The sequence below is a fragment of the Procambarus clarkii genome, chromosome 23, assembly GCF_040958095.1.
Source record: "Procambarus clarkii isolate CNS0578487 chromosome 23, FALCON_Pclarkii_2.0, whole genome shotgun sequence".
NCBI classification, from domain to species: Eukaryota; Metazoa; Arthropoda; class Malacostraca; order Decapoda; family Cambaridae; genus Procambarus; species Procambarus clarkii.
Genome location: NC_091172.1, coordinates 21,641,274 through 21,702,221, shown reverse-complemented (window position 1 = coordinate 21,702,221; position 60,948 = coordinate 21,641,274). Strand labels below are relative to the sequence as shown.

At 41.3% G+C, this 60,948-nt stretch overlaps 1 protein-coding gene across 4 annotated transcripts; it reads left to right on the top strand.

Moving 5' to 3' along the window:
• Positions 1–205: 205 nt before the first annotated feature.
• On the top strand, positions 206–52,387 carry Tsp26A (Tetraspanin 26A). Of its 4 annotated transcripts, none has more exons than XM_045751307.2 (10): positions 206–412; positions 2,801–2,921; positions 4,236–4,309; positions 7,192–7,266; positions 11,170–11,268; positions 13,139–13,267; positions 23,006–23,056; positions 33,848–33,964; positions 34,418–34,531; positions 48,518–52,387. In XM_045751307.2, exons 1-10 carry the CDS (start codon positions 326–328, stop codon positions 48,584–48,586), a joined length of 936 nt encoding a protein of 311 aa, XP_045607263.1. In that variant the 5' UTR covers positions 206–325; the 3' UTR covers positions 48,587–52,387. The 4 variants fall into 4 exon arrangements, 3 of the variants coding, with proteins under 3 accessions (XP_045607263.1, XP_045607266.1, XP_045607265.1); XR_011229435.1 differs by having other exon boundaries at positions 209–412; positions 34,375–34,531; XM_045751310.2 differs by lacking the exon at positions 33,848–33,964 and having other exon boundaries at positions 209–412.
• Positions 52,388–60,948: the final 8,561 nt, after the last annotated feature.

Sequence of the window (60,948 nt, the reverse complement as noted above, 5' to 3'; positions counted from 1 at the left end):
TATATACACTAAGAGCTTACTTTCCCTTATATTTAGGCCTTAAGTATAGTAACAGCTTTAATAACCCTCCATAGGTTGAAAGGCCTTACGCTCAACACTAAACTATATATTTCGGGAACGCGCCAGGTAGCTTCAATAAACCACGATGGTCTCTTTAATGGTGATCAATAAATTATAATAATATTAGTTTACCTTGGATCGTTTTCTGTAGGTGGGAGGCAGCGTCATCTGGCGGCCGGAGAGGAAAGCGGGGCGGCGCAGCTCGGGGGAATATGATGCCCGTATTATCGTAAATTGTTGCTTCCAGGCGGCGATTCTGACCAAGATGCCAGTGAAACGATACCGGCGAGATCAAAGTGAGGTCAGCTGCTGCCTGAAGTATGTCATATTCGGCTTCAATGTCATATTCTGGGTGAGTACAGGAGCTGTGTTTACATCGGCCGCACTGTTGTTGGTGACCTTTCTCCCGTCAGCTGTCAACTCCACCACCTTGCTCAGATTTGTGTCTTCCTGGGGGGGAAGGGGGTGGCCACTGGTTAACAGCCATATACGAGGGGGATAGAAGACGTCTGGTTGAGTAACTAGTAAAGTTGGGTAGAAAGTCAATGAACTGGAAGTGTGAACTCGGACAAAGAGACACTTCCCTCTCGTGACATCACTTCCTGGACCAGTTCTTCATTGTCTCACTCGTCCCGTTATGGGACAGTTAAATCATTGTCGGGCATAATTATTGTGTGTATAGTTGTTATTGAAATAAAAGTGGGTTTATTATACTCTCAGTACCCCAGGCCAGGCTTGTTTACCCTGTGTAAAGCTAGTGTTAAATTGCATCAAGCATTCATTAGCTACTTCCTTGTTAGTTTTTGTGCCCCCATCCCGAGGTGCACTTGATGTATACTGTAGTGTTGAAGTATAATGTCTGTTCAATTTTTGCACACAATTAACCTTAGTCTATTGTGTAAAAATGAGAGGGAGTATTATATATTTATTTACTATGGATATCCTTTTCCCCTACTTTTTCCTTTGTATTTCCCTGCTAGTAACACTTTATTGTTTGAGTTTTGACCATAAATTTGGCAAATAACTTCATATGCTGTTTTTTTCAAATATGAGGTGTTAAACACATTTGTTCACAAGGTTTAATGAAGTACAATACTGTACTCTGAGAACTCGAAGTCATATTAGGATGTCTTTATATTTTTTTTAATTTATCCAGAATTCACCATTGACTGCTCAGAAGTTGTTTAGCATTGATGACTGGTATGTTAGGCAATAAGCTTTTTCTAGCCTGTAATTATTCCCATCCTTTTCCTGATTAGTGGCTCTGAGGATCAAACAATGAGCTGCCCTAAGCCCTAAACACTGTGAGTGTTGGTGGCTTTGCAAGAATGTAAAAACATCGGTGCTATTTACTCTCATAGACCCAATGTACCTTCTTGTATATACAGTATAAATAAATAACATAATAAATGACTTGGCAGTTCCAGTGCCTGGCCTAGTGCTAAAACTTCATCAAATTAAATTCTTGTAAGAAATCATGCCCTTATCAAATCTTGATACTCAAGATCAGAGAATGCTGAAGCAACCTTACTTGTACAGAATAGGAAAGTGAACTAGTGATATAAGAAAAGCAAAGCACTATTAAATAAAGAGCTTTGGTAAAGTCATAATACAGTAAACTTTAAATGTGGAAATCGGTATCGACAGTGTTGTTCGTTGTACATTCGGGAAGCTGAATACAAACATTATCATAAAAAATGGTGAGAAATCCTGAAGGAACAATAAAAACCCCATGAGGCCCCCTACTGAAGTCAGTCCAAGTTTTTACGTATGACTCGCAAGCACTTGAGTGGAAGGGCCTAAAGACTTCCTGTGATTTCAGTAGAAATCCAGTTGTATGACTTTCACAAGTCACAGTGGTCTAGTGGTAGAGTATGCGGCTGGGAATGCCTTGGTTGTTGGTTCATGCCACCTCACAGCCCTAGTGGATTTTCTCTAATAATAATAATACTTTATTCATGAGCATTTACTTAAGATAGAAATATTTGAGGGTACAAGGGTGGCACATTAAATGAAGCCATTACTAAGGAAAGGGTCATGGGCAAAACTTGAAATAATTCTAATCAGTTATTTATAAGTATAATGTCATTAATACAATACTAAATGAGAAGGAAGGAACACTTGTAAGAGTTCGTTAAATATAACAAAGGATAAAGTGATGCTTAATGATGAAAAGCATAGACTACTACATTAATTGTTTCAACAGTATTAATGACAGCAAGGATATACAAAGATGCATTATAGTTAAGCCACAGTATCGTAAATGTGTAATTTTTAAAATAGGCATTTGTGGAATTAAAGTTCAGAGTAGGGTCAGTCATTGAAGGAGAGTGGCTAGTGCAATGAAAGTTTTGGTTAGGAATAACCTTCCCTCCCGTCTCTCCTTTTCTACTCTCAAATTTCTCGAGTACACTTGTCACCAGTCTATTGTCATCCTATTGTTGAACATGCCCAAATTATCTTAATATGTACCCTATCTTGCTGTTTATTAGTTTTCTCACTCCACATCTTCCCCATGATATTTTCATTCCTTATGCATTTTTAACACTGCCCATACTTCAGTGTCAATTTATATTGTTCTAATTTGATTTTTCCATGTTAGTACTACACCATCGTATCACAACTATACACAAGAGTTGGCACAGTATTGCATGCACCTGTTTGTCGTCTTTTTTTTTTTTTTTGTCTCCTTATTGCCTTTAAAATATAAAAAAATACTGAAACTATTGTATTTTTTCAGTTGATGGGACTCAGTATCTTGGCAATTGGTGTGTGGGCATGGACGGAGAAAGACACGTTTAATAACCTTAGTCGTCTCACTAACATTGCCCTTGATCCAGCCTTTGTTCTTATTGTCACCGGTGAGTTGTATACCTGTTAGATTGTCAACATAATTTAACCATCCAAATTTTGCCACAAGTTCTACAGTGGTGGCAGGGAAGGGAGGGTAGCTTTGATACTTAATATGGAATGAATTCAGATTAGATAGTATAGGATGAGGGCCATTAAAAGAAAGTGCAAATTTCTCTCTTGGAGACAAGAGACGTGTGTGTGTGTGTGTGTGTGTGTGTGTGTGTGTGTGTGTGTGTGTTGGCATCAGTGAAGTATTTGCTGTTTGTTAATAAAAAAAGATGTGCTAAAATCTTCTGAAATGAGGTGAAGTTTCAAAAATAGTTTTTAATACATTATTTCCAGAGTAATGTGATGGCAAAGTTTCAAATAGCAACATAGGTGCAGAGGAATATTTAAATAACTGAATAATAAATAATACCAGATGGTTATATTTGCAAGGAAGCCTTTATATGTATATGTGGGATGAGTGAACAGAAAATATAGGTTACAGTAGTTTAAGTAATTAGGTGATGAATTTAAAAATAGGGTTATGATGCCTTTAAAGCTCGAGAGGTTTAAGTAGATGCACATTCCTAAGGGCTGATAAAATGCGAATAAGTATACTGTAACTAAAATAAGAAAATGCAGCAAGATTGGTTGGTGGGAAGAGGAATGCAATTAGCATTCACATTCACTTGTTTACACAATACTGTAGTGAATCATGTAAGTTAAAATGGGTTAAGTAAATTTGTTAGGGACTCATAGTTATGAGAGGTATTGACTTTGGAGAATAGGTGGTAAAGATGGAATAAAGGTGGTGTTATGGAAAATGGGCACAAATTTCTGGAGATGACAGTACAAAAGAAGTCCTTATCAACTGTTATGGTCTTAATTTTTATTACAGTATTAATGTATAGTTCTCTTATTTATTAATTATAACTTAAGTTGAATGTGTTCCTGTAGATCTAATGCATGTGTGTTAACATGTATATTGTACAGTACTGTATGCTGACTAAACCACACACTAGAAGATGAGGAGAGGATGACGTTTCGGTCCATCCTGGACCATTACCAAGTCGATTGTTCATGTCGACTTGATAATGGTCCAGGATGGACCGAAATGTTGTCGTCTCTTCATCTTCTGGTGTGTGGTTTAGTCGTCATATCTTCAGCAACGTTATTGTGACTCATCATCTGCATACAGTATTGTATTTTTACATTGATAAAATACTGTATACCATACCATGCTTATTGTTGGTCTGCATCTGTAATGATAATTATTTAGCTTGTAAATGCTAAAATAACTAAAATGGCACACTGGTTATATTGGTTTAATTTTTCAGGGTTGATTACCTTTACTATTGGCTTCACCGGTTGTGTTGGCGCCCTGAGGGAAAACACCTGCTTGCTAGCATGTGTGAGTACTATTACTGGGTATCCCAGGAATAGATATTTTGTGGCTTTTGTCATGTTTATTTTTCTTCCTTAGGGTTTCTGGTCAGCATGCTATGACTAGCTTCTGTTATTGATTTAAAACTTGACATCTTTAAAGTTTAAGCCTAAAAATGTGGCTGCTAAAGAAATTAAGCAGTGTTGCCCAATAACAACTTTAATTTTATACTAAAACAACAATTGTTTGTGATATATTGATTTCTTATTGTTTTAGCTTTAAACCTGTAACTAGTTTCACAACTCTTAACACTCCAACCAACACCACCACCTTCCCTTTCTACATATTCTCTGCTCTTATTTACCCTCCTTAGTCACTTCCTTCCCTCTGATTCTCCACTACACACACACCCCCTCTAACAAAACCTGCTTGCTCACATCCAACCAATACACCACACCACCAACAGCCATGTTATGACCACTCCCACCAGACACTCACACAACCTACACACCCTACTAAGTCTCTTACAGTCCCACTCCAACCCTAACCATGCTGCAACCACAATGAGACTAAACACATACTGTATGCCCACCCCAAGCAGCCTCTTTTACGTGTGGAGAAGGCAGATACTGTATTGAGAAGATAAAATACTAAACACCACAAAGAACTAGTTACTACTATAGTATAATGTTTAAATACATAGTTTGTGGGAGATGACTAATCTAAGGAACTTGAGAACACATCACAACAGGAGAGCAAAGGGGTTGCCTGCTGAAAGTCTCGTGTGAAAATGAATTGGAGGGGAAGATGCCAAATTTGATGGAATTTGCAGCCCAGAAATATACAGAAGCAAAGAGGCTTATCCCATTGTAAATGTAATAAAAACGAGTAACCGATGGTTCAATTGGCAATGCTGGGAGCAAAGAATAAAGCATGATAGAAAGGAATTTAAACATTACTGAGAAGTTCAGGTGAAGAGGTCATCATGGAGGCACAAAGAGAAGCCAAATATAAGTGCACCAGAGACGAGAAAAATAGCAAAACAATGGATATTATACAGTACTATACTAAGCTGCCATTACAAAATGGATTTTTCAGTACTGCATGTGCACATGGGTATAGCACAAATGAGACAATGGGTTGTTATTTACACATTCATATTCCCACTCCATCTACTTGCAACCTATCTGCCCAAGCCTTTCCAATTGACTTTCATACTCTATCCTTCAACACAAGGCCAACCCACAATGTCACCATAAACTATTCAAGTGCACCACACCTCCATCCTGTCCACCACATGGGTCATAATATTGTATGTATTGCAAGATTCCTGACTGATGGATTGTAGATGGATCTCTCTTATTAACAATATTCTTGTTACTATACAGTGCATTATTTACTGTGCATCTTGTATCAAATATAAATTGTCTAAAATTGTAAATTTATTGCCTCTATAATATCAAATTATTCAAATAATTGAAACCCCAAAATGAGATTTCCTGAATTTTACTAAAAGGAATGAAGTGCACCAACATCACTTGACATGAACAACATGTGGAATACATAATTTAATTATGAATGTTAATACAGTACAGTACAATTAATGGTGGGAGGTTGGAGTGGGGGGGAGGGAGGGGGAAGACAGCATACGAGATTGATGAGCTCCATAGTTAGAATTGTGTGTTTATTAGTTGTTGACCATTATTCATGAATTGCAAGGAACTTCATATTGGAACTGATAAACTAGTATAAGTGGGATAAATTCAAATACTGTAAGTTACCCTGATGTGTACTTTCTGTAATAAAATAAATGGTTTTGTTTGAAAGCATTAAATCTTTTGTCTGCCAGAATAACTGAATATACTGCATATTATATATTAAAAGGCTATATCCTTTATGTATATTGCCGGCGAGAAACAATGGGCAGAGTTTCTTTCACCCTATGCCCCTGTTACATAGCAGTAAAATAGGTACCTGGGTGTTAGTCAGCTGTCACGGGCTGCTTCCTGGGGGTGGAGGCCTGGTCGAGGACCAGGCCGCGGGGACACTAAAAAGCCCCGAAATCATCTCAAGATAACCTCAAGATAGATCCTAATTTTGATATTTTAATTTGGTTTGAGTAAAATATTTTTTGTACAAGTTAATATTTACTACAAATTTTCTGGCAAAGAACCAAATTGCTCACTTTTTACCTGCTAATAACGAAAACAGAGTCCTACTCTTTGCACTGATGACAAAGTTAATAATCTTAAATTATCACAAGCTCTGGTAATAAGTAGGTTTAAAAATGTAAGGTATTGCAGGGTCAAACTAGGGTTTATGAGCTCTCATGGTTATGGAGGGTAAACTTTGGGAAATGGCTTTAATTCCTTATTGATTCACTGATTTTGGGAATGTAAGGTGAATATCTTTTTCCCTTCTGATGTTTCCTTTGTCCATCTTGTGTAGCACCTCTTGATACATTACTTATTCCTTTAGTCTCCACATTGTCTTATCAACACATGCAGTTTTTCCATTTTTTGTATTTCTCACTTGTGGCTTGTTTCATTTTTTGTTCCTTCAGATTTTTTTCCTTTCACTTGAACATTTTTCAAAGCAACCCACTAAATATTTCAAAGTTTTGTCTGTTTCTAAATTCATGAGACATGTATAACTTTCCTTGGCAAATGTTCACCTACATTTGAAGGTGATTGTAATATATAATGTCATTGGCTTGAGGGAGCTTGATAAGCCTAACAGCTTCCTATCCCCAAGACTGGGGAAACCATTACACGAGTTTGTCTGGTCAGTAGAAATGCCATTCTTGATTTCTAGTTAAATGTAGAATATGTATGTTGAACTTTACAAGATGGAAAAACAATATTCTTGTACTTTACAAGAAGTTTTAAATGTCCTGCCTACTCTTTCAGTATGCTATCTTCCTGGCCATCCTGCTACTTTTGGAGATGACAGCTGGCATTTTAGGATTCATCTTCAAGGACTGGGTGAGCTTAATTTCCTTTTTTTTTTTTTTTTTTTTTTTTTTTTTACCTGTGGGGAGCCTCTTTGGCTCCCCAGAGCCATACTGGGCTGATGTGCCCAGACAGTGGCAACAGTCAATCGATAGAGTTCTAAGCCTACAGGAGACCAGCGTCAGAACTTGGCCCCCTCAGATGAGGCACGAGGAGCAATGGCCTTTAGACACCCATGTAATTAGAAGCAGTCTGTCTGCCGTCTACCAGGTCAGACACCCACAAAGGTAAGAATTCCAAAACACACTACAGCTGGTTAAAAATTGCAAACTGAAAGCAGAACTAGCAAACAAAAGTCCCCAATCGAAAACGAGCAAACAAGCATGACATCACCGCCTCGCTGCTGTCTGCGCCAAGGTTGCTCTGTCCCCTTATCTCATGGTGACACTCGCCATCTTTGCTATGCTGCCTGTTAGGTCAATGACACCTTTGACCTGGAGTCCTGCGAGTGGTGTTCTTTGCATGTACTCTAATTCACCCAGTCCACTGATGTTGATATTTGGGTGCAGGCAGCTTCAGCATTGCATGCATGGTTTAGGTTGCTGCAATGAGCTAGGTTGGTTGCCGTTCCGGATGCCTCGCAGCTGCTCCGCTTTGGTTATAGAGACCCAGATTTGGGTGTGTTAGTCGTCTCGACTTTGGTTTCGTCCACGCCCCCGTATGCTTCCCCTGCTGTGATTCATCCTGCTCCCAAACGTATGAGGGTTTCGGAGTCGGGGCAGGGTTTTCTTGATGGTGAGACTCGGGCGGCTTCGGGGACTGCCTCTTCCGGTTCGGCGGCAGAAGCATTTGAGCCTGTTCCTCCTGCCAGGGCTTTTGGGTTGTGCCAGCTGGCTCCTTTCATCCCTGCTTTTCCAGTGGACTCTGCCTTTTTTCCAGAGGCAGAGGTTTTGTTGGACGGCTCGGCCCTTTGGTCTTTGTCCACCCTGTTATTCTGGTGGTTCCCACTAAGTCCACGTGATTATGCATGTTGCAGGGGTTCAGCTTTAATTGTTCTCTGTAGTTTGGGCCAACTGGTTAGCAGTACCTTGTCTGGGCTTCCATTAGCAGTCAGCCTAAGGGCCCTGGAAAATCCCATTGGACTCCTTGGTGTAGTGGATGCGTCCTCTGGATCCCATCTTGCCTTGAGCAAGTTCTAAAGTTGGTGTGACCAGCGGACCCCCCCTTCCTTTTCCTAGCTTTTCCGGTGGACTCTGCCTTTTCTTTATGGGTGGAGGGTTTGGATGGCGGCTCTGCCCCAGGTCCTGGCGTGGAGGATCCCCGGAGCTGGGGAGAAGTTGCCTTAGGGAGGGCTTGGACGTTGTTTGACCCTGCTTGGGTGTTAGTATCCTCGATGCGGGGCTTGTTGTTGCAGGGGAAAGGGGGTTTTCTTACCTCTTCTCTGAATTTGATATGGGTTCTGCTCCTCCCCGGGTTCGGTTCCGGGTTCCCTTAGGCTCTACGGTCCTTTCCGGAGGTTTTTGGCTTCCCGCCTAAGGAGGTTCGGGATGCCCTTGCGGCGTACCTCCTACGTGACCCGGATTGTGACTTGATAATGGACCCTTCCTTGTTTGAGTTTGGTTCTACTTTTCCTTATTGGGTGCGTTACGAAGTTCCGGAAGTTCCGGAGTCATCCTGGTTAGCAGACTGCCCTTTCTTTTCTTTGGGGGCGTGGCATTCGTTCTGTCGGACCCACAGGGAATGGCGGGAAACTTCTACGGTGGTTCAGGTTTACCTGGGGGTGAGTTGGAGCACCTCGATGCGTGCTTATTCGCCCCCATTCTTCCTAGGGATATTGGCCAGATGTAGCTTCACATGCACGTTCCCGTCCTTTCGGCATCCCTGGTAGCTGAGGATTTGCACGCCCTGGGGGTACTTGGCTTCGGTTTTGTGTTGGCCAGCTGTCAGGCCAGAGTTTCCACAAAGAGATAATTACCTAATTATTTCAATGTCTCTGATTGATTTTTCGTAGTTTTTTTGCTGTAATATTATTCAATAGTGTGTAGTGTGATATATTTATATAATAAAATGAGTGAATCATCGCTGTACTCAAAAATATGGTGTGCATATTGTTGATTCAATTATGTTCATCAAACAGTGAACAAATACTTTGTCGGTTATTACACTATATACACAGGTTATATATAAGTATCTGCATGTTTTGTTCACCATGACAAACCACTAAGTTGGTATGCTGAGTGGCAGGCAGTAACTGGCTGCCACTCCCTCCCTCACCTCACCTCACCTGACTTGCCACCATTCTCCACCCACCATACTGTTTTTGCTTTTATATACAGACGTTATATATAAGTATTTACATGTTTTGTTCACCATAACTGTACATCTAAGCTTGTATGGTGAGTAAAGGCACAGAGACGTAGTTACTCGCACAGTCGGCTGGTGGCGGCCGCCCTCAAGGCCAGACGCACTAATATTTCTCCTACAACAATACTGTTTGTGGTGTTATTACGCTATATACACACATTATATATAAATATCTACCTGTTTTATTCACCATACTTGTACAAGTAAACTGGTATGGTGCCCAAAGACCATCGTGGTCATCAGTAAACAACATGATAAGTCCTGCAGACGACGCTCCACCCTCATCAAAATGGCGACTCCCAACCTCCTACTCTCGCTGTTATCTCACACTATACACGCGTTATATATAAGTATCTACATTTGTGTTCACCATAGCGAACCACTAAGCTGGTATGGCGAGTGCAGTCAATAAAAGGTGGCCACACACACTCAAAAGACAACGCCACCATCCTCCCTCCCACAGCATTACTCCTCCCTCCATGGCGCACAGTGCCAAATATCACCACAATCCTGCTATTATCAGAACCCTGGTCAGTTTTATCACAGTCAGGGGTCTTCTGTAATAATATCATCGCTACATAATAGCATGAACAGGTATATTATGGCATTTTTAGGCGATGCTGTGGTCACAAACTGAACAGCAGTGCTGTGAGCTCATGCTGCGTGCGTCAGGCTTGGCAGCTGAATCAATACTGAGGCCCCTAACACCCGGGAGTTTGGCCCACGATTTTTTTTAAAAATGGCGTCTGTTTACAAGAGCCCTGATGAAGGTGTGGTAAACCCCGTGTATCCGTGGGCCGTTTAAATCTTGCATAGTACTCCAAAGCATCACATGATGCGATGCGCAATTTACTGCAAGTCGGTCAAAGCATCATATGATGCGATGCGCAATTGAAGGGTTAATGTGGTGTAGCTTGATACTATTCTCGGTTATCTGGCAGAATCCCCAGTTTCTGGATTTCTGTCAGGATATGGTAAAGTTTTGCCAGAAATTTTTTTGGATGTGATTTTGGCTAAATAACCCAAATATCTAGTTCAACGGGCTTCAGATAATAGAACTTGTACAGTATTTGTATAAAATGAAGAGTATATGACAATATCTGAGAAACATTGTGTTTCTAGTCTTATGAAGCAGCGGGTTGCCGCTAGTGGACGACCTTGAATGTTGTAGTATTTATGTGCTGCTTTATGTTGTATTGTGAAATGAGTGGTAGAGTGATAATTTTAATGTTTTTAATTAATATCTTTTTATTATACTGTCTTACTGCACTGTACTATGGACCTCCAAAGTTTCCTCTGGCTTCATGCTTGCCAGGCATAGTTCGCCATTTTTTTGGTCCCAACATGTCTACTCATGTTTGTAATTCACAAGAGATGTCAGAACTTGGTGTTAAAACTGTTATGAGTGTAAGTTTTTAATTTTTTATAATGTTGGTGGTATTTTCATTTAAGTTTAATTCGGTGCATTTCTCATTCTCATAAATATGATGTGAATACATGATTGTAAATTGCTATCCCATGCAGGTATTATAGGAAATTTTTGCATTATAATTTCCTTTTACCAATCTTCAGATTAAATCCCAAGCTACAAATGGATTTCAAGCATTTATTGTACACTACCGAGATGACCCAGACCAACAAAATCTTATCGATTGGATACAGGAGAAATGGGTAAGTCTAATCTGCATTTTCTGAAATTAATAAAAATTCACTTTGAGTGATATGATGTACAGTAGTTCAAAAAAGACATGGTAGTTTAGGATTTGTTAATCCTGTTTTCTGTTATTTTGTTTTGTCCTCATTTTCTTAATTTTACACTTAACACTATCGTTCTCTTTGGACATGACTCGCGTCCATTTTTTCTCTCTCGGGTCCTAGCTGTGGACAGGACTTGCGTCCACTACAAAAATATTTGTATAAAATTCATTTCTTATCTGATCGACCTTTGTATAGTTGCAAAATAAGCGCCTTTAGAATGCTCACAATTTGATACCAAAATGAAAGATGTAACACGAAACTTGATGTCAGAACACTTGAAAGATTATAAATACGTTTTTGGGTCTAAATTTTAAAATTTGTTAAAATTCTATTTATTGTGCTATTATTATGGGACTAGTTTTAAAATGCGCGCCTTTATATTGCGAACAATTTGATACCAAAACGAGCGATGTAACATGAAAATTGATGTTATCAAACTGACTGAGTATACACATTAGGTTGTGGTGTGCAAATTGGTTCTCATTCACGGGTAACTTTAGGCTTTGCTGTAGGGAGTCTCGCCAGGCTTTTGGACATTATATGCATATACATCTGCAGGGAATTTAATTGCGAACACAATGATACCAAAACGAACGACGTAGCACAAGAATTAAGGTGAGAAAACTGAAACGAGTATACACATTTAGGCGTTGCCGCACGCTCGCCTGCACCATTGGCCCCATGACGTCAAAGTCTGCGGTGCGCGCGTGGCGCCGGCGATAGTGTTAATAAGTGGGATTGGTAGGAATTTGTTGGAAAAAGGCAAATTGTATTGCACTAGACTTTCTGTAGAAATGTTTCGTTTGAGTTCAAGGCCACTGTACAGAGTAGGATATGGTACATAATTGAAATTAGGAAATAGCTAATACTTGTTGCAAAGATTATGAAAGGCAAAAATTGATTCAGCTTAAGGGAATGTATTACCAAAGTACGAAGAATTAGGTAGATATGTGAAAGATGAGAAAAGGCCTTTGAAGCTGATCTTCAATACTGTATCGTTATATAGATGGAGGAACATGAAAGTGTGCCAAAGGATAGGTAATAGGGAGAGATTTGTCATGGGAAGATAAATATATGATAGAGATGTAGAGCAGAGGTTAATGAGTTAAATGAAAACAAAAGTAGAGGAAGAGGAGTTTCATCTACAGGACGGTGGTGCCGGGAAATAGGGTCAAACACTAGGGTATACGCAGAAGCCCAGCTAAGAATAACCAGTATTAATCTTGACTTGAATTGTAATAGACTACAGATATGATTTAACTGTTAAATAATAAAATGTACCTGTATATAAATATATCTGCAAAACTACTAATCCTACAACAGTTTGGTTTTTTATATAAAGCCAATGGAATTTAATTGTACTCTACTTTGGGACCAGCTTAAACCAAATTTTGAAGTATTTGCTGCTTGGTATAATGGAATTTTGAACCCTTTCATTACTTGGTCAGTACAATCATTAACCAGCATGCTTGTATCTCATGATACAATATGCCAGCATGTGAATACATGGATACCTTCCTTGAGTGCCCTCGTGTGATGGTACCATATCTAGTTTCTTCATCGGTTAACATTCACCCATGTTTGTCTCTCAACATTCCTATTAAGTTTTCCAGCATTTTCCTCGATGCACTTCCTTGCTTTTGAAAAGTGTTTCTGCAACATTTTGTATTTTATACTATTCTCATTTTTCTTAATTCATATCAAGACTAGCTAGATGGATGGTGCTGAATAGCATCTTTCATATGCATTTGGTTATTAATTTTTATTTCTCCTCGATTCACAGTTGGAGTGTTGTGGTATTGAAGGACCCAAGGATTGGGATCGCAACGTATATTTTAACTGCTCCTCAGAAGCTGTCGGCTCTAGGGAGGCTTGTGGAGTGCCATTCTCGTGTTGTAAACAAAAAGCTAATGTGAGTAAAATTTTTTGCTATTAAAGCATAAAATATAAATCTTAAATATGAAGTAAAGATATAAAAATAAATTGTAATTAATATTAATATTGTGGTTTTGTTTGTGTAAATGTGGATGCATGTTTTATTTATTTATATTTATTATTATTATTATTATTATTACAGTGGTGCCTCGGAGTACGAGTGTCCCTGTATGTGAGTTTTTCGGAATACGAGCAGGATTTGCTCGGAAAATGTGCCTCGGAAGGCGAGTGTGTTGATACGCGTACAGGCCGATCTAGCGCGTGGTGGTACGGCGATCGTCGCCCCTCACCCCTCAGTTTACCAGTGCCTCGCGCCCAGTGACTATCCCGCGTCAATTCTTCACCAGGAATTTCAGTGTTTTGTTGGATTTTTGGTCATTTGACCATAAAAGTTATTATATATCTCGCCATGAATCCCAAGAAAGCCAGTGGTAAGGATCAAGGCAAGAAAGCCCGTGTGAGGATGAGAATAGAGGAGAAACAAGAGATCATTCGGAAGCATGAAAATGGTACACGTGTTGTTGAACTTTGTAAGCAGTACAACAAAGCCACGTCAACGATGTACACTATACTTAGCAAGAAAAAGGACATTATGAGTGCTAAAGTGGCAAAAGGCGTAAGAACAATCACGAAACAAAGACCACAAATACTTGAAGAAGTGGAAAAGTTGTTATTAATTTGGATACACAACAAGGAGTTAGCGGGTGATAGTGTTTCAGAGGCCATTATTTGTGAGAAAGCCAGGGTATTGCACGAAGACCTTGTAAAGAATATCCCTGGAACGAGTGCAGATACGATAGACTTTAAGGCAAGCAGGGGATGGTTTGAAAAATTTAGAAAAAGAGAAGTGGTATCCATAGTGTTGGAAGGCATGGGGAGGTTGCCAGCTCAGACAAACCAACAGCTGAACGATTTATTGAAGAATTGAGTTTGCAGAGGCTGAGGGATACCTACTGCAACAAGTTTTTAATTGTGATGAAACGGGACTGTTTTGGAAAAGATTGCCTAAGAGGACATACATTACCAAGGAGGAAACATCCTTGCCTGGACACAAGCCTATGGAAGATAGGTTTATGCTTGTGCTGTGTTCAAATGCGAGTGGTGATTTGAAAATTAAACCCTTGCTAGTGTATCATTCTGAAAATCCAAGGGTTTTCAAACGGTATAAAGTGCAGAAACACCAAATGTGTGTGATGTGGAAAGCTAATAAAAGGGCATGGGTGACTAGGATTTTTTTTTTTTGGAATGGGTGAATGAAGCGCTGTGCCCTGCCATAAAAAAATATCTGCAGGAGAAACATTTGCCACTCAAGGCCCTACTCCTCGACAATGCTCCTGCTCATCCTCCAGGATTGGAAGATGAATTGATGCACAGATACAATCAATTTCTCACAATAAAGTTCCTTCCTCCTAACACCACTCCTCTAATTCAGCCTATGGACCAGAAAAATCATAGTGAATTTTAAGAAACTGTATGAAAGGGCTCTTTTCCGGAAATATTTTGAAGTGACTGAAGCCACAGACCTCATTCAAGAGTTCTGGAAAGACCATTTTAACATTTGTAGTTCTTTAAAACTTGTTGACAAAGCCTGGCAAGAAGTGACTCAAAGAACCCCGATTTCTGGCTGGAGAAAATTGTGGCCTGAATGTGACAGAACTAGACTTTGAGGGGTTTGAGCCTGTAAATGATGCGCCTATTGTTGAGGAAATTGTTACTCTGGGCCGGCATATGGGCTTGGAATTGGATGGTGATGATGTGGAGGAGTTGGTGGAAGAACACAACAAAGAATTGACCACCAAAGAACTCCAAACCCTTCAAAAGGAACAGCAAGAAGACCCAGCTGAGGATGTTTCTCCAGTGGAGGAGGATGAGGCAGTAGCGAATGTCCCTTCTGCAGAAATTAAGGTGTGTCATATATGGGAAGAGATGCAAACTTTTATTGAAAAGACTCACCCAGAGAAAGCTGTAGTAGGCTGTTACCTTAAACTTTTCAATGACAATGTGATGCCTTACTACAGAGACAGCTTGCGAAGAAGGGAAAAACAAGCTTCCATGGACAGATTTGTTGAGAAAATCGAGCAGTGACCACAACCAGGACCTAGTGGTATGCAGGCAAAACGTGCCAGGAGTGCACACCAGAAAGGTCCTCACTGCCTGATGTTATAACGGAAGGGGACTCCCCTTCCAAACACTAACACCTCTCCTCCTTCCCCCTCCTCACCATCTTCCATACACCAACAGCAAGGGTAAGTAATAACGTGAACATAGTTTTGTAGATTTATTTAGATGAATTAGGTATAAAATTTAGTTTGAAGTGAGGTTTTTGGGTAGTCAAGAACGGATTAATTCATTTCCCATTATTTCTTATGGGGAAATTAGTTTTGGATTACGAGCTGTCTCCAGGAATGGATTAAACTCTTAAACCGAGGTACTACTTCAGTGGTACCTCGGTTTAAGAGTTTAATCCGTTCCTGGAGACAGCTCATATTCCGAAAACTCGTATTCCGAAGCTAATTTCCCCATAAGAAATGATGGGAAATGAATTAATCTGTTCCTGACTACCCCAAAAACCCCACTTCAAACTAAATTTTATACCTAATTCATCTAAATAAACCTACAAAACTATGTTCACGTTATTACTTACCTTGCTGTTGGCGTATGGAAGATGGTGAGGAGGAGGAAGGAGAAGAGGTGTTACTGTTTGGAAGGGAAGTCCCCTTCCATTATAATATCAGGCAGTGAGGACTTTACTGGTGTGCACACACTGGCATGTTTTGCCTGCATACCACTAAGATTCTTAGCAAGACAAGTAAGTCTATCTAAAGACACTTGTTTTTCCCTACATTTTAACACTTGTCTGTAGTAAGACATCACATTGTCATTTAAAAGATTAATGCAACGGCCTGCTACAGCTTTATCTGGGTGAGTTTTTTCAACAAAACTTTGCAATTCTTCCCATACTTCACACATTTTCTTAACACTTTAGCGTTATCACGGCGCTCGAGAGCGTTACCACTTTTTGTATTGAGGTTGCACAGCGAACTCGCTCAAGAGTTGCAAGAAAAAATATTTCTATAAACTCTGTTATGCGATCGACTTTGGGATAGTTTGAAAATGTCCGCCATGAAATTTCCGTTTTCTCTAATAGCAGCATAGTCTATTTGGGAGAACGGCATAGCATTGCACCATCGAGGTAAGACCAATGTATTGTTGACACGACAAGTGTAATCGACGTAGTTTTTTATTTTGTGCCGGTCTAACGCATCCTTGTTTGACATTTTATACTTATGTTCTTCTAGAACATTCTATTGCGAACACATTGGTACAAAATTGAAATACGTACATCGAAAATTAATGTCAGGACAGTGAAAAGTGTGTACACTTTTCAGTGTTGCCACTTGATCGCCCGAAACGCCGCACTAATTTCTTGGGTTAAACCTTACCACTGGCTTTCTTGGGACCCATGGCGAGATATATAATAACAACTTTTATGGTCAAATGACCAAAAATCCAACAAAATACTGAAAATCCAGGTGAAGAATTGATGTGGGATAGTCACTGGTAAACTGAGGGGTGAGAGGCGACGATCGCCGTACCACCACGCAATAGGTCGGCCTGTACGTGTATCAACAAACTCGCCTTCCGAGGTAACCCTCGCCTTCCGAGGTAACCCTCGCCTTCCGAGGTAACCCTCGCCTTCCGAGGTAACCCTCACCTTCCGAGGCACATTTTCAGAGCAAATACTGCTCATATTCCGAAAAACTCGTATTCAGGGGCACTCGTTTTTCGAGGTACCACTGTAATGCTTTGAAATTATTGACGGTTTTGGCCTCCACCACTTTCTCACTTAACTTGTTCCAACCGTCTACCACTCTGTTTACAAAAGTGAATTTTCGTATATTTTTTCCAGCAGCTTTGTTTCGTTAGTTTAAATCTATGACCTCTTGTTCTGGAAGTTCCGGGTCTCGGGAATTCTTCCCTATCAATTTTATCGATTCCTGTTACTATTTTGAACGTAGTGATCATATCGCCTCTTTCTTCTATCTTCCAGTTTTTGCATATTTAATGCCTCTAACCTCTCCTCGTAGCTCTTGTCCTTCAGTTCTGGGAGCCACTTAGTGGCATGTCGTTGCACCTTTTCCAGTTTGTTGATGTGCTTCTTAAGATATGGGCACCATACAACCGCTGCATATTCCAGCTTTGGTATAATAAAAGTCGTGAACAATATCTTTAGTAATTTTTCCATCCATGTATTTAAAAGTAATTTTGAGGTTAGAAAGTGTAGCATAGGCTCTTCGCACAATGTTCTTATACCCCTAGCATGTTAAGGGTTAATATCCTTTCTTCCCCACAGGCGCATGTAATTTTGAAAAAAACAAAAACAAAAAAAATTTTCTTCCTAACCTGTTAATTTGTGTTCACTGATCACGGGAAAAATAATAAAAATTGTAAGTGGCATATATTGCCCGCTATAGGGCGGGGAAGTCTGGCAAAAAATAGGACGCACTCAGCGTGCGTCCTAGGCGGTCTGTTGCTCGCCAGCTGTCAGGCCGGAGTTGCCACAAAGAGATAATTACCTAATTATTTCAATGTGTCTGATTGATTTTTCATAGTTTTTTGCTGTAATATTATTCAATAGTGTGTAGTTTGATATATTTATATAATAAAATGAGTGAATCATTGCTGTACTCAAAAATATGGTGTGCATATTGTTGATTCAATTATGTTCATCAATCGGTGAACAAATACTTTGTCGGTTATTACACTATAAGCACAGGTTATATATATATATAAGTATCTGCATGTTTTGTTCACTATAACGAACCACTAAGTAGCTATTATGAGTCAAAAAGTAACGAGGAGTGACCTCCGTGTACCAGCCAGCCACTCCCGCCCTCTCAAGTCATCTGTCTCGCCCACATTCTCCTCCCACAATACTGTTTTTGCTATAATTCACTATATACAGACGTTATATATAAGTATCTACATGTTTTGTTCACCATAACTGTACATCTAAGCTTGTATGGTGAGTAAAGGCACAAAGACGTAGGACCTCGCACAGTCAGCTGATGGCTGCCGCCCTCAAGGCCAGACACACTAATATTTCTCCTCCAACAATACTTTGTGGTGTTGTTATGCTATATACACACATTATATATAAATATCTACCTGTTTTATTCACCATACTTTTTTTTTTTTTTTTTTTTTTTTTTTTTTTGAGATATATACAAGAGTTGTTACATTCTCGTACAGCCACTAGTACGCGTAGCGTTTCGGGCAGGTCCCTGGAATACGATCCCCGCCGCGAAGAATCGTTTTTTCGTCCAAGTACACATTTTACTGTTGCGTTAAACAGAGGCTACAGTTTAGGAATTGCGCCCAGTAAATCCTCCCCGGCCAGGATACGAACCCATGACATAGCGCTCGCGGAACGCTAGGCGAGTGTCTTACCACTACACCACGGAGACTGTAAAGACTTGTACAAATAAACTGGTATGGTGCCCACAGATCAGCGTGGTAACCAGTAAACGACACCGTCGTCTGCACGGTGGCGTCGTGCAGACGACGCCACCGCCCTCACCAAAATGGCGGCTCCCAACCTTCTCTTGCTGTTTATACTCTCTCTACACACATTATATATAAGTATCTACATTTGTGTTCACCATAGCGAACCACTAAGCTGGTATGGTGAGTGCAGTCAATAAAAGGTGGCCACACACAGTCAGAAGACATCGCCATCACCCTCTCTCCCACAGCATTACTCCTCCCTCCATGGCGCACAGCGCTAAATATCACCACAATCCTGCTATTATCAGAACCCTGGTCAGTTTTATCACAGTCAGGGGTCTTCTGTAATAATATAATCGCTACATAATAGCATGAACAAGTATATTTTGGCATTTTTAGGTGATGCTGTGGTCACAAGCTGAACAGCAGTGCTGTTCGCTCATGCTGCATGCGTCAGGCTTGGTTGCTCACTCAATACTGAGGCCAATAACACCCGGGAGTTTGGCCCACGATTTTTTTTTTTAAATGGCATCTGTTTACAAGATCCCTGATGAAGGTGTGGTGAACCCTGTGTATCCACGGGCCATTTAAATCTTGCGTAGTACTCCAACACGTCATATGACGTGATGCGCAGTTGACTGGAACAACGTCCAACACGTCATATGACGTGATGCGCACTTTAAGGGTTAATGTGGTCCTCGGGTGACAGTTTTCTATCTAGAACCACCCCTAGATCTCTTTCTTTGTCAGAATTCTTTAAAGATTTCTCACATAATTTATAGGTTGTGTGTGGTCTATGTTCTCCAATTCCACATTCCATAACATGGCATTTATTCACATTAAATTCCATTTGCCAAGTGTTGCTCCATATACTTATTTTGTCCAGGTCTTCTTGAAGGGCATGAAAATCATCTAGGTTTCTTATCTTCCCTATTATCTTAGCATCATCAGCAAACATGTTCATGTAGTTCTGTATACCAACTGGTAAATCATTTATGTAGACAATAAACATCACTGGTGCAAGAACTGAACCCTGTGGTACTCCACTTGTGACATTTCTCCAGTCCGATACATTGCCTCTGATTACTGCCCTCATTTTTCTATCGGTCAGAATTTTTTTTATCCATGTTAGAAGCTTACCTGTCACCCCTCCAATATTTTCCAGTTTCCAGAACAATCTCTTATGTGGAACTCTGTTGAAAGCCTTTTTTAGGTCCAGATAGATGCAGTCAACCCAACCATCTCTTTCCTGTAATATCTCTGTGGCTCGATCATAGAAACTGAGTAAATTCGATACACAGGATCTTCCAGATCGAAAACCATACTGTCTGTCTGATATTATATCATTTCTCTCCAGGTGTTCTACCCATTTAGTTTTGATTAGTTTTTCCAATACTTTTCACTATTACACTTGTCAATGATACAGGTGTATAAATGAGGGGGTCTTCCCTGCTGCCACTTTTGTAGATTGGAACTATGTTAGCCTGTTTCCACACGTCTGCTACGATTCCTGTACACATATTGATGCCTGAAAGATCTGGTGAAGTGGAATGCTGAGCTCAGATGCACATTCTCTCAGAACCCATGGTGAAACTCCATCTGGGCCAACTGCTTTGTTCTTACTGATCTCCTTTAGCATATTTTCCACTTCATCTCTAAGACACCTCTATACGCTCTATGTAGTTCTCTGGAATTCTTATTGTGTCTGGTTCTCTGAAGATTTCATTTTGTACAAACACACTTTGGAACTTTTCATTTAATGTTTCACACAGTTCCTTTTCATTTTCTGTGAATCTGTTTCCCATTTTCAACCTCTGGATATTATCCTTTACCTGCAATTTGTTGTTTATGAATTTGTAGAATAGGCCCGGTTCTGTTTTACATTTATCCGCTATCCCTTTTTCAAAAAATTTTTCTGCCTCTCTCCTTACTGCCGTATAGTTGTTTCTCACATCTTTGTATCGCTGGTATGTTTGGGGGTTTGGCCTCTTTCTATACTGATTCCATTTTTGTGTCTTTTGGTCCCTGGCCCTCTCACAATTTCTGTTGAACCAATCCTGTTTTCTGGCCCTGCATCTCTATTTTGGTATGAATGTTTGTGCCTTCCTCGTATATTTTGCAAAATTTGGCATACAATTCATTTACTTCCCTGCCTAGCAACAATTCTGTCCAATTACACTCATTAAAAAAAATTTTGAAGTTCCCCATAGTGACCTCTCCTTAAATAGAGTTTATCAACTGTTTCAATGTCCCCGTTTTCTTCTAGATGATATCTTAAAGCATAATCAATATCTAACAGGATGTGATCACTCTTTCCCACTCACTCACACTCCTCTGTGTGTGTGTGTGTGTGTGTGTGTGTGTGTGTGTGTGTGTGTGTGTGTGTGTGTGTGTGTGTGTGTGTGTGTAATTACCTAAGTATAATTACCTAAGTGTAGTTACAGGATGAGAGCTACGCTCGTGGTGTCCCGTCTTCCCAGCACTCTTTGTCATATAACGCTTTGAAACTACTGACGGTCTTGGCCTCCACCACCTTCTCACTTAACTTGTTCCAACCGTCTACCACTCTATTTGCGAAGGTGAATTTTCTTATATTTCTTCGGCATCTGTGTTTAGCTAGTTTAAATCTATGGCCTCTTGTTCTTGAAGTTCCAGGTCTCAGGAAGTCTTCCCTGTCGATTTTATCAATTCCTGTTACTATTTTGTACGTAGTGATCATATCACCTCTTTTTCTTCTGTCTTCTAGTTTTGGCATATTTAATGCTTCTAACCTCTCCTCGTAGCTCTTGCCCTTCAGTTCTGGGAGCCACTTAGTAGCATGTCTTTGCACCTTTTCCAGTTTGTTGATGTGCTTCTTAAGATATGGGCACCACACAACAGCTGCATATTCTAGCTTTGGCCTAACAAAAGTCATGAACAATTTCTTTAGTATATCGCCATCCATGTATTTAAATGCAATTCTGAAGTTAGAAAGCATTGCATAGGCTCCTTGCACAATATTCTTAATGTGGTCCTCAGGTGATAGTTTTCTATCTAGAACCACTCCTAGATCTCTTTCTTTATCAGAATTCTTTAAAGATTTCTCACATAATATATAGGTTGTGTGGGGTCTATGTTCTCCTATTCCACATTCCATAACATGACATTTATTAACATTAAATTCCATTTGCCAAGTGGTGCTCCATATACTTATTTTGTCCAGGTCTTCTTGAAGGGCATGACAATCATCTAAATTTCTTATCCTTCCTATTATCTTAGCATCATCAGCAAACATGTTCATATAATTCTGTATACCAACTGGTAGATCATTTATGTACACAATAAACATCACTGGTGCAAGAACTGAACCCTGTGGTACTCCACTTGTGACATTTCTCCATTCCGATACATTGCCTCTGATTACTGCCCTCATTTTTCTATCAGTCAGAAAATTTTTCATCCATGATAGAAGCTTACCTGTCACCCCTCCAATATTTTCCAGTTTCCAGAACAACCTCTTATGTGGAACTCTGTCGAAAGCCTTTTTTAGGTCCAGATAGATGCAGTCAACCCAGCCATCTCTTTCCTGTAATATCTCTGTGGCCCGATCATAGAAACTGAGTAAATTCGATACACAGGATCTTCCAGATCGAAAACCATACTGTCTGTCTGATATTATATCATTTCTCTCCAGGTGTTCTACCCATTTAGTTTTGATTAGCTTTTCCAATACTTTCACTATTACACTTGTCAATGTGTGTGTGTGTGTGTGTGTGTGTGTGTGTGTGTGTGTGTGTGTGTGTATAAATTAATAATAATAATATATAGTGTTTGTTTTTGTTTATTTGCTTTTAATACTGGTGTATATATATATATTTATACATGCTGTATAAGCATACAGTACTTGCTAGAATTTAAATTGGTCAAAACTTTTCTTGAACTCCTTGTGGTGTGTGTATTAATGATGATGTATGTGGATAAGGAGGATGTTGAATATGTTGGAAGTTGTCCGAGAAGATATAAACCTTGAGGAGACTGCATTAGCTAACATGCTACTCTAGTAATTAGAGAAAAATTTAGTGTATGGATGAATTCATTTGTGTACATCTTTACACATTTGAGACTTTTGGGGAAAAAGGGGGTAACTCATTTAATATAATCTTCCATATATTTTAGCTCTGACCAAAAAAAACTTTAAATGTTATTTTATTTTTTATTATTTTTTCAGGAAATAATAAAAAACAAGCAATGTGGATATGATGTAAGAAAGCAAGATTATGTGAGTATGATAGTATTTATTTTGTAATACCTCTTGAATTGCGCAGCATGATTATTATAACCTAAAGATTCTTGACAATATGATTTACATTCTTACAGTTGTTACTTGATAATAACAGATAATATTGTGGTACAGAAGTTCCATTCCATGTCTTGTAAATAATTTTTCAATGGATGATGGTAGCTGCTTCCTTCAAGCACTTCTACTGCTCCTACTCTTCTACCTTCTTTTTCTTCTACCCTTTCTATCTACCTCTTGTTTACTTTATCTACTCTAACCCTTTTTCTCTCATTGTAAACTTTCTCTCTTCTCTCCGTTATTCTGTTACGTTTCAAGGTACAGTATAGGGCAAGTACATAACTGGGCAAAGGAAACTTGGGTTATTTCAATGAGCGTCGATGTTCAACAAAATGTTAAAATACTAAAAAGCATTGTACATTTTTACAAGCAGAATACTGCATGTATGCACAAGCTTCTATACAAGAAGCTTGTGCGCACATGCGGGATCACATGGTAAAACTTGTCCAGGAGGTGTTTGAGCTGCCCAGGTGGGGGAAGGGGAGTCCTCTCGGGGAGCTCCACACAACAATTATTGTACTAGGCTGTGGACTATTTTCCACAACATTAAGCCTATAAAACTATACAGTATATATGTAGTCATACAATGCTCTACATTTTCATTGTAGATTCAGATTTTCTTTTTTTAAATTACAGTATAGTATTACATTTGTTATATATGCTCAGGTTTGATTGTTGATAAAATAAATGGCTTTTAATGCTTTACATTTATATGTAATTTCCAACTTTGCCTATTTTAATGTTTGTTTTTTCCAGCAGTCATGACATTATTCATCTTGTAGCTAAAATATAATGGTGATGGAATTTTAAATATAATTTTTGGGTTTCATATGCTTGGTGTAAGAGGTTATCAGTGTTACGAGTTTAAGACACGGCAGAATACAGTATTGGAATTTTCCACCCATATCTTTTTTTTCTGGGCTTGTGTAACATTGCTTTCCTATCCAGGTCTATGGGTAACAATGTATCATTCTTTGGGCTGCACTTCCTAGTTACTTGTACCTGGTGTGTTTAAATATCTTTGTTCTATTTCTTTATCATATTTGCTCTTGATTCTGTCAATGGAGTTAGCTTCCTCCACTACTACTGTTGGTCCATTCCACTTTTACTTCATACAACTTTTTCCAGTTCCTGTCTGGCTTGTTTGTGTTTCCAACTTCCACCAATATTGTTTCATTCTATTTTCCATTAATTTGATATTGCTATCTTTATTCATCTGAATAATTTGTACATAGTGATCATAGCCACTCTGGGCCACATCTCCTCTATAGTACACACAGTAATCACAATAGCGTGATACATCAAATGAACAAATCCACAAGGGCCATGATAAGGGTTCGAACCTACGTCTTGGATGATCCCAGACGCGCCTTAGTTGATTGCGCCACGACATGGTAAAAGAATTGCAACCGGGAGTGCTGCTGTTCTCACATGGTTCTTGCAGCCACTCCGAGACACAAACCGGGGTTTTACACAATTCCTCCATGCACCCAGGCTGTCAACAAGCTGTTCTACTTCTTCGCCCTTAATTTAGTACACACAGAAATCACAGAAGTACACACCTAATTGTGCTTGTGGGGGTTGAGCTCTGGCTCTTTGGTCCTGCCTCTCAATTGTCAATCAACTGATGTACAGATTCCTGAGCCTACTGGGCTCTATCATATCTACCTTTGAAACTGTGTATGGAGTCAGCCTCCACCACATCACTGCCTAATGCATTCCATCTATTAACTACTCTGACACTGAAAAAGTTCTTTTTAACGTACCTGTGGCTCATTTGGGTACTCGGTTTCCACCTGTGTCCCCTTGTTCGCGTACCACCCGTATTAAACAGTTTATCTTTATCTACCCTGTCAATTCCTCTGAGAATTTTATGGGTAGTGATCATGTCTCCCATTACTCTTCTGTCTTTTAGTGTCATGAAGAGCATTTCTTGCAGCCTTTCATCGTAACTCATGGCTCTTAGTTCTGGGACTAGTCTAGTGGCATCTCTGAACTTTTTCAAGCTTCGGCTTGTGCTTGACAAGGTACGGGCTCCATGCTAGGGCTGCATACTCCAGGATTGGTCTTAAATATGTGATATACAAGGTTCTGAATGATTCCTTACACAGGTTTGTGAAGGCAGTTCTGATGTTAGCCAGCCTCGCATACGCCACAGATATTATTCTTTTGATGTGGGCTTCAGGAGACAGGGTTGGTGTGATATCAACTCCTAGATCCTTCTCTTTGTCTGTTTCATGAAGGACTTCATCTCCCATTCTGTATCCTGTGTCTGGCCTTCTGTTTCCACTGCCTAGTTTCACTAGAAGTTAGTTACACAACTCTAGTTTCATAGAAGTGTGATATATCAAATGAACAAATCCACAAGGGGTCACAAAATTCACAAAAAGTTGCATTTCTTTTATCATGTCGTGGCGTAATAGACTAAGGCGCGTTTGGGATCATCCTGGACATAGGTTCGAACTCTCATCACGGCCCTTGTGGATTTGTTCTCCCCTATAGTTTAAATAGTTTCCTTAACCTCTCTAGTTTAGACTTCTTATTTTGGGCATTATATTTATTGCTAACCTTTTTAGACTGTATATTGTTTGTGCTTTATGAAGTGCAGATTCAATGCCAGGTTCTAGTGTTAGGGCTATAATAAATATTTACTTGAAAGTATATTCAGTACTGTATATCTATATCTTGTTCCCCCTATTTCTTGTCTTCATTACCTTTTCTGGGGAGAGCCCCTTCAGCTCCCCGGAGCTATCCAGGCTGATATGTATATTATTAGATTTTGGTATCAGTCAGTATGAATGTCAATACGAGTCAAAATGCTTGGAGTTCTTGCCTACCAGGGACCACGAGCCAGAACCTGGCCCACTCAGAGAGGCACGAGGAGCAATGGCCTATTGAAATGCACGTGTGTGTGGAGCATTCTATGTCTGCCGTCGACCGGGCTGGGCACCCAGAAAGGTAGGTGCCCCAAAACAAATCCTTAGTCTGGTTAAAAGTACTATAGAAAACTAAAAAGTAAACAGAACTCCCAATTGAAAAACGAGCATGATGTCACACTTGCTGCTCCGCTTCTCTGCGCAACTCGCCCCTTCCTGCGAGGGGGAAGGGGGAGCCCCAGACCCATCATGCTGGGTATCCACCTGCCAGTTCTCGGCCAATGTGATTGTCGTGTGGCTCCAGTTCCAGATTCTCTTGTGTTCTGCGTGCGAGCTGGGAGTAATATTCACAGGTACTCAGGCTGCATGTGCTTAGGGTTCCCTTCCCTGAGTGCCCTGTAAGTACCGCCCTTGGGGCTTGGGGTTATCTTCCACAAGTCACCTTGGAGACTACCTCTGTTGGTCTTTTGCTGCTCGGTGATTGACCGCCCTGAGTGTGTTGGGGGGTTTCCTCCCTTGTTTACCTTGGGGAAGTGGTACTTTTTGCACTGGTAGGGGTGTGGGGTACTGCGCAGCTAGTTTTCACATATTACAGCGGCCGGCTCTGTTTTTCCTGGGTACATTGTCCTCTTGTGGGGTTTTTCTTTTCTTTTTTGTTTGTGCTTGGTGGGGGTCTGCTTTTGTTCCCCTAACCACAGTTATTTTAGGGTCTTGACTGTCTGTGCTCGGTGGTATTCCCTGCTTGGCCCCCGTGAGTGGACACGTCCTGGGGGTTTGGTTTTAGAAGTTTGTTTGATAGACTTGGGCGCTGGTTAGCAGTACCCTGCCTGGGATTACCCTTAGCAATAACAGGCTAAGGGGCCCTGGGAAGCCCCCGTGAGGCTGCAAGGGGTGGTCTCGCTCATTACAAACTGCCACAATGCAGATACCCAGTAAGTTCAACGAAGGAAAAGAATTTAGAAACGTGACTGAACATCTTCAGTAGAACAAATAAATGAACAAACCAACCGCAATTTGACAATAATTGCTACATGAAAGGTGTTGATCACTTCGACCAAATGGTCAAATATTACCAGTTCACACAAAAATGTCACAAGTGGACAAAGAAAATTACCTAAATTTTCTTCAAATGACTCTACATAATTCATTTGTTTTGTACAAGCACTACACCAGTGATCCCAAGAAAATGACCTTGTTCCAGTTTCAAGAGGTGGCAATGTGGTCCCTATTGAAGTGGGATGCTGATGAGTGGCCTCTCACAAATAACACCATGGCACATGCTCCTGACATAAATGATGGTACAAATAACACCATGGCACATGCTCCTGGCATAAATGATGATGCAAGTACTTCTGATGCTGCCAATGTGTCGACACCCAGACCATGTAGTGTAAGGCAGCCTCTATTTCCTTCAACACCTCAAGGCGAAGACTCCTCATCTGACTCAGAACATGAGATGGGTGTGACAGAACACTCAGACACGAGTAGTCGTCGTCCTAAGGAAAACCCACGTATTGTTGATTCAGCAGTGTGTGTCAATAAGAATTTGACAGATGCCATCATTCGCTTGAAAAAATGTCTAAAGTATCGTGTTTGCTACAAGTCAGGAATAAGCAGACACACTAAGCTAAAGTGCAAAACGTGTGATGTTGCACTGTGTGCTACACCCTGCTACACAAGATACCACCGAAAGAGGGTATTTTGGATGGAAAAGAAGTAATCGCTCGCAACACATTCACTCCACCTACGAAACATCTTTTGAGCAACTTCAGGAACCTTTTTCTGAAGCAGGTGGAGTGGATCAAAGAATGCTCAACTTATTGTTGTACCATAATCATTCCGTAGGTAAGTGCAGACATTTTAAGTTTTTATAAATAAGATATTACGGTTTATACTTTGTCGTTGGTATTGACAAAGGTTTTCTTCAATATGGGCTTATATTCATATTTCCATTTAGAGCATTTTACTGCGAATAATTTGATGCCACAATGAACGATGTAGCACCAAAACTTCTGTTAGCAAACGGAAAATTTCTGTACCCGTATGTGTTTTGCAGGTGTGGCAATGGGTGTACACTAGTGGGTAATGCTTCGGCGACTTTTGACATTGCTGCGTGTGGGGCGCGCCCAGGATTTGGGCTTCATATGCATATGTCCGTGTAGGGAATTTTATTGCGTTCAGTGATGCCAAAATGAACGATGTAGAAAAAGTCTGGAGTTGACAAACCTGAAAAGATTAGAAACATTTCATCACTGTTTGGCGCTCACGGCTACCGATCGACTTAGTTTTTTTTATTTGGTGCTGATCTCACGCCTGTTTTGGGGATATATTTTATACATATGTTCCTCTAGAACATTCTATTGCGAACAAATTGACACCAAAATGAAACATGTACGTCGCAAATTAAAGTCAGAACCGTGAAAAAGAGTATACACTTTTCAGTGTCGCCGCTCAATCGACGCAATGCTGGGAGCATGAGGGGAAAGTTTTATGTGCGACCACCGTGGGCGCGAAAGTATTATGTCCATATACAGTATATTATTCGTTACACTGTGGGGGGGTAGCCCCGAATTTTGGAAAGTTTTGCTTTACTTTTTCAGAGACTGCATCTTTTCTTGCTTCCTGGTCACTCTTCATTGATCGTCATTCAGTGCCTGGCTGCACCCTTGTACCCATTGCCACCCATTCAGTGCACCCTGGCTGCATTGGAATCTCGGTACAGTATATAGTGTCGATCCTGTAAATTATGTTAGCACTTGCTACCTTTGTCATTTTAGTTCGTCATTTTGATTACTCTCTTGTCCCTAGCTGCCGGTATGTAGGCCATATTTAACCCTTGTATGGCGCCGGGCTATTTAGCATGTATCACTCACAGGCACATACCAAAAAAAAATTTTTTTTCTTCTAAACCTGTTAATTTGTGTTCACTGATCATGGGAAAAATAATAAAAAATCGTAAGTGGCATATATTGCCCGCTATAGGGCGGGGAAGTCTGGCAAAAAACAGGGCTGACTCAGTGTGCGTCCCAGACGGTCTGTTGCTCGCCAGCTGTCAGGCCAGAGTTGCCACAAAGAGATAATTACCTAATTATTTCAATGTCTTTGATTGATTTTTTGTAGTTTTTTTGCTGTAATATTATTCAATAGTGTGTAGTGATATATTTATATAATGAGTGAATCATCGCTGAACTCAAAAATATGGTGTGCATATTGTTGATTCAATTATGTTCATCAAACAGTGAACAAATACTTTGTTGGTTATTACACTATATACACAGGTTATTTATAAGTATGCATGTTTTGTTCACAATAACGAACCACTAAGTTGCTATTATGAGTCAAAAAGTAACGAGGAGTGACTGCCACACACCAGCCAGCCACTCACTCCCTCAACACCTCACTCGCCCACATTCTCCTCCCACCATACTGTTTTTGCTTTTATTCACTATATAGACGCTATATATAAGTATCTATATTCGTATTCACCATAACGAACCACTAAGTTGGTATGCCGAGTGGCAGTGGCAGCCCACCACTGGCTGCCACCCCCTCCCTCCCTGACCTCACCTGACTTGCCACCATTCTCCTCCCACCATACTGTTTTTGCTTTTATATATAGTCATTATATATAAGTATTTACATGTTTTGTTCACCATAACTGTACATCTAAGCTTGTATGGTGAGTAAAGGCACAAAGACGTAGCTACTCACACAGTCAGCTGGTGGCGGCCACCCTCAAGGCCAGACGCACTAATATTTCTCCTCCAATAATACTGTTTGTGGTGTTATTACGCTATATACACACATTATATATAAGTATCTACCTGTTTTATTCACCATACTTGTACAAGTAAACTGGTATGGTACCCAAAGACCATAGTGGTCACCAGTAAACAACATAAGTCGTGCAGACGACGCCACCTCCCTCGCCAAAATGGCAGCTCCCAACCTACTCCTAATGTTGTTTATACCCTCTATACACACGTTATATATAAGTATCTACATTTGTGTTCATAGCGAACCACTAAGCTGGTATGGTGTGTGCAGTCAATAAAAGGTGGCCACACACAGTCAGAAGACAACGCCACCACCCTCCCTCCCACAGCATTACTCTTCCCTCCATGGAGAACAGCGCTAAATATCGCCACAATCCTGCTATTATCAGAACCCTGGTCAGTTTCATCACAGTCAGGGGTCTTCTGTAATAATATCATCGCTACATAATAGCAAGAAAGCTACATAATAGCAAGAAACAAGTATATTATGGCATTTTTAGGCGATGCTGTAGTCACAAGCTGAACAGCAGTGCTGTGAGCGCTTGTTGCGTGCATCAGGCTTGATAGCTCGCTCAATACCGAGGCCCTAACACCCGGGAATTTGGCCCACGATTTTTTTTTTAAATGGTGTCTGTTTACAAGAGCCCTGATGAAGGTGTGGTGAACTCCCATGTATCCGCGGGCCATTTAAATCTTGCGTAGTACTCCAAAGCATCATATGATGCGATGCGCAATTTACTGCAAGTCGGTCAGAGCATCATATGATGCGATGTGCAACTTAAGGGTTAAGGTCTTTTCATTGCATATTTATGCATTTCCTACCTCTATGCTACACATTCTTGTGTATATTAGTATGTGCATATTGGCTATACTAATGATAGTGCTAGGCTGGACTATGCACATGTTCAGTACCCTGATTGAACTGACCAGTGTTCAGTTATAGCACCAATTTCTTTCGTCTTCTTGTATCACACTACGGGCTGCTGTGTTGCAATGTCTGCAGGTGGATGTTGATTTCCATTCACCCACTCCTGCCCCCTGCAGTTCATTTTCGTTGGGAAGGGGGAGCTAGGAATTACAGCCCTGGCTACGAGCTGTTCTTTGTGTTAGTTTTCCATACGGGACTTTTTATTTTAGTCCAGTACACATCCTAAGTAGTTCTCTCACATTCATCAGCGGCACGTGCGTCGTTCTGCCCTGCTGGGACTAGTTGCGCCGTTCCTGCGGGATGCGGTGTCACCATTTTTGCTTCACGTCTTGCATGTCGGCTCTTGGTGCTTGCTTCCTCGTTGACCTCTGCCTGGGCTCCTGGGGCCAGATTCACGAAAGCACTTACGCAAGCACTTACGAACCTTTACATCTTTTCTCAATCTTTGGCGGCTTTGTTTACAATTATTAAAGAGTTAATGAGATCCGAAGCACCAGGAGGCTGTTTATAACAATAACAACAGTTGATTGGCAAGTTTTCATGCTTGTAAACTGTTTAATAAATGTAACCAAAGCCGTCAAAGATTGAGGAAAGATGTACACGTTCGTAAGTGTTTGCGTAAGTTCTTTCGTGAATCTGGCCCCTGGCTCTTCAGTTTTCGTCTCCATTTTGTCCTTGCTGTTTGCGGTGTCCGCAGTTGGGCTGTTTCTGCAAGCGGCGGCTTCTCGTTGTCATCCGTTATCGGCTTGTTGGTCCTTCACGGGTCCTGGGGGGGGGGGGGGTTCCTCCCGGACGGGGCGTGTCTGCCTGCCCGGGTTGGTTCTTTTCCGGCTCGCTGGGTTCGGGTTACTGATGCCCAGATGGACGTTCCATCTGGTTCCCTGACAGCCTTGGTTTCAAGCGCTGCTTGCTCTGTTTCCATACCCAGAGGTTTTCCCACAGCTCCGTCTCTTTCAGATGCTTGGTTCAGTTGGGGCCGTTTTGGTCTTCTCCTCGAGTCTTTGCGGCTGGTGATTTGACTCGTGTCTTATCACATCCTGTTTGGTGATCAGGTGGCTTCGTTAATGGCGTCCCACCTGCATGCTTTGTTGAGGTGGCAGTATGGGATTTTTCTGGCAGTCCTTCCTTCCTTTTTGTCTCTTCGTAGGTGTACTTCGCTTTTCGTTGGTGGTCTTGTTTTTTTCTCTAGTGGTTGTTTCAGGATGGTCTTCATATGCTGCATTCTGTTGCCTCGTATCATGCGGCACTGGTGGAGCTGCTATGGCCTGCTTTCGGTTTTGATGTTCCTTCTGCACCGTTTCGCAAGCTGTCTAGGGTGTTGTTTCATCTCCGGCCTGCTCATGCACCGCCTGAGCCACCCTGGTCTTTGGACACGATGCTCTTATCTCTTCCCCTAGGTTGGTTGTGGCCCCTTCGGTTCCGGATTGTTTCTCGGAGGTTTCTGCTCCTTTGGGTTCTGGTGTTAGGTTTGTTTGTTGCAGCTGTAATTCTTTTTCAGGCAAGGTTGGGTTGACTGTTTTTCTGGAGGGGTCCCTGAAGTTGTTGCTTGGTTGGTTTTGGCCTGGGGTGCATCTTCTTGTGTCCGGTTGTGGCTCTCGGTCATTGCCTTTGTGTCATGGCCTCTGTGGCCCTGGACGTGCTTAGTTGCCCAGGGTAACCTTTCGTCCCTGTTCTGGGGTTTGGGTCGTCTGCGGGGTCCTTTGTGTTGCTTGTTGCCTTGCATTGGGGTTTATAGGTGCTGGGTTTCCGCCTCCCGGGTTTGTCCCTCTTTTGTCCTTGGCTTTAGGTGGGTAGCTTCGGGGAGCCAAAGGGGCTTCTCATAGAAAACGAGCGTTGAATGTAATGAAGCTCCATTTTCTGGGCGAGATACAGAGACTCCCCAGCAACCCTCTTTTCCCCTGTCGGCGGGGTTTTTCGCGTGTTTTGACATCCAGCCTTGAACCGACAGGTGGATAGGCGGCGCGATGGGTCTGAGGTTCCCCCTCCCGGGGAGGGGGGAGCTGCACAGAAAAGCGGCACGGCAAGTGTGACGTCATGCTTGTTTGCTTGTTTTTCAATTGAGGAGTTGTTTTACTTGTTAGTTTTCTGCAGTAGTTTTAACAAGATTAGGGGGGGGTTTGTTTGGGGACACCTACCTTTCTGGGTGAACATAGAATGCTCCACACATGCACGTACATTTCTGTAGGCCATTGCTCCTTGTTCCTCTCTGAGGGGGGTCAAGTTCTGGCTCCTGGTCCCCATTAGGCCTAGAACTCCATTCACACTGACTGATGCCAAAGTCTGATAATATACATATTGGCCTGAATAGCTCTGGGGAGCCTCCGGGTCTCGCCCAGAAAAATGGCGATTCATTACATTCAACGCTGTTTTTTTTTTATTTCGGATAAACTAGCCACCACTTGTCTGCTCACATACATGTGCACGTGTGCAAACATGTGCTCTTGTGCTTGCATTCTGTACTCAACACTTGTGCACAAAAACAATAAGTCTTGTTAAAAATTTGTTGCCATAAAATTTTGTCATTGGCTCATGACCCCCAAATGTCACTCTTAAAGCTTGGCAAAGTGGCTAAAATTGTTATATAATTATACAGTATTCAAAGTTAACCATTAATGGCCTAAATAAGCAAATATATCTTCTAACAGCATGGCTAAAGCAGCTTGGAAGTTACTTTACATAAAGTTTTTATCATTATACGAGTTTATAAACTGAGGGCAGGTGCTCAACGAATGGGTGGGACCTCGTGTATTAAATAATAAATAAATAAAATATTATAATGCCAGTATTATTATTATAATAATAATACAAAATATAATACAGTAGTGCCTCATACATTGCTGTGTGGTAAACTCATAACACTGGTTTAGTTTTGAGGTACAGCATACTGAAATAGAAAAATGTAATTAAATAGAATTCATTCACAAAATGTGAATTTAGTGTGAGCTCACTGTGAACACTGTACCTTCATTCATGGTTTCTGCACTTGGCTAGCTTATGTCTATTAACATGTTTAGTGAATCATGGACATTATAAATTGATTGGTTAATGGGCATGTTTCCATTTTTAAATAACTTTGTATTGCTTATAAATGAACATTAACTATAATGGGTGTTGGATTGTGTGGGATCTACAGCATGGTGATCGGTCCCTGGTTATTTACGATCGTGGATGTCTACGAGCAGGTGAAGAATGGATAGAGTCGAACCTAGTGCCTGTTGCAGGTGTAGCGGTTGGGGTGGCGGTGCTGCAGGTAGGCAATGGCTGGGAATCGACTGGCATTAACAATATCTGCTGTACAGATTGAAATCTCGGTCTAACTTGCATGATGTCCAAGCTTACTGTAAGACTTTAGAATTTTTCTTGTTTTCAGATCCTGGATTTACAAAGTAGATATTATTAGGTGCATGCTTGCATTAAAATACAGTATAAACAGTAAATACTGTACAGTATAGACAAAGCTCAATTCAGGTACTTTGGTGTCTTGACAAATGCTTCATAGTAATATGCATGCATACTGGTAATTTAGTCACCATATGGTTTCTCATAGAGCACACTATGCATGGTTAGTTAATATGCAAATGTTTATCCTTGTAGATCCATAGCTTGTATTTTTCTCTTGAATTTGCATGGAAATCCTAATTATATTCCGTATAATTGAAGGTAATATTCGCTGTATTGTTAAGTGCACTCCCTTCTGCTTCAGCGACTCGACGCATCACATATATATGAAAAAGGCTGCTTACAAGCAGGAGAAGAATGGTTAGAAAGAAACTTACTGGTTGTTGCAGGCGTAGCAGTAGGAGTTGCCTTCTTGCAGGTAAGTCCTTAGGCCAAGTGCCAAGTTTATATGTTAAGTTTTATTGTTAACCTGTTGAGGGGGGCTTCAGGCAGAGAAGACTTCATTTAGCTCGAGATCTGATACTAGGTATAAAGATAAATTATTCATAAATATAGGTCTTAAAAAGCTCAAATATTTAAAGTTTCAGCATTTTTTTTTCTTCATAAAGCATTCTGAGGTAATTGTGCTCAACCCTTAATCACTGATCCAGTTATCTCGCTTACAGGATTCTCTTTCAGTTTGTATTTCTAATATTTCTCCTCGTATTATTCCTTCCTTGCCCCCGTGGAGAATCCCCCTTCCAAAATTTTTGTACATCCTTGACCCGCATCACTAAAGCTTTTACCCCTCCTCCGGTTCTGAAACTCATTTTCCTTTAGCACTTTTCTTTACTCTCCCGCTCCGTTTCCATCTTCAGTGATGGGTCTAAGTCTGCGGACAGTGTAGGCTACTCTGTTGTTTTTCCTGACCGCAACGACCTAGGTACAGCGCCATATAGGCCGTTAAATTGCGTGGATACTCTATATACACACATTGTATATTCCCATCTATATATGTGTTCACCATAATGAACCACTAAGTTGGTATGGTGAGCCCAAAAAACATAAGTGAGCTGCCACAGCCAGCCAGCCCGCTCTCACTCCTCCAACACCATACTCGCCAACATTCCTCCTCCCTCCATACTCTTATGTTTTATTACACTATTTACACACGTTGTGTATAAGGATCTACACGTTTTATTCACCATAACTATACAACTAAGCTGGTATTGTGTCCAAACAGCACAGTAGCCACCATACACTGCATGGTAAGTCACACAGTAGACGATGCTACGAGTACGACGCCACCTCCCTCGCCAAAATGGCTTCGCCCAACATACTCCTGTTGCTGTTATTACACTATTCACATGCTATATATGTATATACATTTGTGTTCACCATAGCGAACCACTAAGCTAGTATGGTGAGCCCAAACAAGAGTGGCTGCCACACACAGTGACGCTATCTATATTCCCTCCCTCCCTTCCTCACCAAAATTCCTCCTCCCACAATACTACACACAGTGCTAATTATCACCACAATCCTGCTATTATCAGAATCCTGGTCACTAAATCCTATAAATGAATAATTTACCACAAGTTTATTTTGTAAAGAAAGATAAGAAGTCATTTGAAGAATCCTAGATGGAGGAAATAATGCTGTGGCTAGCGCTGTGAACATCATGAACAGCATTGATTCACTGATATTTGAACATTGTACACAATCTTTATCACACTCTGGCATATGTAATATTATCATGGCTAAATAATACCAGATACAGGGGTACCTCGGTTTAAGAGTTTAATCCATTCCTGGAGATGACTCATATTCCGAAAACTCGTATTCCGAAGCAAATTTCCCCATAATGAAGAAGGGACATCCTCTACTGCCTCTACTCACAGCTATTTTCTTAGGTTGAACCTTACCAATGGCTTTCTTGAGACCCATGGCGAGATATATAATGACAACTTTTATGCTCAAATGGCCAAAAAACCGACAAAAAACTGTAAATCCTTGTGAAGAATTCAGGTGGGATAGTCACTGGGCGCGAGACACTGGTAAACTGAGGCGCGATCGCCGTGCCACCATGCGCTAGTCGGCCTGTACACGTATAAACAAACTCGTGTTCCAAGGTAACCCTCGCCTTCTGAGGCACATTTTCTGAGCAAATCCTGCTCGTATTCCGAAAAACTCGTATTCAGGGACAATCGTATTCCGAGGTACCACTGTACATATACATTTGGACATTATTTGGCAATGCTGTGGTCACAAGCTGAACAACAGTGCTGTGAGCTCATGCTGCGTGCGCCAGTCTTAGTGGCTCACTCAGTACTGAGGCTCTCACACCCGGGAATGTTGCCCACGATTTTTTTTGTTAAATGGAGTCTGTTTCCAAGAGCCCTGAGAAAGCCGATGTGAACCCCCATGTAGCAGCAGTAGTTTTGAATCGAACGCTATACCTATGAGATCCCTGAGGCGCGTTCCGCACCACCCATAGAGAGCCTCACAACGCATTGTGCAGTGCAGTAGTTAAACTGAGCAAGGCACAGTGTGTTTATACAACAAGGCATATCACTCGGTTTTTTAAATTTGCTGAAACACTATCAAATATTTTGTGCATAATCTACTTGGTAAATGTTCCAACTTTGTCTAAATGATCACCAACGTACTTGAAAAAAAAAATTTAAAATAATTATAAAATTGAATGTTGAAAATTTTCAGATTTTCAAATCGACTGCAAAAGTATTAAATATCGCCAATTGTTCATTTGGTGTTGTTATGCTCTCAGAATAGTAGGTGATTTTCATTTTCATAAGTTGAGAATATAGGTTTTTGGTATAGTTTACTGTAAACAAAATCATCAATATGGCATTTGAAATATGCGCCAAATTTAGACAAAAAAATTAAAACTCGAAACGTTTAGGGTTTATGAAACATACATTCTGTAGGATTATAAGAACAAACAACTGTGCACACTTTTTGTAAAAATGGTGATATTCGGTCAGAAACTGGATTTTCTGTGGAAAGCTGCTTCGGCTCCCTGGAGCTATACTGGGCTGATATGTATATATTAGACCGTGGCAACAGTCAATCGAAGGAGTTCTAAGCCTACCGGGGACCAGAGCCAGAACCTGGCCCCCTCAGGCACGAGGAGCAATGGCCTAAAGACACCCCCGTGTAATTGGAAGCAGTCTGTCTGCCATATACCAGGTCAGGCACCCAGAAAGGTAGGAATCTCAAAACAAACTACTGTACTGCTGGTCAAAAATTGCAAACCGAAAGCCGAACTAGCAAACGGAACTCCCCAATTAAAAACGAGGAAACAAACATGACATCACCACAACCGCCCCATATCCGTCTGCGCCCTTTATCCCTTCCTGTCCCCTTCCCAGGGATGGGGGGTTGCGCAGACGGATACGCGGCGGTTGTGGTGACATCATGTTTATACAGTATCCTTGTTTTTCATTTGGAAGTTCCGTTTGCTAGTTCGGCTGTCGGTTTGCAATTTTTGACCAACAGTAGTTTGTTTTGAGATTCCTACCTTTCTGGGTGCCTGACCTTGTAGATGGCAGACAAAGACTGCTTCTAATTACAAGAGGGGTGTCTTTAAGCTATTGCTCCTCATGCCTCTCTTGAAGGGGCCAGGTTCTGGCTCTGGTCCCCGTTAGGTTTAGAACTCCGTCAAGTCACTGTTGCCACGGTCTAATATACACATCAGCCCGGTATAGCTCCGGGGAGCCTCCGGGTCTCTCCTAGAAAATGGCGTTTCATTACATTCAACGCTGTTTTTTTTATATGGTTGAAAGTCGAAACTCTAGTTTTAGAGATACAGTGCTTCCTCTATCTAACGAACCCTGCTCTATCGAATTCCCGGAAGAGTCAAACAAATTGAATTCGGTACCAAATGTTCAGTGGAACATACAAATGTTCGATTAAGCAAGGAATGTTCGTTCAAGCGGTCACTGAGGCAGAGCGTCGGAGCTGGCCATCATCGGCTATGATTCGCAAAAGTGTAAATAGTTATACAGTGTTTTATTATCCTCACCCATTGTTTCTAGGGAGAAATGGTGATAAAAATGGAATAAAAATGGTGATAAAATGGTGTCAGGGGGGCATTGGTGAGAGTTGTTGTTAGGGGGCAGGTGGTGTAAGTTACGTAATCTCATGGGAGGCAGGTTGTTAGTGGTAGAAGTTGTCAGGGAAAGCTGGAGTAACAGTGGTGTCACGGGAAGCAGCAATTGTATGTGGAGAGCTCTGGTTCCTCTCTGGAGCTAAATGGCAACACGTGACTGACGCCTCTATGCTCCCCCTCCAGCACCCCCTCCTGCACCTGACTACCAGAGACCAGCCACTACTCTCTTCTCCTCTCCTCTCATTGTCAGATGCCACGAGTCAATTTAATGATGTTAATTATCACATTATCTACACTGAAAAGAGCCTTTTTATTAGAAAAATGTCATTGCAGCAATAATAATGGTGAAAATTATGATATATACAGTATTTTAAACAGTTGGAACATTTCCTTTTCACAGAATTTTTAAGACAATTAGGGTGTAAGAAACAGCTGCCTTGGCATTGTGTGGCCGGGTACCAGTGTGTTGCCGGAGTCATGGGTGGGGATTCCTGTATTGTGTGAGCGAAGACCTGTCAACCTATCAATTGTGGCGACTACTGACTCCACACCACATAGCTGCCTTGATACTATACTCCATGCTTTTCACAAAATTGAGAGAAAATTTTTCCATTTCAGTGGCTTGTAACACATCGCTCTATCATATGCCTTATTCAGAATGAAGAGTGCATAATAAATGGGTGTGTCAGTGGTGAGGGGGATGTATTAGGGGGGTTAGGAAGTTGGCTAGCTTGCTGTTTTTTTTTTTTTTTTTTTTTTTTTTTTTTTTTTTTTTTTTTTGTCGGGTGTGTTGAATGAGACACTTCCAAGCCTGCTGCCTCAATATGCCCCATGGAGGGTGCGAGTGGCGTGGGGGATGGTGATTCCCCCCTCTTGGATTATTATCGACACCTAAAGGGCATCAGCAATGCTGGCGAGTAAGATGTTGGAGGAGTGAGGGAGGACTTGCTGGGTGTGGCAGGTCACACTCACGGAGTTATGAGTGTGTTGATGGTGAATGTATATAGTGTGTGACAGTGTATAGTGTGTAAATATGTTGTAAATATACATAAATCAACATGAAACATTGGTGTGAATAACAATATGGCAGAAGGAGGGTAGTTGGCAAGTACGAAGTTGGAAGAGTGAGGGAGGACTGGCTGGGTGTGGTAGCTCACACTCGTGGAGTTCTGAGTGTGTTTATGGTGTGTGTATATAATGTGTAATACTGTACAGTGTGTAAATAGATTGTATATATACATAAATTAGCATGATACATTGGAAATATGTGCAGGATATGCGTACACGTGTCATGCACGTAACACAGTGTCTTCGGACAGTACGGATGTTCTACTGCCATAATATAGTGTACGTGTTCATAATACATAGGATTGGCACGAAAAAAAAATAAAATGAATTTGGAACTGTGCGCAAAAATTAATAAATATATTCATGGCAACTTGCGCATCTTGACCCAGGCGCCCTACTGGCCCCGGGAGTGTAAGCCATGGGCGACCACGGGCATGACGTCGTGCACGAACTTATGGTCCCCTTAGCGGCTAAAGTAAGTACAATTTCGACTTTTTGTTAACATATCCATACTCGGGGAAGGGTTTTTGACACTATAAAAAAAACAGATTTTTCCAGAAAATTTATTTTCTGCACATTTGGGGGGGGAGGGGTGCCGTATTTGGAAGCCGAACAGCCCAGTGCTTAATTGGACTGTGTGAATTATTGGCTTAATTTTTGCTAAAGCACACAACCCTTTACTAGTTTTATTTTCATTTAGGTTGAATGAATTTAAACAGTTCAGTGGATGTGGGAATCATCTTCACTTTAAACTTGATTCCAAAGTTCTAATTCTTGTTATTCTGGTCTTCGCTCATTTGACCAGCTAAGCAGCTGATATGCACCCTGCATGAACAAATATGGTACGTGGGACAAACAATTAATTTAGATCTCTGCAACACTGCCAAATGACCTCGGACCAGAATTTTACTCCAATGTTGAACCAAAGTTAAATTACCAGCAACCACTGGACAGTATAAGTTCAACAGTTATACAGATTATCTTGAGATGATTTCGGGGCTTTTTTAGTGTCCCCGCGGCCCGGTCCTCGACCAGGCCTCCACCCCCAGGAAGCAGCCCGTGACAGCTGACTAACTCCCAGGTACCTATTTACTGCTAGGTAACAGGGGCATTCAGGGTGAAAGAAACTTTGCCCATTTGTTTCTGCCTCGTGCGGGAATTGAACCCGCGCGACAGAATTACGAGTCCTGCGCGCTATCCACCAGGCTACGAGGCCCCTACAATTCATATAGTGTTAGTAATAACTGGGTTATTTAACGGACATGAGCCTTAGCTGGCTAAGAGTCTGGTCATGGTTCAATTGTTTGCAAATCCTAATGTGGCTGCTCTAACACGCATCAGTCTCTAGTTGGTGAAACGCTTATCTCTAGAACAATGCTTGTTGGCAAGGTATGCTTAAAAATCTAAATGATGCTTATGTTATGGGAATGCCAACCATAATCATAACTGCACTTGACCACTCGTGTACAGGTATATTTGGCCAAAATATTTTTATTACAATATATATTTTATGGTTAAAAATTTGGTTATAAATGGTTTATGGTTATAAACTTGTTAATTTTGTTTGCTATATAATTTTCATGAAATTCCAATTAAAAAGACTCTGGTATAGAGGACTGACTGGCTAAAATGGATACCCTAAGGGGCCATTCATGAAATCAGATGTTTGTATATTGGGGATGTCTTATACTGTACTTCTACTAGAACACTAGCATTCATATCTACCCCTTCCACAGGAAATGAAATAACAATACTGTACATGTATTGATATAGGTGGGAGGAAGGGCACCTGCCCCTTCTCCCTGCTTTTGCTTCTCAGTATGGAGACTTGTTTTAAAATGCTCTCAAACGTCTTCCCATTCTCTGTATACCCCACGTGGCATCCTGACCCCACCATGTGGGCGCGAAGTTTAATCATTGGAGTTTGGTGGTGAGCTAATGGGGGATGCTTGGCCTACCTTGCGGTGCCCGGTGGGCCTGCAAAAGGGTTAAATTGGTGCTAGAACTGCAATCTAATTAATTTCCAACAATTACCCAAAGACTATTGCATAAACTTGATAGTTTTCTTGGTGAGTTTTATTACATATTTGTCTTGGCTTTGTATTGTTCTAATTTTCAGTATTCGAAGGGCTATTTTTGTGAGTACCATACATGTAGGTCTGTATTGATTTTTAGGAAAAAATAATTATTGTTCTGTAGTTTTTAGAGGACTGGTTTTTTGCTACTGCTGGATATTCATCACCCTCTCCTCCCTGTCCAACTCGTTGTTGCCGTGAGGGGGCTTGGTGGGCAGCTGCCGGAGTGTGATGCTCCTTGGGACGGTCCTCTGTCCTTTTATAGTCTTGTGCTCCTGCTGCTGTCCTCTCTAATTATGCTGGGCAACTTTTCCTTTTCCTTATGTTTCGTTTTTCTCCTCCCTCTTCTCCTTTCTAATTATCGTTTCCTGGTACAGTATTTGAGGAGGCATACTCTTGCACCCGTAGAACTGTAGTACCCGACGTCGAGAGCAAGGGGGGACCCTTTTATTGTCATTCCTCCTTTTGTCACTGAAACCGATCTCGACGGACTAGAGGCTCTTAAGGTGGCTTTTGTGGGGCGTATACTCAAGACACACCCCTAGGGGGCCCGGCATGATCGGCTATAGCTTCTTGTTTGGTGTCCTGCCTCTAATTGTGGCTCCATGGTGGGTGTGGAGGCATATTCGTGAATGAAAGTCTGACCTCTCGTTGTATATTCTGTTCCGTTCCGTTGTATATTCTGTTCCGTTCTGTTCCGCTTATACCTTCTCGGGCTCGTGGGGTGGGTGCCCAAGCCCTCGAGTCGGACAATGTTGGAAGACCGCGCTCTGTAGCCCCCGCTGCATTGGGCCCGACCTTGCTCCGCCTTTGACCCTCCTGACTACTTCCCTCGGTTCCCCTCCCTCTGTGGTTGGGTCGAGCCACAAGCCCCCAGTGGTGACCACCTCGTTTCCTGGCACGGCTCGGTCTCTTGTTGTGACTACTGCGCCTTTTAAACCCCCCCCTCTCTCTCTGGGGGTTCTCAACTCCGTCCACTCCATGGCCGAACTCGCACGGTCCCTTCCCGTACGGATGTGTACCAAGCCTTGTTTAGTCCCGCTTCATGGGCCAAATACTTTGATCTCCTCTCTCTGGATTCCTCACCTCCTGATGATTTCTCCCTTCATAGGCAGCTTGTTGATTCCGTAGATGCCTCTGTTACTTTCAACCCCCACCCATCTCAGTACATGTGTTGTTGCTGCTCCTTTTCAGGATGCAGCCACCGGCTTGGCCGCCATATCCTGCCTTGGTGAGACCCCTGTTCAGGTCTCCAAGAACGCTTGGTTGAATGCCAGTGTTGGCACTGTTCTCCTCCCACCCCATGTTGCGACCGGTGTTAGGAAGCCATATCTTCTACAGTGGAACATTCGTGGATATTAAGCCAATTTCCTTGAACTCCAACTTCTGATTTCCCGGTTTTCGCCCCTTTGTGTCTGTCTCCAGGAGCCGATGCTTGGGGGTCGTCCAGGTCGCTTCCGTGGCTATTCCTTTCTCTCCCCTCCCCCAGCAACAGCTGGGGCCCATAACTCTTCAACTCTCTTGATTCACTCTGATGTTCCTTTCGTCCCCTTACTTTTTCCATCACCTCTCCATTGTTCTGCTGCCCGTATCTTTGTGCGTAAATGGTACACGGTTTGTTCCATTTATCTTCCCCTAAATATCCCGCTTTATCTTTCTGATCTTAAACACCACCTGGACTCCTTGCCTGAACCTGTGCTCTTGCATGGGTGATTTCAATTGTCGACATACTCTTTGGGGTGATGTTCTGACAAACACCCGAGGTCGCCTTCTCGAACCGTTCATCTTCTCTTCTTCCCTGTCTCTTCTGAATTCTGGTGAGCCCTCCCATTGAGACTCTCGGACTCGCACCCTTTCCTGTCTTGATCTTTCTCTTTGCTAGTCTTCCCTTTACTTAGATTTCACATGGTGGGTCCTTGATGACCTCCATGGCTATCTTGAGGTTATCTTGAGATGATTTCGGGGCTTTAGTGTCCCCGCGGCCCGGTCCTCGACCAGCCCCTCCACCCCCAGGAAGCAGCCCGTGACAGCTGACTAACTCCCAGGTACCTATTTACTGCTAGGTAACAGGGGCATAGGGTGAAAGAAACTCTGCCCATTGTTTCTCGCCGGCGCCTGGGATCGAACCCAGGACCACAGGATCACGTGTCCAGCGTGCTGTCCGCTCGGCCAACCGGCTTCTGCAGTGAGCCGGTCGCAATGGCAGCGACCATTTTCCCATCCTTGTTTCCTTTTTCTCTTTTCACCCTCCCCTCTCCTTCCCTATGTGGCGGTTTGCCGAGGCTGACTGGCCCCTCTTTATCCTCCGTGCTACTATCTCCGACCTCTCCATTCTGCCTCTCCTCGCGCCCTCCTCATTTTTTTTATGACACCGTCTTCGATGCTGCCCTCCACTCTATTTCTCGCTCTTCCTCTCGGGGAACGCGGAAGTGTGTTCCATGGTGGAATGTGGACTGTGCTCAGGCTGTCCGCTGTAAGCATGCAGCCTGGAAGAGACACCGTCGCCGGCAGATGATTGAATCTTTTCTTTTGTTTTGGAAGGCAAGTGCGGTGGCTCGTATGACCATCTGTATAGCTAAACGTGCATGTTGGATGTTTTATGTCTCCACCATCACGTCCGAAACTCCTCTACCGCTGATCTGGAAGCGCATCCGCAAGATAGCGGGTAAGTTCGTTCCCGATGTCTTCCCGCTCCTTCACCTCTGTGGTACTCTTGTGGAGGACCCGTTGCAGGTCGCGACCGAATTGGGATCCCACTTTTCATCTGTTAGCTCTGGTTCTCATCTTCCTCAGTCCTTCCTTCTTCGTAAGTCTCTTCTTGAATCTCGTCCTTTGGATTTCTGTTCCCATCTCGGCCTTCCCTATAACGATCCCTTCACTCTCTCTCTCTCTCTGAACTTCAGTCTGCCCTGGCCCTCTGTGGTTCTACGGCAGCAGGCTCCGATGGCATTTATTATGAGATGCTCAGCCCGTCCTCCAAAAATGGGGAGGTAAATGTACACAGCCCCATAAGTGCAATTATGTACTATGTATGACAGTCAAGAATTGTACTTATTTAGACTTAGATCGTACTGTCAAATATATTGTGAATATTTGAGTTTACCTAAAAAGCTGAATAGAAAACCACGATCTAACCTAGGCGTGTTAGTTTGTGAAGATAAGCATTTTATTGCATCTTAATTATAACTACTACTTAACCTATAGCTATATTGATATTACAGTTTTATAAAACAAATAAAACAAAACTAAAATATTTCAATAAATTGTAAAGTAACTCAGGATATTTTCAAATTTTGTATAAAATCTCTATTGTTTAATAAAAGTGAAAAAGAAAATCCTAATATTTAAAACTTGTTTATAGCAACTAAACTTTAAAATTTTATCTTAAAATTTCAAGTGTCCTAACAGAAAACGAGGATAATTAACTCGGGGGAGGGGGGATGGGTAAATGTAACTGCCCTATAAGTGCAATTATGTACTATGTATAACAGTCAGTAAATGTACTTATTACACTTAGTATTAAAACATACTGTCAATTCGGAGGATGGGTTGGAGATGCTTCACAATCTCCCTCTGTGCACGTCTCAGTATTTACCGAGTCTGTTTAATCGGGTCTGGGAGTCGTCGTCAGTCCCTGAGGACTGGCTCGATGCTGTCGTCCTCCCTGTTTGGAAACCAGGGTCTCTCGGGTCATCCCCCAAGGACTTCCGCCCTATTGCCCTCACAAGTTGTCTGCAAGCTCTTTGAACGTATGGTTAATGTTCGTCTGATGTGGTTCTTAGAGCACTATCACCACCTCTCCCTTTCTCAATTTGGTTTTCGCAAGTGCCACAGCACAACGAATGTCCTGGTGAACTTGGAGGTCTATATTCGTACTGCTTTTGTTGTGAAGACCTCTGTTGTTGCCGTCCTTTTTGACCTGGAAAAGGCTTACGACACTACCTGGTGGTATCGTATTCTGTCCCAATGTCATTCTTTTGGCCTTTATGGGAATCTCCCGCTCTTCCTCCCAAGGTTTCCTCTCTTGTCGTTTCTTTCGAGTAAGGCTTGGTGCCACGCCACTTTCTCTGCCCCTTTTAGGCAATATGAGGGCGTGCACCAAGGTAGTGTTCTGAGCACTACTCTTTTTCTTGTTGCTCTTAATGGTTTTCTTTCCTCCCTTCCTTCTGGCATCTTCACTGCTCTCTTATGTAGATGATCTTGCCCTTTGCTGTCGGGGTGGTGATTCACCTCTCCTTCAATGGCTGCTTCAACTTGCGATTGATGCCGTGTCGTCTTGGGCCACCGATCACGGCTTCAAGTTTTCTGCATCCAAGACTTGTGATATGACTTTTACTCGGAAGCATGTCATTCTTTGTCCCTCTCTGTCACTTTATGGACATCCCCTTGTGTACAAGGATTCCGCTAAGCTTCTAGGGCTAATCTTTGACACTCGTTTGTCTTGGTCAGCCCATATCTCTTACCTCCGTGCTGAATGCTCTAAGGCCCTTTCCCTCCTTAAGCTTTTGTCCCATACTTTTTGGGGGGGCAGATAAGCGTACACACCTCTCTTTACATTCCTCACTCGTCGTGTCTAAACTCGATTATGGTTGCCCTGCTTACTCGTCCACTTCTCCTTCTACTCTTCGCCGTCTTGAAGCTTTGCACCATGCTGGGTTGCGCCTCAGCTCTGATGCCTTTTGTTCGACTCCCACCCTCAGCTTGTATGTTGATACTGGTTTCCTATCTCTCCTGGACCGCTGTGATCGTTACTGTCTTCGCTATCTGGCGCAGTCCTTGCAACATCCTTCCTCTTGCCTCTGTCATGCTTTGACTTTTACCCCTCCTGTAGTTCTTGTTCCTCTTCACCACCTCCCTCTTTCTGTCCAGCTATCTCGCTTGCAGGACTCTTTCCATTCGTCTTTCTCATATTTCTCCTCATATTGTTCCTTCCTTGCCCCCGTGGAGGGACCTCCTTCCGAAGTTTTGTACATCCTTGACCCGCATTACTAAAGCTTATACTCCTATGGTTCTGAAACGCCTTTTTCTTGAGCACTTTTCTTCATACTCCCGCTCCGTTTCCGTCTTCACCGATGACGGTGAAGATTAGGTTAGGTTAGGTGAGGTGAGGTGAGATGAGATGGGGTCTAAGTCTGCGGACGGTGTGGGCTACTCTGTTGTTTTTCCTGACCGCACTTATATGTGTCGCCTCTCTTCGGAGACTAGCATCTTCACAGCGGAACTTTATGCTATTCTCTATGCTCTCCATCTCCCGTTTTCTCGTTGTCAATCCCCCTTTGTGATTGTAGTTGACTCTTGTAGTGCCCTCATGGCTCTCGGGTCCTTTATTCCTGTCCATCCGGTAGTCGTCGAGATTCAACATTGGCTGTTTCTTATCTCTAGTAAATTTAAATCCGTAGAGTTTTGCTGGGTTCCCCAGCCATATTGGTATTTCTTTAAATGAGCGTGCGGATGCTGCCGCTAGAGAGGCTATCTGCTCGTGTCCCATTTCCCGTGAAGGTTTTCATTTTTCCGACTTTTATCCAGTTATTCATTCCTCCATCCCTGCCCATTGGCAGGGTTGTTGGTCTTCTGTTGTTGGTAACAAACTGCGTACTCTTAAGCGTTGTGTCCCTGTGGCCTTCCTCTTTCCACCGTAACCGGCGGTGGTAAATGGCTCTAGCACGGTTGCGTCTTGGCCATACTCACTTAACTCACGGTCACTTAATGGAGCGCCGCCCAGCTCCTTATTTTCCAAATTGCATTGCCCCTCTTACCGTCGTGCATATCCTTGTTGAATGTGCTGACTTCCAGGACGAGTGTGTCTTACTTTCCGACCGTCCCTCGTGGTCACTTGTCCCTCGATAGACTTCTTGGTGAATCGGATATTTTTTATATCGTTTGCCTTGTGCGTTTCTGTTCTCGTATTGATATCCTTGGTGATATTTAGTGCCCTCTGATTATTCCGCACATTTGATGGTGCTACATAACTTCCCGGTTTGGTGCCTTCTTTTGATAATTACTGACTTGGATATTCATCATGCAGATAAGATACAATATCTATAACAGCATTTTATTTCCAATATCTAGCAAACCTTTGGAAAATCTCATTTTACAAAATGTTAAAACATTGTCAACTCGTAACTTACAAGTGAGAGTTTGAAAACTCTTGACATTGTGCATTATAAGAATGATCCAAGATGAACTTGTGCAAACTATGTCCTAGAAATGCTTGATGACAGACAGGTTATTGAATTTAGTCGCATGTTTAGACAAAATGCCAATATAGAATGACCCTCGCATACAAAGCGAGGACTAGGTAAGCCCGGCCCAAGTTGGGATGCAATAGTTGGTAAAATTGACAGCAACCACAGGTAAAAACTCCTGAAAATTTCTAAAATAGGTACAATTTGATGGTCACAACTAATAATAATCTTTAAATAAACTACTATAATACCTGGTCTACTAGTATGATGCATTGCAATACCCAGTCATTGTAGCATCTAACCTTGCCTGACTGTGCCACATGACCACTTAGCAGTTGCATGAGCCAGGTGAGTTACCATAGGGGCACTCGGCCTCTAGTTAAGAATTTTGTCATTCAGCATCGTAATAATCTTTTATGTACAGTGTGCATGTCGGGCAGGTAATAAGCACTTGCCATTTGCATTGTCTCCGAAATTGTTTGTCATAAATAGTGCATGTTTAGGATGAAGCTTTTCTCTCTAGTGAAACTTGGGTTGATCCATTTAACTTTATTACTTTAAAGTGAATAATTAAGTCTAAATGTTAACAATGTTATCATTTTGTAGTTACAGATAGGATTACTCTAACTTTGATGATGACCTTTTATTAAGGTGTAGTATTTACCAGTATGGTAATTCTCCTAGATCATAAAAAAAAGCCTTTACCATCAATAATTTTATTATTCATATATGTAATCGGGTCTCCAACTTGAATTCGGAAAATAAATTTGCATATCTTCGTAATTTTGTTATATACAATAATAATATGCTATAGAAAGTTGTTTGATAAAACACCTAACCAATGCCTATATGTGTAACTGTTTTTTTGTATCTTATAAAAATTTCTGTTCAGTGAGCAAATAGTGAATCCATTTTGTATCCCAAATACTGTATGTGATATTATCTTATTCAGTTTTTCTTTTCAGATCCTTGGCATCTGCTTTGCTCAGAATCTGCGAGCCGACATCTATGCACAGAAAGCAAAATGGAACTGACGGTTGGCTCCTGCTGCGGTGTAGTGATAAGTCTGCTCACACTCCAGAACATTTCTACAGTAACTTTGTTAGCCATTCCCATTGTATGCAAGTTCATTGTTTTTCCTTTTTATCTTTACCATTATCATGACAGCTCAGTTAGTTTGTCCTGACATTACTGGTTTGTGTAAAAGTTTTAGTTATGTAAGTAAAAGTTTTAGTAAAAGTTTAGTTTAGGATATATAATATTCTATTACAAAATATAGTTTTCTTAAAGAAAATTTGAATCTGTAGACAAATATTACAATTTTCAAAATTTTTTCAGTTTAGTATCAGGATGAGTTTTACCTAGGTCCAACATAATGTATATTATTTAATTCATTGCTTTTCTACTGGGTCCTGTCCTTTGTGTATATTTGTGATTCATTGTTATTCATCTGATTTTTTAATCAAAATAATGGCATTTTGTTACTGGCATTGTGAATGTTTTAAAATTTTCTGTAGAAGATTTTCTGGAGTGTTTCCTGCCCTCGGTCCACCTCATTGGCCCTCTGTTTGGGCGTGCCACGTGATATCTTAAAGGATATCTTAATCTGTAGAAGCCCTTGGGTATTTTATCGGATACCAACAGAGTGCTGTTCCATCTAAAGGGGGGCAGGATGCAGGACACTTGTCAACAATATCGCTGTTGACTGTGATTCAAGTATGATGGGATTAGTTTGTTGTAATTTATGGGTAGTACTTCCATGAGACATGATTTTCCTAAGATTTACAGAGGAAAAAGTCTTGCTAAAACCCTACGTGTAATGCTCGTTATGACTGATCTCGTCATCCATTGTACACAGCCGACTTGCCGCAGCAGGAATTTATTTTAGTATCGAGGAGTTGCAATCTCCTGAAATGTATATTTAATTTTTGAATGGAATCAAGGCGCACAAGTGTGTGTGTGTTGATGTTCAGTATGATTGTCTCTGAAATTATAAGGTGTGCAATACTAAAAATTATTGAAAAGTTTTGATGCAAAAAGTTGCTTCAGCTTGGCGATACATACATATTTGACATTTAGAATCCAGGATCTTCCTTCAATGACATCTCAATTTCCTCTTGATATTTATTAAATGTCATGATGTAAAAAAAAGGAACAATACTTGATATTTATTTTCCCTTGTATTTTTTCTCCTGGATAAAGCAAATATTTGTGTATTTAAAGTGGGACTTTTCATTATGGCTGTTATGGCACACATTTCTCAAGAGATTACAATTTTTGAGTGTTAGATTAGTTTTATATGGAAAACTCGTTAATATTGATAAGGCATTCGTCAGAATAGATCTTTTTATATTGTAATATGTAGGAACTTATGAAAATTACATACATGTTGGTGTAAATTTTATAAAGTGTATGCATATTTCCTAATGTATTAGTATATTAGTCTACTTGAGTTAAAAGTGCTGGTCAAGTTAAACCCTCGTTAAACTATTTGTAAATAATGTATGGCCTTTACTACAGCTTGAGAAGCCAAACATTGGACTCGGTACAGAGTCTTCAAGTTGCCATATTCATCCGCTCTCTGAAGTTTAATTTATCTTTATACTTCTGAAATATTTTACACATGGGATCTTATAGAAAATATATTTTAATCTACATTATCAGAAAATTTGCAAGTCAGTCTCACAGTATAATGTACAGTCCATATGCATTAGTATATGTTGGGTGGTTGTGCTCATTTGCTGCTGTACAAAGACTTTTTCAATAGGGCCATCGTCTTGCCAGCCCAAGTCTGACAAGAGTGACAGAACCAGCTTGCTTGCCTGCTGTTCATGTCTTGCTACTAGTCCCACGTCATGATTTGACTTTGCCTCGATGTAACAATTAAGATGTTACCTGCAAAGTTAAAACATGAATAGTGTAATAAAAAATGTTTCCCTATAGGGTATTAATAGCTTTGCATTCCCTTCGATAGTATTTAGGTATATGTATTAAAATGAGCCAAAAATATTGTCTTTTGCTGCTTGTTGATGTATGGGCTGTATATGGCTGCTGTCAGTGTAATTTAGTCAGAAAATGATTGTAAGGTTTATATTGCTCTAAGGAGGGCACTTTATATATGTATAGTATGTGTGTGTACACACACCACGCCCACTCATATACACACTAAAATGCACACATACACTAAAACAAACACAAACACACACACACTAAGACACCACAAAACATACATCTCTGTGAGCACAAATGTCAGTGGCATTGGTTTGACATTGAGTTAGTGTTAACACCATTAATTCAATGTTGATTTGGTGTTGAATTGATATTGTGTCCCCCATTCATGTTTTCAACTTTTGTATATAAGACTCTTGCTTGGGTGAGTATTTTGCACAATGTAATATTCATTACACTTATTTATGATATACTACTGTAATAAGTAGTGCTTAAGGAAGTGGCAGTGATTCTTGTGTTTTTTTGGCGAAATGTGACAACTGTTGTGAGAATGAAGAGGCACCACCCAAAGATTTTTTATTATTAACAATATCATTCCTACAAATGGGCTTTTTATATTGGAGTGGCACAAGCCTCGCAATTGAAGCCACTACTATTTGTATTACCACGTCTCTTTCATGTTGGTATAATGTGTAATACACTTTTATTCAAGTCATTACGTTAGTGTAAGATTTGACATTGTGTTGTGAAGTACCAGTTATTCTAAAATGCACTTAACATTGTTTTGGAAAATATTGGTCCAGGAGCTCTTGAAACGTGCATACATAATGTATACTGGTACTTATTTCTACTTGTTTGTGATAGATAATGGATCGGGTACTTGAGGCATTTTATCTTTGTCACATAAATTTTAGGGGCATTCTCCACCTTTGGATATTCTCCCCCCTCCCCTCCTTTCTGAACATTCTATTATTAGCTTTCACATGCCACCACTGTTGTTGTCCTCCCTCTTCAACCTGTACACAATTTGTATGGGCTATACCTAACTAACTTTGGAGAGGAATTATACATATTAGCGATGTTTGAAGTAAAACTGTTGGTGAGAGATGATACAGTAGTCGTCGTGCATCTTGGAGCATTAGAGGCTCACACTGTCACTAAACCTGAACTTTTGTGAAGGAAGGGGGGGGGGGTTATCATACATTACATGTAGTTTTTGGATTTCATTGAAACAAAAGATAATGCCTATCTATGCCTATTGGCACTTTTAAGATTTTCATTTGCAAATCTGAAGATTTTGGCTCTTGTATGCCTAACAAATTTTGAAGGCTTGAAGTTTGCAGATAGGGTTTAGTTTGAGCATTAATATTGTGTTTTCAGGATATAATTTTCTATAAATGTAATGTCTGAAATATAGGATTACTGTCCAGTAAACCTTTATAAAATGAATGGGCTGCACTTCTCAGGAAGAGTGTATGGTTATATTCCTTGTGTACAAGAAATTATTACCTGTCAATATTATTTTTCCATGACACTTCTTAGTATAAACTTGGGATTAGTGAACTAGTAGGTCATATATAATTGCATTCCAAGGTTGTCCTATTTTTATGTTGAGTCATTATGCTAACCCTATTTGCTCAACATGGTATAGTGAAAAATGTATATAACTGAATGACTCGGCCCATCTTGGACTCGTTCATTGCAACCTACTTGAATCTCAAAAGGTTAAACTTATTTGCACAGTAAAGCATTTGGAGCTCAATATTTTATTTTTTATTTTTTATATATACTTATTTTAATGCAAGTGTTTCTGGTTGTCTAATTTTTTAAGTGAATTCATATTGCTACCTTTCCATTTTAACATAAATAAATGTTTGTTCTTATAATGTTATTTTTAGCCTCATACAGAACCACCTAAGCATTTAGTACAATACACTTCTACAGAATGTGTAACTATGAGATACAATACTTGGCTGCATACATAGCGATCTCTACCAGACTGAATTATGGGATTTTTAATTAACATTATTGTAACAATTCTCTTGCATGCTACACAAGCTTAGTAAGTTAATTATTATAAGTATTGGTCAAATGACCACATGCCAGACTGTATACTTGATATTTTACTGATTAAATTAAATATTTGATGCCAAATTCTGGCTCTCTGCACGTATTCGCAGTTTGAAATTCCGACATTTTATACCGAAGATATGCCAATTACTGAAAGCGGTCTTGGGTCACATTTTGCCCAAATCCCCCCCCCCCCCCTGCAGTTCTCAAAATATCCCAAACATCCCAAATTCAACACCTGAGCCATACTTTGGAGCCAAATTCTGGCTCTCTGCACATATTCGCAGTTTGAAATTCCGACATTTTATACCGAAGATATGCCAATTACTGAAAGCGGTCTTGGGTCACATTTTGCCCAAACCCCCCCCCCCCCTGCAGTTTTCAAAATATCCCAAACATCCCAAATTCAACACCTGAGCCATATTTTGGAGCCAAATTCTGGCTCTCTGCACATATTCGCAGTTTGAAATTCCGACTTTTTATACTGAAAATATGCCAATTACTGAAAGCGGCAGTGAGTCACATTTTGCCCAAACCCCCCTGCAGGGTTACAATGGACACCCGTTCTCGCAAATTCGTAAAGTCAATATTGACTTATTAACTACGTGCATAGGTGATATACTAAACATAATAGATACCCTTAAAAAGATTCATAGAAAACACCGACCTTACCTAACCTTGTTAGTATCTTAAGATAAGCATCTTATTGCTTCGTAATTACAATTATTACTTAACCTATACCTATTATAGGTTAGGTAATAATTGTAATTACGAAGCAATAAGATGCTTATCTTAAGATACTAACAAGGTTAGGTAAGGTCGGTGTTTTCTATGAATCTTTTTAAGGGTATCTATTATGTTAAGTATGTCACCTATGCACATATTTAATAAGTCAATATTGACTTATTAAATTTGCGAGAACGGGTTGAACTGTCCTGCACACCGCCCCCCATCCAGTGGGTAGCGGTGGATAGGTTACAATCCCTTAGTTACTACCTACAGTTAGCAAACTGGGGATATTTGGCTAAAATTTCTGGTAGCAGATCATTTTGAATGAAATATTGACACATCGCTGGAACATTGGTTATAGAATTGTCTCTAAATTCACGTATCTTTTCGCACTCCATCACATAGTGACGGAGGGTGTGCGAATAATTTTGTTGACACAGTTTACATTTGGTAAGGTCTACATCAGCAGATAATGAGAATTCCCAGAGATACTTGTAACCGAGTCTAAGCCGAGCAGTAGTAACATCTAGAAGTCTGCTGATTTTATTGGATGATCCATAGATGTGTGGCTCCTCTTGCATGATAGTATGATGATAGATGGAATTACTGGTGTCAATTTCACTTTGCCTCAGATCTACAAGATCTTGTTGAAGTTCTCGGTGTACTGCTGCTCTCAGATTGCTCATTGACAATCCAAGGTTACACTCAACGGCTCCTTTAAAGGCAGATTCTTTGGCTAACTTATCAGCTCTATCATGCATTCGGAGGCCAACATGAGATGGAGACCACATGAAATGGACTCTGTTACCATCCTTAATAATTTTGTTGTATTTGTGTCTAGCTTCGGACACGAGCATGTTACAGTTATGTCTTAAAGAGTTAAGAGCATTTAAGGATGATAAGGAGTCACTTACAATTAATGTATCAAGTTTTGAGACTTGTACACATTTCAGTGCAAGGATCAAGGCAAATAGTTCAGTCTGAAGGGTAGAGGCCCAGTTGTTTATACGGACTCCCCACTCAAAGTATAGGCCATCGCCCATTGTCAGGACAACTGCACTTCCAGTTGCACCCGTGGTGCGGTGTAGGGAACCATCAGTGTATATAATTTGAGAGAGAGAATGCTCTGTGGGCAAAATGTGACCGAAGACCGCTTTCCGTAATTGGCATATCTTCGGTATAAAAAGTCGGAATTTCAAACTGAATATGTGCAGAGAGCCAGAATTTGGCTCCAAAATATGGCTCAGGTGTTGAATTTGGGATGTTTGGGATATTTTGAAAACTGCAGGGGGGGGGGCAAAATGTGACCCAAGACCGCTTTCAGTAATTGGTATATTTTCGGTATAAAAAGCCGGAATTTCAAACTGCGAATACGTGCAGAGAGCCAGAATTTGGCTCCAAAATATGGCTCAGGTATTAAATTTGGGATGTTTAGGATATTTTGAAAACTGCAGGGGGGGGGGGGCAAAATGTGACCTACTGCCGCTTTCAGTAATTGGCATATTTTCAGTATAAAAAGTAGGAATTTCAAACTACGAATACGTGCAGAGAGCCAGAATTTGGCTCCAAAATATAGCCCAGGTATTAAATTTGGGATGTTTAGAATATTTTGAAAACTGCAGGGGGGGGGGGGGGTTTGGGCAAAATGTGACCCACTGCCGCTTTCAGTAATTGGCATATTTTCGGTATAAAAAGTCGGAATTTCAAACTACGAATACGTGCAGAGAGCCAGAATTTGGCTCCAAAATTATGGCTCATGTGTTGAATTTGTGACGTTTGGGATATTTTGAAAACTGCAGGGGAGTTTGGGCAAAATGTGACCCACTGCCGCTTTCAGTAATTGACATATTTTCAGTATAAAAAGTCGGAATTTCAAACGGTGAATACGTGCAGAGAGCCAGAATTTGGCTCCAAAATATGGCTCAGGTATTGAATTTGGGATGTTTGGGATATTTTGAAAATTGCAGGGGGGGGGGGGGGTTTGGGCAAAATGTGATCCACCGCTACTTTCAGTAATTGGCATTTTTTCGGTATAAAAAGTAGGAATTTCAAACTGCGAATACGTTCAGAGAGCCAGAATTTGTCTCTAAAATATGGCTATGGTATGGAATTTGGGATGTTTGGGTTATTTTGAAAATTGCAGGGGGGTTTGGGCAAAATGTGACCCACCGCCGCTTTCAGTAATTGGCATTTTTTCGGTATAAAAAGTAGGAATTTCAAACTGCGAATACGTGTAGAGAGCCCAAATTTGGTTCCAAAATATGGCTTAGGTGATGAATTTGAGATGTTTGGGATATTTTGAAAACTGCAGGGGGGGGGGGGGGTTTGGGCAAAATATGACCCACCGCCGCTTTCAGTAATTGGCATTTTTTCTGTATATAAAGTCGGAATTTCAAACTGCGAATACGTGCAGAGAGCCAGAATTTGGCTTTCTGGTGGAGGCCTGGAGGACCCCAGGTGGAGGCCTAGTCAGGGCAACATCAGACGCCACTGCACATGCAACATTGCCGGCCAAAGTTTAACATGCAAATTTATGTATGGAGCCGGTCCAAGCTCTGGTGGGAGAAGCGGCCTGTTATGTACCATTTGTAGAGGGGTGATGGGAAGAGTAGTCCTGATGGGAAGGGTACTTCTGATGGGAAGGGGGAGTAGTGTGTGAGTGTAGGGGAGGAATGGCGTGGAAGGGGAGAAGGCTCCCCTCCCTTCACAGGCTCGGCCATTAGCGATAATCGACAGCAGGGTGTGAAAACAAGTTCAATTTCAGATGGTTTAACAGCTCGGAATATTATCACTGTGAAATGTGCCCCCCAGGGAGGGCGACACGCCCACCCCAGATGGTCGCTTGTAGGAAGATGGCGACAGGGATGGTTGGGTCCAGGACCAGCCAATAGGAAGGTTGGATAAAGGACCAGCCAATAGGAAGGTTGGGTCAAGGACCAGCCAATAAGAAGGTTGGGTCAAGGACCAGCCAATAGGAAGGTTGGATAAAGAACCAGCCAATAGGAAGGCTGGATAATGGACCAGCCAATAGGAAGGCTGGATAATGGACCAGCCAATAGGAAGGTTGTATCTCAGGCACCACCGGGCACCCCATGTAGTGTATATCTACAAGACAGAAAGACTGTTAATTTGAACGAAGTCTGAAGCCAGACGCTTGGGGCTAGTCTCGTTAAACTTTGCCATAGTAAGGGTGATTGTATCTGGAGTGTCATCAAGGGAGGTTAGCTCCGTGCCCCGCAGGGCCTTCGTGATCTCAGTGCTCACATAGTCATATATTGACTTTCAAACGTATGTTCAGATATCAGATTTTCCTTATGCGTACAATATCGTGGGTACAGTGACGAGGGGGGGGGGGGGGAGGGGGAGGGGAATGTAGATGGAGTGAAGATGTTTACAGTGATGACAATGGTACAGCGATGAGTAACCTTGCATGTTGAGTGGTTATTTTACAAATTCTTGTAGGGTAGATGGGGTCGTTTACAGTGCTGAAGACAGTGCTGTGAAAATGGTTACAGTGATGAGGGTTACCTGGGAAGGTGTGGAAGGGGTTCACCCACTGGACTCTTCCCCTCACACTGGACTCTTCCCCTCACACACTGAACTCTTCCCCTCACCCACTGGACTCTTCCCCTCACCCACTGAACTCTTCCCCTCACCCACTGGACTCTTCCCCTCACACACTGAACTCTTCCCCTCACCCACTGGACTCTTCCCCTCACACACTGAACTCTTCCCCTCACACACTGAACTCTTCCTTTCACCCACTGGACTCTTCCCCTCACACACTGAACTCTTCCCCTCACCCACTGAACTCTTCCCCTCACCCACTGGACTCTTCCCCTCACCCACTGGACTCTTCCCCTCACCCACTGGACTCTTCCCCTCACCCACTGGACTCTTCCCCTCACCCACTGGACTCTTCCCCTCACCCACTGGACTCTTCCCCTCACCCACTGGACTCTTCCCCTCACCCACTGGACTCTTCCCCTCACACACTGGACTCTTCCCCTCACACACTGGACTCTTCCCCTCACACACTGGACTCTTCCCCCTCACACACTGGACTCTTCCCCTCACCCACTGGACTCTTCCCCTCACCCACTGGACTCTTCCCCTCACCCACTGGACTCTTCCCCTCACCCACTGGACTCTTCCCCTCACCCACTGAACTCTTCCCCTCACACACTGGACTGGTCGTGGTCCCACCATTCACCAACACATTCACTATTCTCCACTAGCAGGGCCGCGGTGCAACTTAACCTATCCATCTTCCTCACCCCCCCCACCCTCCTCACTCCTATTATCCGTATATCTCACTGTCACTGTTTCTTAGCCTCTTTCTTTATCTGTCTATCCCTACGTGTTTGTCCATGTTGCTAGCTCCCTCCCGCTCTCCACAACCCTTATGGCTCTCAGTTATTAATTGTACAGAACTAACCACTAGGCAAATCACCTTTATTAATAACACAATAACAAGGGGAACACCCTCGTTAATAAAATATTTTTATTGTGTCGATAAGAAGTATCCGATAGACGTTAGCAGTGTTGTGTTCTTTGGGTTGTTTTTATTGGGTAAACAAAGACAGTACACAGAGGTTTAGGCACATTCATATCAAAGTAGAGAACCGGCAAGACGTTTTGGTCCATCTTAGTCCCCCCTGTAATGGCTCCCCTTCTCCCTTGTAAGTCTCGTTTGCGACTTGATAAGGGCCTCGAACCTGATAAGGGCCTCGGACTGTATAAGGAGCACGGACTGTATAAGGAACCCGGACTGTATAAGGAGCCCAGACTTGATAAGGGCCCCGGACTTGATAAGGGCCCTGGACTTGATAAGGAGCTCGAACTTGATAAGGAGCACGGACTTGATAAGGAGATTACGAAGATTGAAAGGAAGAAGGGAACACAATGAATTAGGAGGACCAAGGAGGTAGACTATGTAAACAGAAGAGCAGTATTACGGCCAATTAGGCAAGTGACAAGGAAGACGAGGAAGAACTGCATCACCTTGTATCACCAGGTGATATAATTATAGAATTCTGCTCCTCTAATGTATAACTTAAAGTCTTCCGTTATTAATACTTCCTTCATCACATTCCGCGTGTGTTTACAAATACAAATATATGCCACTGTGTAAATACAATTAAATATATGCCACTCTGTAAATACAAATATATGCCACTGTGTAAATACAAATATATGCCACTCTGTAAATACAAATATATGCCACTCTGTAAATACAAATATATGCCACTGTGTAAATACAAATATATGCCACTGTGTAAATACAAATATATGCCACTGAGAGAGAACTGCGTTGCAGATTAACATATAGGAGCAATAGAAGCTAGACAATAAGAAAGCAGAATAAAATATATATTTATACAGAAGTGTAATATTATGTAGAATAAACAATTATTGAAAGCGCAGATATACGCCAACACGAAGTATACAACCTGTTGACACACTACCATTCACCATACTGTATTAATCACACTAGTAAAGGTATACACTGAGAGATTACTTTTATAGGCAACGGAAGAATCATACTGAACTCGAAGCTATAGCTTTCAGCCATAGTTAACCTGCACAGGTTGCTGGTCTACAGGACTTCTTAACTAATTTCTCTCTCTAACTCAAGACACGTTCCAGGCTTACTGAATAAAAGAAATATGCCGAACCCTTCAATGATTGGAGTCCATCTCATGCTTAAACATCATTCCTATGATTAGCAAGCCTTCCAGGATTAGTGATCTTCGTGTGATTATCATCCCTTATATTATTGGCAACCTTCTCCTACTCATCCGGTTAAAATCATTTTAGATTCAATTGAATTAGTTACTAAGAGCGTTGCTTAGTATCTGGGCCCTCCCTGAGCCGTGACCCCTGGCACCCGTCTTGTCAACCAAGGCTCATATGCTGCCTTAACTAAAGTAATTGAATTGATCAGCCATGAAAAGAGAAGAATAATAAATATGGCTTTTACAAAAATTGTAAAAATTACTATAGGTCACGACAATCTTAACTCTGAAAAATACTATTACCGCGCAAAAATTCTATAAAGTTATGGCTATAAAATTACAAAAAAATAATGGTTTCTCTCATTCGAGCAAAGTACGTTTTCTTTAATATTCTGGCAAGACTATGAAACGGTTTGCCGAGTGATTGAGCTCCGAGTTATATTATTCATGCATTTAATAACAGAGCTATTAAATGCATAAAATTCACGACATTGCATTATACTATGACAAGACTTCCTCGATACCCTGCAGCTCAGTTTTGATACAGTGATCTGTTTTTTTTTTTTTTTTTTTTTTGAGATATATACAAGAGTTGTTACATTCTTGTACAGCCACTAGTACGCGTAGCGTTTCGGGCAAGTCCTTAATCCTACGTGTGGTGTTCGTGTGTTACTGAGGAAGTCTTGGTTGTTGGGTTGATGTAAAGTCATGACTTGGTTACTGACTTTAATACTTAATATGATTACATGACTAGTAGCTACCAAGCTTGGCGGGCTTCCTGTACGCTCTTGTTTACCTTCTTCTCTCTGGCGTGTCAGCCGCCGCACATAGAAAACGGATGGTACCATTTTCTGTGAACATGACATCCCTCCTTTTCTTTAAAAAGAATGAATACAGGATGTCTACCATGCTTGTAGCACAAAGCAAAGTTATTGACACAAAGTAAGTTATTACCATATCAAGAGATACTGCATACATTTAACATTAATTAAGCACACAAAGAATTTAAACAACTTAATCTTTTCCACAAAGGATTTCAATGTTAAAAATACATATGCAATGTTAAACAAACATGAAAGAAACTGTAATACAAAGTTACAAAATATTGAATGAGATATCTGCATTATTCAAACAATATTAAATTTAGTTTAGCACAATAAGTAAATACTTTTCATTACATAGGAACACAATTAATCATCAAATCGTGTAGGGCGTTTAACATGACGTTTAGGACGAGAGTCCTTAAATGCAATAACATCCCTTGATGAATTGTTTGTCGGGTTATAACTATTTTTTTCTTTTTCTTTTGCACGACTTTGCACTTCATCATTTTCTACACTAGTTGGAATCACTTTGAAATAAGCCATATTACGTGTTATACTATGATCTCTATTACTAGCTGTTACCATAGTTCCTTTTACACTAATCACTTTATATGGTTTTGTATCATACGGCATATCTAACTTTCCCTCTTTTTTCTTTTTAACGAGAACAGTGTCACCAACCTTTATGAACTGTTCCTTTGCACGTTGATCATGAGCAATTTTCATTTTGCCCTTGGCTAGTGCATCCTTCTGAGCGAGACGTTTATCCGTTACCTCGGCTGGCATGACGGGTAGTGCGATTCTCATAGGACGTCCAAATAAAAGTTCGCCAGGCGACTTGCCCAGTGTTCCATGTGGTGTTGCACGGTAGTTCCTGAGAAAAGCATACATAGCTTGTTTCCAGGATCGTCCTTCGGCATGAGCACAGCGTACCGCTTTCATGAGAGGTTGCATGAATCTCTCAACTTCTCCATTTGCTTGAGGATGTAGTGGCATCACACGGCGGTGTTTGAATCCAATATGCTCAGAAAAGTTGACGAAGTCTTGTCCATTGAATGGCGGTCCATTGTCTGTCTTGACAACTTC

What these genes read in the sequence shown, in the direction of transcription:
- Tsp26A (XM_045751307.2), top strand. Translation starts at nt 326, where the DNA reads ATGCCAGTGAAACGATACCGGCGAGATCAAAGTGAGGTCAGCTGCTGC. An exon ending in GATTCATCTTCAAGGACTGG is followed by an intron (nt 7,267 to 11,169) that starts GTGAGCTTAATT and finishes ACCAATCTTCAG; the next exon opens with ATTAAATCCCAAGCTACAAA. An exon ending in ATGTAAGAAAGCAAGATTAT is followed by an intron (nt 23,057 to 33,847) that starts GTGAGTATGATA and finishes TGGGATCTACAG; the next exon opens with CATGGTGATCGGTCCCTGGT.